We start from the raw sequence: 60948 nt of genomic DNA on the forward strand, positions 1-60948 counted from the left end.
ATCTAAAGCTATTATGGGGGCGTCCTGGGCACTTTTATAGGTGTTCAGGACGACCAGAAGTCGATAAAATACAATAATAACCGACCCAGATCGGGATCTGGTCGAGACTGACTCGGCCACGGCCGGCCTGGGGGCCGGTCGATCGGGCCAGGGACCGGCCTGTCCGGTTTGGACCGGGCTAGGGACCGGGCAGTGACTGGGCCAAGGGGCGGACGCTCAGTACACCCGCCCGGTTGGCACCGGCGCAGGAGCCGGTGGGTGCCGGCTCATCCGGCATGGGAGCCGGTTGGACCGGGCGTGGGGCCGGGCCGGCCGTCGTGGCGGCCGGTCGCGCCGGGCGTAGCGCCGGCCTGGACTTCGTCTTCCTCCCTCGCGCATGCTTCGCGCGTCCATGAGGTATCTTCATATCCAGCACCATGTCCAGCTATTCTCCTCCTCCTCGTGTGATGCTTCCTTTATCCTCGTACCTGATCATACACAAATCAAAGGATTTAGGTAGTATAAAATTATCATCAATCAACAAGTATCGTTTATGAACAAGTTCACATGTTGTTTTAGTAGCTTCGCACAAGGTCTTGTCATAGGTCCAATTCTGACGTCATTGGACTTAACCTTCACAGCAACATCTTCTTCATCTTGCAATGATGGAGGTAGTGGTTCGGTAGGGATGTCCTCATCACCACCCTAATATATACATAGGTGAATGAACTTGAATTTCATTGCATATATTGGGAATCCAAGCATAGTGGAGTTTCCTCTAAATATTAATCCATGCAAGGCAAAAAAATGCAAAGAAAGAAAGTCAAATGCTTAAGCATAAAGGAAAACAAGAAAACCAAATTCCCTTAAACCCTCAAAACATCTCCCCCATTGGCACCAATTGCCTAAATAGGCGGAAAAATTTAGGAGTAAAATATGGTGAGAGTTCCTCCAAAAGGTGTGCATTTCTCATAATGTGAGTGAAATCAAATGCATGTATCCAATGAAAAATACTTGAAGTTAATCAAACTATATTGAGAATAAAATATTGCAAAAAGATAACAAGGTGAAGAAGGTTTAAAAAATGAAGCAAGCAATCAAATGAAGTAACAAACTAAATGGAAGAAAGATATTGTGATAAGATCAAGAAAAGTGCTCTAAGTTATATGAGGATGCTCCCCCAATGTTTGTACAAAAAAAAGACAATGTGCATTGGAGTATGAGGTGCAAAAACATGGAATCATAACTCCCACAATAATATCATTGAAAAAAAGAGATACCAAGTGAAATCAAATACTATGATAACCGCAAAATGGTGCTTTAAATAAAATGAAGGAGCTCTCCAAGGTACATTCACATATTAGAATGTTGCATTTGAATACACTATGCACGACATGAAATCCTCACTCCCTAAATATCATTTAAAACACAAACAATTGCACGAGATCATAGATAAGAAATTAAGGTAAACACTAGTACGTACCAACAAATGGTTGAGAAATAAGTAAGAGACGGCATATTAAAATAATCAGCGAAAGGAATGTGTGAGAGGCATGGCACATCATATTATATAAGACTAATACGAGCATTGAGCATAAACATAATATTCAATGAATGATATTGCTTACCTCAATCATACAACAAAAAATATCAAATATGATATCAACTAATAAAGTATCCTCTCTCGTGTGTATACGTTTCTAAGCAGATGCATCACGAAGAAATTTATCCACAACGAAACATGTACACACAAAATAGATATTAAATATTAGAATATGATATCCATGATTGATAGCATGGCCAAAGGCTCAATTTTATGTTATTTTACATTAATGAACTTAAACGACAAACACATCAAAGACATCAGAAATATCGACAAGATAATGAAGATAGTTGGGATGCTTTGAGAAAGGAAATAAGTATCATAGCAAAAAGGATACCAAAAGAAAGAACTAAATTTGAACTTTCATCAATATTTCACATGTGAGAAACTTGAGGAAATGATATGTAATAAAATTGCTAGATAGGAATATTTGGAATGGGATAATCATGAACATGATTTTATGTACTTCCCAAAATATGCACTCATATCAATTTACTCACATTTGTAATAAGGAGGTTTCATTAAGACCTTTGCAAAACAACACCATTTGCAAATAAAGAGTTTCATTCCAAGATGCAACCACAATGTTGGATACAAGAAAAGAAGGCACGAAAAGATACTTGTTACCGAGATATCATTGGTGTGATGTAGTAGATGAGATTTCATAAACCATCATATCTTGTCTCCAGTTATCATTTAGTCACCACTTCTTCCTTATGAATGAGACAAACATCCAATGTATCTCCCATTTACCTAAACAAAGTTCAAGTACAAGATGGTCCCTAAACTAATTGGGTCTAAAATAGTTAGAGGCTACATATAGGACAAACTCCACATAAATATAGGCATATAGATATGAAATGAAATTTCATGCACATCTTAGATGATTTAGGATTTGTTCGAGTTTATCCTATATATTGGAACAAATAAAGCAAACAATGCCATAATATATACATATATCAGATATGCATGGACAAGACTTTCAAGAACCAAAAGGAGATAAATTTTGGAAAATATCAAATAAACCAATAAGGTACACAATGGTGTGACACGATAAAGGTTGTACAAATTATATCAAATAATCAATTAGTAGAAGATTGATTCCCAAGTTCGACAAAAGAACAAAATAAAACCAATGAGAAAAAATAATAAATAGAAGAAACATTCTAGAAGACTTATCTCATTATAAGAAGGTAAATCAAATATCAAGGAATGAGATAATCAACTATAGACAGAGCAAGGTTCCAACAAATAACCCAAACCCTCCACACTTTTGATGGAACAAAGTACCAAAAATAAAAGATTTGTCTTCCCAACACAAATGCTTGAAACAAGAGATGCGATGATAGAAACGTCAAAAGTTTTTTCTAACAAATATAGAAGTGATTCCCTAAGATTTGCACATTATTTAGGATTTTGCACTTGAATAAGAAATGCACAAAAGTGGGATCATTACTCTAGATCTATTTATTAAAATAAAAATTAAGTTCAAGTAACTCAAAGGGGTCCATAAGATTCTAGGAGGACACATGGGAGTCAAAACAAAACAATCTTATGGCAAGAAATAAGAAAAGAAAAATAAAATGCCAATGTAAAGATGATCAATAAATTTCTACCTCATAATTGATTACCTATTGTCCAAGGACAAGAAGTATTGGAAAATATTTCCTCGTGGTAGTTTGTAAATCCAAGATCATATTCACACAAAAAAATGGCAAAAGATAAGAATTAAACAACGTGCCAAGAAATATATTCTTGATAGTTGGAAGACAAGGACACGCGCAACCACCTCAGCTGATGCACTAAGCAAAAAAAATTAATCTTCCACAAAAGAGGTTTCTAACTCGAATTGGATTCACCAAATTCACTTTTTTGGCCCTAGATTTATCATGATCTTCCAGCAACATGGGCAACGCGGGTGTAGACATCAAATGAGAGTGCAAGGCGATGTTTTTGCATGTGTGGTGGGATGAGAATGAATTATGGGACAAAAGAGGCGGAGCGGGAAGCAACTGTTTAGGGATTATAGCACATACATACAAGAGGATTCGGCGATGGCGGAGAGAAACTAGGCGTATGTGTCACGTTAAAATTAGATCCAACGTGAGGAAATACCGAAAATTAACTACTGACTTGATAGAATGTTAATGGATCAGTAAAGCAATTATTTAATTTGACCCACACTTTGTGCTAGGGAGCAGGGAGCGTACAATAAGAAGCCATCAGACGGTGTATGATGGTTAGACGTTGAAGGGGAGATGTTGAGGGATGATTAAACAGACTAGATGATTTCAATGGTGTATCTTCAACTTGTGTTGATCTATGTGTCGCCAACCCCCATCTATAAGAGTAAAGGTACATCTAGGGGCTCGTTCGATTTGTTGGGGATTGAATCCAGACATGTATTTGATCCAATCATGGATTTGGTTGATCCCATCTATACACCCAACCCCACTAACATCTATTAATATCTTCACATACTCTCTTCTACATTTTTAGTGATTCGGTTAACCCCTATTAGTCCGATTCTGCCGTTTTTGCGCTCCTTTGCTCATTCTCTTACTCGTGTCATGGAAAAACGTTCGGAGGTCAAGTGGGCATGAATTTATTCTAGATTGAGTTAGTAGAAGATCGACATGATTTGTTGGACGAATAATCCCGCTGAGAGCAAACGAAGATCACAACTTTAATGGACTTGAAATAATACTTTGCCGGACAGGTATTCCAGGATCAGGCAGCAATCCAGATCAATCCCAGCCTCCCACAGATCAATCGAACGAGGCCTAAGAGCATCCCCACTCGTTGGCGCTCCCCACGCCCAAATCCGGCGAAATTTTCGTCCGGATTGGAGGAAGATTTGGCGTGGGGAGTAGTAGTTTCCCAGCCGCGTGCCCAGGCGAAGTCGACGATGCGAATTTAAAAAACGGAAACTTGACAAACTACGGCTAAAAACGGGTGAATATAGACTAAATTTAATGATATTTATTACATTACGGGAGGAGTTCATACATAGAGGCCGAATTCGACTATATTTCGAATTCGGCTAGGGGAATTCAAACGCTAATTTTAAAACACGGCGCTCTACATGCCGAAATGGCGGTAGAACACCGTGTAGTCGCCGCCGTCGTCGTCGGAGCCGTCGTCGTTGGCCTTCGGCTGCGCGGCCTGGCTGCTGCTGCCCTGGCCGGCGTCTCCCCACCCCGGGGATGGCTTGTACCAGTCGTCGTCGGAGGACTCGAGGTCGACGACGGGGACAGCGACGCCGGATGGAGGTGTCGCAGGACGGCGGTACCGCGCGACATCGTCGTTGGCGGTTGGAGCGGCGCGGGCGGCGAGTTGGCGTGCGGCGGCCAGGTCCAGCAGCCGCCGCTGCTGCTCCGCCTCCTCGCGCTCCCAGTCGCGCCTGGCCCAGTCCAGTGCGGCGTCGTCCGCGCGCTTCTCCTCCTCCATGTCGTGCAGCGACCTGGCGATCGCCTCCGCCATCGCGGCGTCCTCCGCGCTTCGCCTCCTCCTCGGCGAGCTGGCTTGCGGCGGCCTCTTTCTTCGTCTTCTTCCGGCCGCTCTGCGGCGCGGAAGGCTGTTCTCGGATGACGAGGGCGCCGCTGCTGCGCCCTCTGGTCGCCGGCGGAGACGCCGGCTCCTTCTTGACGCGCACCGGCGTCGAAGGCGACGTCGCCTCCTCCCTCTTTACCGGTGCCAAGGATGACCTTGACGCCGATCCGGAAGACGACGAGCTGGCAGCCATGCGCCGTGGCTGCCAGACGCTTCCCCGACGGCGGCTCGCCGATGCCCTCGATGCCGATAGAGGGGGCATCGTGAGCACCGGGAAGTTGCCGCCCTCGATGTGCGCGATGACGTTCGCCAACGTCCTTTCCGGCGCGCTCCACCACCGTCGGCGGCCCGCGGCGTTGTTGCGCGCAGGCGGAGGCGGCGGGCCGTCGTAGGCCGCCAGCTCCCGCTCCCACCGCTGGAGGAAGTAGGAGTTCCACCGCGTGTAGTTCTCGGGGTGGTGGCGCGGGTCGGCGCGCTCCTCGTCGGTCATCGTCATCCTCGCCTCCTCGATGGCGACGTCGAGGGCATGGCCCCGCGGCGGCGGCGGGATTGGAACGCCGCCAGCACTTAGCCGCCAGCCGCCTCCGGGAGGCCTCGTGTCCGGCGGGCAGGGGTACCCCGCCTGGTGGAGGAGGTGCCCCTCCCACGCGTGGAGCGACCGGCGGGGGAAGCCGTTGTTGGCTGCGCCGTCGTCGTCGTAGAACGCCATCTTGAGAGTAGAGGGAGAGTGGAGGGAGAGTGGAGCACGGGGTACGCTTCGCGGCGAGTGGACCGGCGTATATAGGCGTGGCTGGCGCGGGGATTAAATGCCGCGTGGATTGCGACGCGTCCGCGGCGAGCTGACCGGCGGCAGCCTTTAGTGCGCGCGGAAGACGATGCGTGCGCGGAAGACGACGACATTAACTCGCCGCGTGGCCGGCGAATGCAGACCGGCGGCAGGCCTTTACAGCGCGCGGAAGACGATGCGATGAGGACGACGATCGGTTTCTCTCGCCGACAAGTTGGGGCCACCAGACGCGCGGGAAGTTTCCTCGCCGTTTCGCGCGCTTTCGTTTCGTCCGGAGTCCCCGAGAGCTCCCCGGGGGGCCGGGGATGTCGTGGGATCGCCGGATGAATTTAGGCCCAAATCCGGACGAAAACGAGGAACCGGGGGCGCGACTGGGCCGAATTACGCCGTCCGGATGGAAAAAACGCTCGCCGGGGGCCTGTTCGGGGGGACGAGTGGAGATGCTCTAAGTTGTACACAACAAATTCACATAATGGCATGTTGACTTGAGCAGATGGTAATGGTGGTTCGGATATGTTTCTTTTGGCAAAAAGCTTCAAGGATTGTGAGGGGCGGTGATCAACTATAGACTCTAGTTGGAGTCTTGTATCCTTTCCAAGTACGTTATACCTGTTTCGTCTACAGTTGAAGAGAATTAGATAGCATTTTTGCACAATCATGATGAACTATCAACACATATTCGGCGTGCTAGGCTTATTGGAGATGATACAACCCACCATTTTGGTATCCAAAATTTGATGTTGGAGTAACCTCCAACCCCTGCTTTTGTTAATTGTCCCTGTGAGAACATGTTTAGTGCAGCTTATCATTGTCAGATATTGTTTAGTGGTCTCATTTGCTTATGCTAGTTTTCTTATGCAGAAGGACAATCAAAATGATGGAATCAACCCTCACACTTGCAATATATTCCTCTATCTATTGCTATTGTTAAAATAAAAAAATAGAATTGATCATCACCTAAATGCCTACTTACCAACGTCTTAAATGAATACAAAGAATATATTAGAACTTTGAAGCTGGCATGTAGAACTACTCATCTGGCCAAGTGTGCGAGTTTATGATAACACTACGAACTGCATTTAATCTTGGCGAAACTGTCATGGTGTTATACTTCATGCAGAAATCTTGGTCAACGAGGTCGCGGATCTTGATACTTCCAAATCCTAGTATGTTCTGTGGGGTTCATAGTCATTTCAAAAGAAGTTCAAAATAAGTGCAAACTGTGTACGTGGTGTATGCTGATTTGAGCGTTGCAATGTCCGAACTTCGCTCCTTGCTGGACATCAGGATGAAAGATGGCTTCTTAGATAATTAGGATCCTACATTACCTCTATTCTCACGCTTGAATAGAGCGTGCAAGGACATGTTGTGATGTGATCATCCACTCCATCAATGAAGTAGGTACCCATTATATGTTTGAAGAGCAACTGTACTTAATTACTCTCACCCTGATGTTTTGAGGTTGCATGCTCTTTCTTCTCCTGATGTGGTGGGGGTGATAGTTGCACCTATATTTATGTGGGGAATTTATTTTTATGATTATACTCTCTAGTAGAAATGGCAACCCCAACGAAGACCATTGCCTCATTATAATTGTGATGTGTCTACCTTTTTTCTCGAAAGAAATTATTGGTCTTGTGGTGGTCATATAGTGTGAACTAGAATCTTGAGGCGTACTAGTGGACTAATTTACAAAAGTGTAAGTGTAAAAATTATGAATAAATAATGATATAAATATATAGTACACATCTACCTTGTCTCCGGGTACTAGTGAAATCCGGTATAAATCGTCGTCTCCGGGTGCTCCTATAATTTGCGTACCGACCTATTTACTTATGTGTATACATTGTGATATCCTTCATGCTTGGAGTTATATATCTTACTATCACACAATTGTTTATATCTTGTTAAGCATAAGTTATCGGTGCACATAGTTTTATTTTTTTCATTTATTAAATCCAAAGCCGTAATTTCTTTAAATCACCTATTCAGCTCCACCCCCACCCCCGTCTAGGAGACATCTACATTTCACATGTGAAGGAATCACGATAAAAATTGTTTTATTTTTTATCTTTATTTCTAACAGAAAGTTTAATATAAAAATAATGGTCATAGTTTCACCATGAAAAAATGCATATATTTCAAATACATCATACATTTTGCCGTGGAGTAAGTAAATGAGAGGAAGTAACATGAGAAGAAGGCAACTATCACTGTTTAATGTGACCCAACCATGAAGTAAGAATATATAGCACAATATGAAGATCTTGAATACCAGATCAATATCAATAGATTCTTCAGAAGATATGTTTTCATAGTATATTTATTTAATATTATAGTGATGGGTTCGTTGCATGGAAAACAAAAAATTTCTACCGTGAACATGAACAAAAACCAAGATCCAATCTAGGAAGAAGCAAGATCTAATCTACCAAGATCGAAGCAATGAGATGTATGTGAGACTAACCCTCGAAGATTCCAAAGCCTACGAGATTAGATCTCGTTGTTGATGTAGTCGATCGTCCTGTGCTGCAATCCGGCATCACTTCCGTACTCGATCGTGCGTACGGTGTCGAGGAAGTCCGTCCTCTTCCCGTTCCAGCAGGCAGCGGATGTATGGTAGATCCCCTCAGAATCCCAGCAGCACGACGGCGTGGTGGTGGTGGTGGAGGAGAAAAGCTGCAGGGCTTTCGCCTAAGCCGGAGCAGACTATCGGTGGGAGAGAGAGGCGGCCAGAGGTCAAGGGGTTTCAAGGGTGTGCGCCCCCTGCCCCTCCCCTCTTTATATAGGGGGGAGGGTCGGTTTGGGTGGCCCCCCAACACCCTAGATCCATCTAGGGCCGGCGGCCAAGGAGGGGGGAAGTTTTCTTCCCCCCAAGTTGACCCCCCTAGGATTTTGGGGAACCCTAGTGGGCTGGCCGACTTGGACCTTGAGGGGCATGTGCCCCTGACCCATTAGGCTAGGGTGCATCCCATCGGCCCATGCTAGGCCTCCTAGGGTTGTGGGCCCACTGGTGGGACCCCCGGAACCTTCTAGAACCTTCCCGGTCTTCTACCGGAAAAATCCCGAACTTTTCCGAAACCTAGAAATCAACTTCCCTTATATGAATCTTATTCTCCGGACCACTCCGGACCTCCTCGCGATGTCCTGGATCACATCCGAGACTCCGAACAAACTTCGGTCTCCATCTCATATTCCGAATCTACTTATGCGACATCGAACCTTAAGCGCGTCATCCTACGGTTCGTGAACTATGCGGACATGATCGAGACTCCTCTCCGACCAATAACCAATAGCGGGACCTGGAGATCCATAATGGCTCCCACACATTCAACGATAACTTAGTGATTGATTGGACCATTTACATACGATACCGGTTCCCTTTGTCACGCGATATTTTACTTGTCCGAGGTTCGATCATCGGTATCTCCAAACCTAGTCCAACCTCGTTTCCGACAAGTACCGTTTACTCGTACCGTGGTATGTCATCTCTTGTGACCTAGTCACATGCAGACGATATTCCACCGAGAGGGTCCAGAGTATATCTATCCATCATCGGGACGGACAAATCCCATTCTTGATCCATATTCCTCAACTCGCACTTTCGGAATATTTAATCCCATCTTTATAACCACCCATTTACGCAATGGCGTTTGATGTAATCAAAGCATCCTTCCGGTGTAAGTGATTTACATGATCTCATGGTCGAAGAACTCAGGTAACTATGTATCGAAAGCTTATAGCAAGTTGAACTTAATGACTTGATCTCATGCTACGCTTACTATGGGTGTGTCCATAACATCATTCACCTAATGATATGATCTTGTTATTAATAACATCCGATGTTCATGATCAGGAAACCATGATCTTCTATTAATCAACAAGCTAGTTAAATGAGAGGCTTACTAGGGACTCTGGTTGTTTACACAACACACATGTATTAATGTTTCCGGTTAATACAATTATAGCATGGAGTGTAAACATTTATCATGAACACTAAGATATAACAATAACTATTTTATTATTGCCTCTCGGGCATATCTCCAACATATAGTAGTTGACATTTTCTTTGATATATACTAGAAGGATACCTCGCGCGTTGCAGCGGGAATTTCTCCGATAACTCTATTTTGTAAAAAATAAAAGGATATAAGTTGATTGGAATAGGATATTATTTATAGGAACATGCATGATGCGTAAATATTCAAGAGGCTAACTTAAAAAAATTGACTTTTAATGGTTATGTAGTTGGCGGCTAAAAGTTGATGATGTGGATAATTGGATGGCTTAAAAAATAGATGATCTTACTTGCATGTAGAGTATTAATGAATGTTAATGGAGGATGACATGGACAATTGGATGGCTAATAGAATGGATGATGTGGATAGCTTGCATGTTGAGATAGACAACTTAAATGGCCTTTTAATGGGGTTTTGCTTTATAAGAGATATAGATTTGGCTAAAGTTTGAAAATGTGAGGGGGTATATGGTTCTGTATCTCATATTTTGAAATTAATTTCATGTCCATTCAATTATATCTTTTTTTCTTGAAGCCAAAAAATAGTGGATTTTGTACTTGCATGCATGAGTGTGGGTGTTTCCGTCACCATCATTTATTTCTCGAGATTCGTGTTCGCCATGGTAGATGGAAAGATTCCTTTCTTTCTCATCTTTTATCTGAATCTCAAAACACAACGGACAGTGACAAAAACATCCACACACATTGTACAAAAGTATTTCCACAAAACATATCATTCAATCTTATCTTTATTTCTCAGACCCTTATATCAACCCACCGAAAAGAAATCACTCGTAATAATTAAATGATGCTCCATCTCCACGATCAGATTTGGTACAACCGGACAGCGAGCGCAGGCCCCGCATTAGACCAGACAAACATGGTAGATATAGATGGCCTCAGCAAAGCAGAACTCATGCGCGGGTCCGCACGCCAGACTTACACGATCGGGAGATATACATATACATAGTCGCATCATCTCGCAGCATACGATCGAGGCTAATACATAGTCGCTCTATTCCGCATTCGCTTCAGAGCTCAAGATACCATGAGCAGGATCGCAATCTCATGGTCCGGTCTTGGTCCATGCTTAGTCCTCATGGCAGCAACCCTGGCACTGCTCATCATCCAAGCGCAGGGCATCAACAGGCACTACGATTTCAATGTATGTGTCTCCATCCTCTCTTGGTAATCTGCAGCGAGAATTTCGCTCGCGCACGCTATTCTTAATCGATCAATCGGTGCTGAAAACCCTTGTGGATCGAGATGTGCAGGTGCAGATGGCGAACATGACGAGGCTGTGCCGCACGAAGAGCATCGCGACGGTGAACGGGCAGTTCCCGGGACCGGAGATCATCGCGAACGAAGGCGACCGCGTCCACGTCCGCGTCACCAACAACATCGCCCACAACATGACAATTCACTGGTACGCTCGTGCTCCGCTGACCTATATAACTCATATACTGTGCAGTGCAGTATATACTACTCCCTCGAATACATAATAAATACAGTACTGGTGAGTCAGTATAACTTTAAATCATTCGACATTTATTATGAATCGAAGTAAGTGTTCTTTTTTTTCTGAATTTATATACTCATTAGCTTTCCTAGTACTGTATGTGGCAGGCACGGGATCCGGCAGCTGCGGACGGGCTGGGCAGATGGGCCGGCGTACATCACGCAGTGTCCGATCCAAACGGGTCAGACGTATGTGTACACGTACGTTCACCATCACCGGGCAGCGCGGCACGCTGTGGTGGCATGCGCACATCTCATGGATCCGCTCCACCGTCTATGGCGCCATCGTCATCCTTCCCAAGCTCGGTGTCCCCTACCCGTTCCCGGCACCGCACAAGGAGGTCCCAATCATCTTTGGCGAGTGGTGGGCAGCGGACACGGATGACGTGATTAACCAGGCGCTTAAAGTGGGCGGAGCCCCGAACATCTCCGACGCATATACCATTAACGGCCTTCCTGGGCCGCTCTACAACTGCTCTGCCAAAGACACGTTCAAGCTGACGGTGATGCCCGGGAAGACGTACCTGCTGCGGCTCGTCAACGCAGCGCTCAACGCCGAGCTCTTCTTCTCGGTCGCCAACCACACCCTCACCGTCGTCGAGGTCGATGCCGTCTACGTCAAGCCGATCACCGTCGAGACGTTGGTCATCTCCCCGGGCCAAACCACCAACGTCCTCCTCGCTGCCAAGCCGGTCGACCCCAGCGCTAGCTTCTACATGTCCGTCGCGCCCTACTCTGTCGTTCGACCACCCGCCTACTTCGACAACACCACCGTCAGCGGCATCCTCGAGTACCAAACCGCCGGCTCGCCGCCTTCCGCATCAACCTTTCACAAAGACTTGCCACTCTTCAAGCCGACCCTGCCGCTCTTCAACGACACCGACTTCGTCACCAGCTTCACGACCAGACTCCGCAGCCTCGCCATGCCGCAGTATCGTGCGACCGTGCCGAAGTTCGTGGACAGGCGGTTCTTCTTCACAATCGGTCTGGGCACGCTCCCGTGCCCCAAGAACACGACGTGCCAGGGCCTCCACGGCGCGAGGTACGCGGCCGCCGTGAACAACGTCTCCCTCGTGCTCCCTTCCATTGTTGGGAATCGCCCACGGAACAATCACATGAAACTACACAAACACACGAACAAGAAAGTCTTATCGCCAAGGGCATGTGTCATGCCCGTTCTTTTTCTTTATTTTCTCAATATCTCGGTACAACTTCTTACATGTCCTGCCCATGCTTTTATACACGTCCAGGGACAGACCCACCGACCTAAACACCTTGGTCCTAATTCTACTCGATTTGGACTTCCTAAACCTACATGAACTCAATACCACGAGCACACAGCAGGTGCCTTTTGACTTACCATATGCAGCCTGAACTAGAACTAAACTAATCTACGTAGATGACAAGTTCAAGTCCTAAACAGACTCGGCTTGCATCTACGTAGAGCACTTACCAAACTCAGCTAGACCTACTAGTACCAGGACACATATATTGTCCTAGACGAACTCGACTAACACGATATACTATCAGGAAATTAACCCAAACTTAACTAGTTTAGATTATTTCCAACAATCTCTCCCTAATCTAAACTTGTTATCTCCTCGTACTTTTTCTGGTTTTGACTCCCTGCAGATTCGCGGCTTGTCGACTCAACTCCAACGCATGATCCGTACTACCAGCCCACACGGTCGCATCTACGCGTGCAACATGCAAGATTGGACGCACCATCAATCTTCACGTCGTTACTAATTTAACTGGTCACTGTCCCACTACACGCCAAGCTTGACCTTCTCACCGAGACACGCAGATGGCCACCTCGCCACCTTGTCTTCGCTCACGTCGATCCTTGCTCCCAGGCAACTCCTCGAACGTGACGCGCTTCAACTGCAACGGATCCTCACAGAAATAAGCACTTGGACACAACGACGACTCACAGACTCGACGCCGACTCGACGTGCAGACGTGCACACACTTGACTCTTTGACTCATCTAACTCCTCCAAAGACGACCTTGACAAAACTTCTGGATGACGATCTTGATGAGACTCCCGTACCGCACCTCGGCACCACCTCTCCCATCAACGATCATCCACCTCCGCCTCGCCGACAACAACACCCCGTCGTCCCTTCCGTGTCGCTCCGCTGAGCAACGATCGCCCGCCGCCATAATGACGACAGCTTGGTCACCGTCTCCACCCGGCCGCTCCGCCGAGCGATGGTCACCCGCCCCGAGGCGCTAGTAGGGTCGCCTCCCCGGGGCAAGCACAACTTCAGATCTTCGACCTCGCTCTGATACCAATTGTTGGGAATCGCCCACGGAACAATCACATGAAACTACACAAACACACGAACAAGAAAGTCTTATCGCCAAGGGCACGTGTCATGCCCGTTCTTTTTCTTTATTTTCTCAATATCTCGGTACAACTTCTTACACGTCCTGCCCATGCTTTTATACACGTCCAGGGACAGACCCACCGACCTAAACACCTTGGTCCTAATTCTACTCGATTTGGACTTCCTAAACCTACATGAACTCAATACCACGAGCACACAGCAGGTGCCTTTTGACTTACCATATGCAGCCTGAACTAGAACTAAACTAATCTACGTAGATGACAAGTTCAAGTCCTAAACAGACTCGGCTTGCATCTACGTAGAGCACTTACCAAACTCAGCTAGACCTACTAGTACCAGGACACATATATTGTCCTAGACGAACTCAACTAACACGATATACTATCAGGAAATTAACCCAAACTTAACTAGTTTAGATTATTTCCAACATCCAAGGCGCTCCTGCAGTCGCACTACACCGGCAAGTCCAGAGGCGTCTACGAGTCGGACTTCCCGGCCATCCCGCTCTCGCCGTTCAACTACACAGGAACGCCACCGAACAACACCAACTTAGCCACAGGGACTAGGCTCCTCGTGCTGCCGTACAACACCTCGGTGGAGCTGGTGATGCAGGACACGAGCGTAATTGGGATCGAGAGCCACCCCATGCACCTTCATGGCTACAACTTCTTTGTGGTCGGGCAAGGGTTCGGCAACTATAACCCGACTAACGACCCAACCAAGTTCAACCTCGTTGACCCCGTCAAGCGGAACACCGTAAGCGTGCCAGCCGGCGGTTGGGCGGCCATTCGCTTCCTTGCTGATAACCCAGGTAACGATTTTTCGATAAAGGAAATATATTAATATCAAAAGATACCAATTATACCTAGCCTCTGCAACAACCCAAGTAACGATAGTTATAATTATACAATCTACACGTGAAACACAAGCCCAAAGAACCAAATTCGTCGATATTTATGTATGTATGCCTGTGTGCAGGTGTATGGTTCATGCATTGTCATTTCGAGGTGCATTCGACGTGGGGGCTGAGAATGGCATGGCTGGTGCTGGACGGGAGCAAGCCAAACGAGAAGTTGCTCCCACCGCCCTCTGATATACCCAAGTGCTAGATGGATCTAATTACTCCCTCTGATATAGTCAAAGTTGAACTTTTTTAAGTTTGACAAAAATATGGAAAAAATTATGAACAACCATAATAACGAAGGCATACAGTGTGAAAATATAGTTTATGCTGATTCTAATCCTACAGATTTTACATTATAAATGTTAATATTTTACTTTGACTAAATCCAAAACACAAACTAATTGTGAATGGAGGGAGTACTTATGATCTGGAAAGACACTAAACTCCACTAATAAAGCTTTAAACTATAACCCGCAAAAAATAGCTTTAAACTATACAATTAATTTTGTATCGACATTAGAAAGTCACACACTGTAATTTTGGTAGATTTGTTTGGAAGCATTGCCCTTTGTCTCGGGCACGTGTACGTGTTTATATGGGCCAGGAATTGCCCCTGGCGTGGCGTACAAGAAGAGGATCTTAAACAGATCCGATACAGGTAAGAACTCTGTCCAAACCCTTATATCTCGGGTTGGTTACATATGATAACACGTACACGACACATATTCTAACAGCCCCCTTAATCACAACTTTGCTAAGTTGAGATTACATTTAAACTCTTCTAAACTTCTTGTCGGCAATGCTTTTGTGAATCCATCAGCAACTTGATCTCCAGAATGAATAAATCTGATCTGCAACTGTCTGTTGGCAACTCTTTCTCTGACAAAATGATAATCTATTTCTATATGTTTTGTTCTTGCATGAAACACTGGATTAGCAGACAAATAAGTTGCTCCAAGATTATCACACCACAAACAAGGTATCTTTCTTTGTTTAATACCTAAGTCACCAAGCAATGACTGAACCCAGATAACTTCTGCAGTTGCATTTGCTAATGCCTTATATTCAGCTTCTGTACTTGATCTGGACACTGTTGGTTGCTTCTTTGCGCACCATGAGATCAGATTAGACCCCAAAAATATTGCAAATCCTCCTGTTGATCGTATGTCATCGAGACATCCAGCCCAGTCTGCATCAGAAAATGCACTCACCAACATAGATGATGTTTTGTTCAAGACTAAACCAACGCTAGAGGTATGCTGAATATATCTCAAAATCCTTTTAGCAGTTGTCCAATGAACAGTACTAGGTGCATGCAGATTCTGACAAATTTTATTCACAGAGAAAGCAATATCCGGTCTGGTAAGTGTTAAATATTGAAGTCCTCCAACAATACTTCTATACCTTGTACTATCCTCATATCCAAGAGGTTCTCCTTCATAGGCAGACAATTTTTCTGTAGTTGAGAGAGGAGTCGGTGAAGGCTTACATCCTTTCATACCAACCCGAGCCAACAAATCAGTTGCATATTTTTGTTGTGTCAAAACTATTCCTTCTTTAATTTTATTCACTTCTATCCCTAGAAAGAAGCTTAAATATCCAAGATCCTTAAGAGCAAAATGTGAGCTCAAATCCTTCAATAATGTTGTAATTGCATTCTGTGAGGAACTAGTGACAATTATGTCATCAACATAGACTAGCATATAGATGATTATACCAGACTTGTTATAAATAAACAGTGATGTATCAGATTTGGATGACACAAAACCAAGATCAAGAAGCTTAGAGCTCAAACGAGAATACCATGCTCTGGGGGCTTGTTTCAAACCATATAACGCCTTATCAAGTTTGCGCACATATGAAGGTGCACTCTTGTCCTCAAATCCTGGTGGTTGCCTCATATATAACTCTTCTTCCAGAACACCATGCAAAAACGCGTTCTGTACATCTAGCTGTCTTAAGCTCTATCCTCTGGCAACAACAATAGATAAAACCAAACGAATAGTAGCAGCTTTAACTACAGGACTAAAAGTGTCTGCATAGTCAATACCATATCGTTGCTTAAAGCCTTTCGCAACTAGGCGAGCTTTATACCTATCAACAGTACCATCTGCTTTCTTCTTGATTCTATAGACTCATTTGCAGTCTATTAAATTTTTACCTTTACTACCAAATGCCACGTTTTGTTTTTCATCAAGGCTTCATATTCTTCTCCCATTGCATTCCTCCATTTTTCACTTTTGAGTGCATCATCTAAGCTTTCAGGTTCACCTGTAGATGTTAGCATAGCATATCTGATCATACCAGGAAATAATTTTTTCGGATTACTTATCCCTTTTTGTAACCTGGTAGTCATACGTGTAGCTGCAGCATTTTGATCCGCAGAGGATCCTGTACTTTCTGCTGAAGACTGCACAGAATCTGCATGTGCAGAAGATCCGATGCTGCTAGGGTCTGTCGCTGCCGAATTGTCCCCTGGCCCGCAGATCGCACGTCGCTTTCCTAGTAGACAGTCGTGCTTGTCTGCGACGTGTCATGCTCCTGCTGGTGGAACGTGCGGGAGATTCCCCCGCTGACGCTGCTGCTGGCGCTGCACCCTGACCCGCCTAGCTGCATTGATCTCGGAGCAAATCTGCATGGGGATCCATCAGTCTGACGCCCAGGTGTGACAGGCGGATCTACCTCGGATCCAGCGCTTTCTTCACCATTGTTTTGGCCCGGATTTTCACCGTTTTGCGCCAGATTTTCACCGTTTTCTTCTGCAAAATTCTGCACACCATCACTAGCAATAGTATTAGCAGGATTAGTCCTTTGATCAACATTATTCACATCCCCATGATCAAAGACGGAGGTAGGTTGAAGAGATAAGGGAAGAAGCAGAATTTCTTTACGAAGAAGTGCACCGGCATTAGGATGAAGAGATTGAAACGGAAAAACTGTTTCATCAAATACTACATCCCTAGAGATATAGACTCGACCAGTTTTGACTTATAAGCATTTGACACCCTTATGGCGAGAACTGTAGCCTAAGAACACACATTGTGTGGAGCGAAAAGCAAGCTTGTGAGAATTATAAGGTCGAAGATTAGGCCAACATGCACATCCAAACACACGAAGGGAGGAATAGGTAGGTTTGGTATGAAAGAGACGTTCATAGGGTGTGTCAAAGTTGATAGTTTTACTTGGGAGTCAATTGATCAAATAAGTTGTTGTAAGGAAAGCTTCATCCCAAAATTTTAGAGGCATCCCTGGATTTGCTAGGAGAGCTATACCCATCTCTACTATATGACAATGTTTGCGTTCTGCTGACCATTCTGTTGATGAGCATGAGGACAAGACACATGATGAGATATTCCAATAGTTTTGAAAAAGGAATTTAGTTTTTCATACTCGCCACCCCAGTCAGATTGAAGGGAGAGAATTTTCCTCCCAAACTGGCGTTCAACTAGTGCTTGGAAATTTTGGAAAACATCAGACTTCTTTTTGATAAGATAGATCCATGTATATTTGCTAAAATCATCAATAAAGCTTACATAGTAGCTAAACCTGCCAACAGAAGTGGCAGCTGGTCCCCATACATCAGAGAAAATTAACTCAAGGGGAAATTTTGAAACACTACTAGAACTAGGATTTGGCAATTGATGACTTTTGGCTCTTTGACATGAATCACAAACTGAATCTATACTAGAATCATCTAAGGATGAAATCTTATTACTCCTAAGCACACGTTGAACAATAGAAAAAAAAAGGATGCCCTAGACGACGATGCCACCTTGACGAGGGAATTTTGGTGACATTGAAAGCTTGTTTAATTGATCTTCAATCTTGAGGAACTAGGGGATAAAATCCACGCCTACATCTACCTCTGAACAAAACTTTCTTCGTGACCTGATCCTTGATCAAAAAGAACCATGGATGAAACTCAATGAAATATTGTTGTCAAGAGTGAGGCGATGAACAGAAAGGAGATTCTTTTATGTACTAGGGACATGCAAAATATTCTTAACTTTCAGATTTTTACGGGGAGTGCGAAATAAATGATTGACCAATATGACTAATTTCCATACCTGCTCCATTAGCATTGTGCACTTGTTCTTGTCCTCTGTATTTTTCCCGGACGGGCATCTTCTCAAGCTCTCCGGTGATGTGGTCCGTAGCTCCACTATCGGTGTACCAGTTTGTATCTATTCCATATGAGGATGTGCTGGCGGAGCCAACCACCCTTTCTTCAGGTTCATAGTCTTCCTCATACCGATGCCAACATTCAGTAGCAGCGTGGCCAGGTTTCCCACATCTGGCATGTGGGTCGATCACGCCCACCATTGCGACCACCACGATTTTTGTTGTTGAAGTGGCGGCCTCCTCGATTCCCGTAGCCGCCATTGCGACCACCACGGCCTCCACGCTGTGCTCCGCGTCCACCACAGTAGTTGTAGTTGACGCGTCCTCGTGCTGCAGCGTTTGCCGAAGACTTGAACCCTTCTGTAATCCCTGCTTCTCCGAGCAGAGCATTGCGCGCGTCATAATTAGACATCCGCGCATACAAATCATCCAGGGTGATCTGCTCCTTCTGTGCGTCAATGGCGGCGACCAGCGAGTTGTAGTCGCCTTCTAGTCCTGCCAGGATATACGACACCACTTCATCCTCAGCGAGCGGCTTCCCAGCTGCAGCGAGCTCATCGGCAAACCTTGTCATCTTGGCGAAGTATGCGGCGATAGTCATGTTTCCCTTGGAGGCTTTGGCGAGCTGAATCTGCAGATTATTGATCCGCGATCTTGACTGAGACGAGAACATGTTCTCCAGCGCGCTCCAGGCTTCATGCGACGTGGTTTTCGAGATAACCTGGGTCAGGACCTCCTTGGAGAGGGTGTTGATCAAGTATGACAGGATGTGTTGGTCCATCGCAATCCAGTCAGCATACGCTGGATTTTCAGCTGATGAAGACGAGTCCTTCTCCTTCCCTTGGAGTTTTTCCTCAGGTGCAGCGATCGATCCATCCAGGTACCCGATGAGTCGAGCCCCGCGGATTGCTGGAAGCACTTGGGCTTTCCAGAGGAGATAGTTCTCCCCTGTCAGCTTCTCGGTGACTTGCGACGCAAATAGATTCGGCAAAGCCGCCGGCGTCGTCATGATCGCTAGATCTCGTCGAAGAAGAGGAGCTCTGATACCATGTAAGTTTGGTAGATTTGTTTGGAAGCGTTTCCCTTTGTCTCGGGCACGTGTACGTGTTTATATGGGCCAGGAATTTCCCCTGGCGTCGCGTACAAGAAGAGGATCTTAAACAGATCCGATACAGGTAAGAACTCTGTCCAAACACTTATATCTCGGGTTGGTTACATATGATAACACGTACACGACACATATTCTAACACACACAACATGCAACAACTTAAGGAACATCGGTGGGGTCTTACTAGCTTACCGTTGGAAATTAATAGGCTTTGGCATGACAGACGTTTTCGCACCTGAGAGCATATGCTCCTGGTTCTTCAAACGCATTTTAAACGTCATATAAATTTTAGAAAATTCTAACAATTTTTTTGGTGCATACATCTTGACATTCGATGTCTATATAACAGCAGATGTAAAAGATCACCCAACACTGCTAATAAATTTTAAACTATACAATTAATTCGATATCGACATTTGAAAGTAACGCACAATATGAAACAACTTAAGCAACATCCATGACAAGTATCCAGAACGATATCTTAGGAGTGAACCGTTAGAAATTGGCGGGCATTGGCCCATTTAAGAATCAATTTCAGGAAATTCTCAAAGGCTCATGAGTGCATTCCATTTTTTCAAAAAGGAGGATAACCCTCTTGATCTCTGCATTGTTTGATGCACATGACCATATGTTACTAAATCCATGCAAGGCATGACATCGAAACTGAGCAAAGTTGACCAGATACGAGAAAACACCGAGAGATGAATGCCTCATGATAATAACTCCACTAGGTTACCACAAATCCTATGATAAAAGGCCGAAAGAAATGAAAATTACGCAAGTGCTAGGCCAATCCTTCAAGAAGGGATTGTCGCACATGCACCGACGATCACGAGTCCAATTGTACGTGCACCGATGATCACCGGTCAAATTTTCATCCTAAAAACCAAGCTTCAAGTTGCCACCTTTTAACAAGGGCACGGCGTAGGCATGTATCGATATTTCCTGATCAGGGATCTTGTGTTTCCACCAGACTATGCATACTCGTTGTTACTTCATATATAATTCCCAAAGAAGATCCATTCTCATCTAGAAATCACTTTGTCATTACTTTGTATAATTACAGGGTTTTTCTTTGAAACGGTGGAGGGTCCCCGATCTTTGCATTGATAGGTGCATATTGCCATATTATGTTGATTATTCAAAAATGTCAAGCAAAGCTAAGCACTCATCCATACCGAACAAATGGGCTAACAATATTAAAAATTCGAGGACATCCAAAACCAAGTTGCCCAAGTTGGTGCGAAGATGATGATGCTTCTAAGTCCTATGATGTTATTGTCTATCATCGGCATTGCAAAAGAAGTTTCGACGAAGTGCACAATTAACTCATGCACATTGTTTATGTGATGTATTCTCATGTGAACCTAGCTAGTAGGCTAGTAACAACAAGGCTCTACTTCTTGTTCGACCATGGATAGGCAAGATGAATCATTTGTGTATTATGATCACATTGCATCTTATTCACACTCTTGAATAGGAACACTATTATGTTGAGTACGATATGTTGCAACAACCATCTGATGGATACTTTGATGTGGAGCATGTGGACATTAATTCATTGTTGTGGGCATTCGCTCACTTAGTAGTAGCTCCCCGATAGACATTTTGATCCTATCAGCGCATAGCCGCATAGTGTATTTTATTTAGACGTGTCCATATTTTGAGAAACCATATACATTTGTGGTCTTAAGTCACGTATTCACTTGCTGGAAAACACTATTATCACTGGCCATAATCTTTGCAATATACAATCATGCATGAACAAACAAAAAATCGTCGAAAGTTGGTAAAAGATGTACTGCCGGAGATTCGTGTCCGCAAAGGAACACATGTATCACCGAACCCGAGAGGTTCGAACACAGGGAACTCAAGATCACGTCGTCACCTTACCGAGGCGGGCACTGCAGAGAGAGACACGGCAGTTACCTAGGTTCAGGGTCCTCGGAGAGGTAAAACCCCTACGTCCTGCTTTGGTGGATGTACTGTAGGTCACAATGGAGAAGATGACCGTACATATGTCTAGGGTTTGCGGTCGCTCTGGATCTTCCCGCTCTACGCTAGCAAGGCTAGTCCTTTTATAGAGGAGTTGTTCCTCTTCCCCTAAAATATCTTGAGGGGGAAGGGTTTCCACATCTCCAAACCGAGGGTGGGAAACTCCCCCACCCTTTACAGGACGGACATAGTTCATGGCCGATTAAAGTGCCGGTCCATGGCAGACGCTGAGGTCGTCAATGACGCCTCCTCTGGCAGCTTGTGTCGTCCACCCAGCCTTGCACTAAAGAGGCAAGGGCAGGGTCTTGGTCCTTTGGTCCTCGTCGAGCCCGCTTTAATCACCAAAGAGGCAATGAAATCTCGCCTCCTCAGGACGGAGCTTTTGAGCTCAGCCATGACATGTGCGATGCTAGTCTTGCTTGTCTTGTAGCCTGGGATCCTACTCTGCATGTCCTTGTTGCAGGCCTTGTGAGGGGGAATCCAAAGCTCCTTAGTTGATCTTATCGCCTTCAAGGGAGACTCTCTGACTTGGAGAGGCTGGTGGCTCGGGAACCTCCGCGAGGGAGTTCCTCCCCGAGCATGTCTTCCGCTCCAGCTTGATGTCTCCAAGAGGGTTTATAACTTGTGGAGCCTCACTCGGGAGTAGCCTCCCCGAGTGATTGTTTTGGTGAGGCCACTATGGGCCTAGCAACCGTAGGTCCATGGCATCCTAGTTGCCAGGGGTCCCACATGTACCTAATAATTTGTGGCCGAAAATAGGTGATTGTCCACCAGAATCTCTCTAATGACAATCACCTATAAATCATTCAGGAAGCTCTAGTTAAAAAGAAATTGGTTATCTTTAAAAAAAACACCACCTCTAACGGCTATCATTCATCATATCGTAAGCACCAGTTGTCTCTATGTGAGAGTGACCCATCTTAAGCGAGTGATCTGTCGGTGACATATGTCAGTGACATATAACCCAATTGGCGTGGCATAACCCGATTTGGCGCCATAACCCCAACTATACGCATCAACTATGTTGTACACAGAAAAATCACATCTTAGCATGCTGACCTGAGCTAGATGGTAATGGTGGCGCGGGTTTTTTTTCCGAAAAGCTACAAGGACTATGAGGGGCGCTGGTCGACTACATGTTGTAGTCCGAACAGTGCATTCCTGCCAATTATGGTTATACTTGTTTCATCTAATGTAGGATAGAATTATGTGTAGGGATTTTGCATAGTCATGAACTACAACACAAATTTAGAAAATCTTCTTGGGCGGTGGCAAACCTGGCATTTTGATTGCTTAATTTTGACATTTGAGTGACCTTGGACAATGGGTTGTGTTGCTTGTTCTGTGAACACATGTTTAGTGTAGCTTGTGATTTTCTTATATTGTTTTCACTATCTCATATGCTCTTGTTAGTTTTTTCTAAAGGATTATAATAAAAAAATACAATGACCTCTCCACTTGCACTATATTCATCTATGTATGATTTTGGTCAAAATCTACTTACAAATGTCTTGATGGGACTAGAACCTTGATATTATCCTTCTTCTGGGTTTTTATTCAAGTGAGCCAGATTTAGAATCAGACTCCTAATGATATTTAAGGTTGACCTAACTGCCGTGGTGTTGTTACTTCATGTAGAAATATAGGTCGACTTGGTCGTAGGTCCTGATGCTTCCAACTCCTAGTATGTTTGTGGGTTCCATCAACATTGCAAAAAAAAAGTTTCAACTAAGTGTAAAACTCGTCTGCATTAAGTACATGGTGTATGTTGACCTTCACCTTGCTGATGGGGTTCGTTGCATAGAAAACAAAAAAATTCCTACCGCAAAGACGAATAAATCCAAGATCTAATCTATGGAACACCCAAGATCTAATCTACAAGATCGGAGCAACGAGATGAAGATGAGACTAACCCTCGAAGATTCCAAAGCCTACGAGATTAATCTCGTTGTTGGTGTAGACGATCGTTCCGGTGCTGCAATCCGGCAGCACTTCCTTACTCGATCGCGCGTACGGTGTCGATGAAGCCCCTTCCTCTCCCCGTTCCAGCGCTCAGCGGAGGAGTGGTAGAGACTCCTCTCCGGGCAATAACCAATAGCGGGATCTGGAGATCCATAATGGCTCCCACATATTCAACGATGACTTAGTGATCGATTGAACCATTTACATACGATGCCAATTCCCTTTGTCACACGATATTTTACTTGTCCGTGGTTTGATCATCGGTATCTCCATACCTCGTTCAACCTCGTTACCGACAAGTACTCTTTACTCGTACCGTGGTATGTAATCTCTTATAATCCAATCATATGCTTGCAAGCTAATCAGACGATATTCCACCGAGAGGGCCCAGAGTATATCTATCTGTCATCAGGATGGACAAATCCCACTATTGATCCATATGCCTCAACTCACACTTTCCGAATACTTAATCCCATCTTTATAACCACCCATTTACGCAATGGCGTTTGATGTAATCAAAGTACCCTTCCGGTGTAAGTGATTTACATGATCTCATGGTCGAAGGACTAAGGCAACTATGTATCAAAAGCTTATAGCAAATTCAACTTAATGACTTGATCTTATGCTACGCTCATTTGGGTGTGTGTCCATTATATCATTCAACCAATGAAATAACCTTGTTATTAATAACATCCAATGTTCATGATCACGAAACCATGACCATCCATTAATCAACAAGCTAGTTATACAAGAGGCTTACTAGGGACTCCTTGTTGTTTACATAACACAGATGTATCAATGTTTTGGTTAATACAATTATAGCATGGTATGCAAACATTTATCATAAACACAAAGATATTATAATAACCACTTTATTATTGCCTCTTGGGCATATCTCCAACAGTCTCCCACTTGCACTAGAGTCAATAATCTAGATTACATTGTAAGGTACCTAACACCCATCGCATTCTGGTGTTGGTCATGCTTTGCCCTAGGGAGAGCTTTAGTCAACGGATCTGCAACATTCAGATCTGTGTGTACTTTGCAAATCTCTACTTCACCATCTTCGATGTACTCGCGAATCGAATGAAAACGCGGCTTGATATGCTTTAGCTTCTTGTGTGACCTTGATTCCTTTGCATTGGCGATGGCACCCGTGTTGTCACAATAAATGACTAACGGGTCCAATGCACTAGGAACCACACCAACCTCAACAATGGACCTCTTCATCCACACCGCTTCCGATGAAGCCTCCGAAGCCGCTATATATTCAGATTCTGTTGAAGATTTCGCCACCGTGCACTGCTTGGAACTGCTCCAGCTTACTGCCGCACCATTCAATATAAACACGTACCCAGACTGAGACTTAGAGTCATCAGGATCGGTGTTCCAACTTGCATCGGTGTAACTGGTTACAACGATCTCTTGATCACCGCCATAACAAAGAAACATATCCTTAGTCCTTTTCAAGTACTTCAGGATATTCTTGACCGCTGTCCAGTGTTCCATTCCTCGATCACTTTGATATCTGCTAGTCAAACTAACAGCATGTGCGATATCCGGTCTAGTACACAGCATGGCATACATGATAGAGCCTACTGCCGAGGCATAGGGGATCTTGCTCATCCTTTCTCTTTCATCTGCCGTAGCCGGACCTTGAGTCTTACTCAAGGCCTTACATGGCAACATAGGCAAGAACCCTTTCTTTCTTTCATCCATTCTTAACTTATTTAGAATCTTGTCCAGGTATGTACTCTGTGAAAGGCCTATTAGGCGTCTTGATCTATCTCTATAAATCTTGATGCCTAAAATGTATGCTGCTTCACCAAGGTCTTTCATTGAAAAAGCCTTATTCAAATAACCTTTAACGCAGCTTAATAGTTCTATATCATTCCCAATCAATAATATGTCATGTACATATAATATCAGGAATGCTACAGAGCTCCCACTCACTTTCTTGTAAATACAGGCCTCACCATGAGTCCGTATAAACCCGAAGTCTCTGATCACCGTATCAAAACGTCGGTTCCAACTCCGGGATGCTTGCTTCAGTCCATAAATGGAACGCTGAAGTTTGCATACCTTGTCAGCATTTTTAGGATCGACAAAACCTTTGGGTTGTACCATATACAACTCTTCCTCAATGTCACCATTAAGGAACGCCGTTTTAACATCCATCTACCAAATCTCATAATCGAAAAATGCAACTATTGCTAACAAAATCCTCAAAGACTTTAGCTTCGCTACAGGTGAGAAAGTCTCATCGTAGTCAACTCCTTGAATTTGTCGGAAACCCTTTGCGATAAGTCGAGCTTTATAGACAGTAATATTACCATCAGCATCTGTTTTTCTCTTGAAGATCCATTTATTCTCGACAGCCTTGCGGCTATCAGGTAAGTCTACCAAAGTCCATAATTTGTTATCATACATGGATCCCATTTCAGATTTCATGGCTTCTTGCCATTTGTTAGAATCTGGACTCACCATTGCGTCTTCATACTTCGCAGGGTCCTCATCATTGTTATCCACAATCAGGACATTTAGACAGGGATCATACCAATCATGAGTGGTACGTTCCCTCGTCGATCTGTGAGGTTCAGTAGCTTCCTCGTTCGAAGTTTCATGATCATCATCATTTGCTTCCTATCCTATCGGTGCAGGCTGCACAGGAACATCTTCCGACACTGCGCTACTCTGATCTACGAGAGAAGGTTCATCAACCTCGTCGAGTTCTACTTTCCTTCCAGTCACTTCTTTCGTGAGAAACTCCTTCTCAAGAAAGGATCCGTTCTTGGCAACAAAGATTTTGCCTTCGGATCTGTGATAGAAAGTGTACCCAATTGTTTCTTTAGGGTATCCTATGAAGACGCATTTCTCCGCTTTGGGTTCTAGCTTGTCAGGTTGTAACTTCTTTACATAAGCTTCGCAACCCCAAACTTTAAGGTATGACAGCTTAGGTTTCTTCCCAAACCATAATTCATACGGTGTCGTTTCAACGGATTTAGATGGTGCCCTATTTAAAGTGAATGCGGCTGTCTCTAATGCATAACCCCAAAATGATAACGGCAAATCGGTAAGAGACATCATAGACCTAACCATATCTAAGAGAGTTTGATTACGACGTTCGGACACACCATTGCGATGTGGTGTTCCCGGCAGTGTCAACTGTGAAAGTATTCCGCATTTCTTTAAATGCATGCCAAACTCATAACTCAGATATTCGCCTCCGCGATTAGAATGCAGAAAATTAATCTTCTTGTTACGTTGATTTTCTACTTCACTTTGGAATTCCTTGAACTTCTCGAAAGTCTCGGACTTATGTTTCATAAAGTAAATATACCCATATCTACTTAGATCATCCGTGAAGGTTAAAACATAACGATAACCACCACGCGATGCTACACTCATTGGTCCGCACACATCGGTATGTATGATTTTCAATAAGTCTGTAGCTCGCTCCATTGTACCAGAAAATGGAGTCTTAGTCATTTTTCCCATTAGACATGCTTCACATATGTCAAGTGACTCAAAGTCAAGTGACTCAAGAAGTCCATCGGAATGGAGTTTCTTCATGCGCTTCACTCCAATATGACAAAGACGACAGTGCCACATATAAGTAGAATTATCATTCAATTTAATTCGCTTAGCATCAATGTTATGAACATGTGTATCACTACTATCAATATTTAACAAGAATAAACCATTCATCTCAGGTGCATGGCCATAAAAGACATTACTCATATAAATCGAACAACCATTATTCTCAGACTTAAACGAATAACCGTCTTGCATTAAACAAGATCCAGATATAATGTTCATGCTCAACGCAGGTACCGAATAACAATTATTGAGGTTTAAAACTAATCCCGAAGGTAGATGTAGAGGGAGTGTGCCGACGGTGATCACATCGACCTTGGATCCATTTCCAATGCGCATCGTCACCTCGTCCCTCGCCAGGCTTTGTTTATTCCGCAGTTCCTGTTTCGAGTTACAAATGTGAGCAACCGAACCAGTATCAAATACCTAGGAACTACTACGAGAACCAGTAAGATAGACATCAATAACATGTATATCATATATACATTTCTTCTTGACGTGGCCGCTCTTCAGATCGCCCAAGTATTTGGAGCAATTGCGCTTCCAGTGCCCCTTCCCCTGGAAGTAATAGCACACAGTCTCAGGTTTAGGACCAGCCTTAGGCTTCTCAGGATGCGCCGCAACTTTCTTGCCGCCCTTCTTGAAGTTGCAATTGTTAGGCTTGCCCTGCGTTTTGAAACTGGTGGTCTTGTTGACCATTACCACTTGGTTCTCCTTTCGTATCTCTACTTCAGCAGATTTCATCATGGAGAAGAGTTCAGGTAAATCTTTGTTCATGTTCTGCATGTTGTAGTTCATCACGAAGTTCTTGTAACTTGGTGGCAGTGATTGAAGGACACGATGAATACCCAGCTGGTTAGGGATCATCATCCCCAAGTCACTGAGCTTCTTCGCATGTCCAGATATGGCGAACATGTGCTCACTAACGGAGCTGCCCTCTTCCATCATACAGCCAAAGAACTGTTTCGAGGCCTCATAGCTCTCCACGGCCGCATGAGTTTCAAAGATAACCTTGAGCTCACGCATCATCTCACAAGGGTCGTGGTTCTCAAAATGCTTTTGGAGCTCTACCTCTAGGCTGCACAGGATGGCACACTGAACTTCGGAGTACCGAGTCACCCGAGTATCGTAAACATTCTTTACGTCCTCGGATACTGCAGGAGGTGGTGGGGGACCTAGTGGTGCATCGAGCACATATTGCAGGCTTCCACCAGTGAGGAAAATCCTCACATGACGGAACCAGTCAGTGAAGTTGCTACCATTTCCCTAGCTTTTCTTTCTCTAGGAACTGGTTAAAATTGATGGAGGGGGGCGCCATGATCAAAAACATATTTGCAAAGAGTTTAGACTAAGTTTATGATAAAATGAGTTCAATTTTATTTCTTAAATTAACTAGGTGAACTCCCACTCAAAACAACATCTCTCGCATTGTCTTAGTGATTACACGAACCAAATCCACTACACCAAGTCCGATCTTCACGAGAAAAGATGTAGCTTCAAAGGCGAACACTCAAAGAGTTCACCATATCATTCATATGACTCATGCTCTACCTTTCGGTATCCCGTGTTTCGAGACCATGTCTGTACATGCTAGACTCGTCAAGGCAACCTTAGTATCCGCGTGTGCAAATCTGGCTTGCACCCGTTGTATGCACATGTAGAGTCTATCACACCCGATCATCACGAGATGCTTCGAAACGACAAGTCTTAGCAAAGGTGCATACTAAGGATGAACACTTTATTATCTTGATATTTAGTGAGAGGGATCATCTTATAATGCTACCGTCGCGATCTAAGTAAAATAAGATGCATAAAAGGATTAACATCACATGCAATTCATAATGTGTGATATGATATGGCTTTTCTTCTTGTGCTTTTGATCTCCATCTCCAAAGCATGGACATGATCTCCATCATCACCAGCATGGCGTCAAGGTCAGTGGCGCCACTTCATGGTTGTCCATCACTTATAGCTACTATAACAACTGCTTGAAATAAAGCTATTACATGATGAATAGACACGCAGGTCTTTAACAAAAATTAAAGACAACCATTAGGCTCCTGCCGGTTGCCATAATATAACAATGAACATCTCATACATCAAATATAATCATCATCACATTATGGCCATATCACATCACCAAACCCTGCAAAAACAAGTTAGACGCCTCTAATTTGGTTTGCATATTTTACGTGGTTTAGGGTTTTCGAGTAAGATCCAATCTACCTACGAACATGAACCACAACGGTGATACTAGTGTTGACAATAGAACCGCAAATTGTAATCTTCACTATGGTGGGAGAGATAGACACCCGCAAAGCCACTTATGCAATACAAGTTGCATGTCAAGCGTGGAGCAAGTCTCATGAGACGCGGTTATGTAAAGTTAGCCCGGGCCGCTTCATCCCACCATCCCGCAAGATGCAAAGTACACAAACTAAAGCAACAAAAGCATCAAAGCCCACAAAACCATTGTGTTCTACTCGTGCAATAGATCTATGCATAGACATGGCTCTGATACCACTGATGGGGTTCGTTGCATAGAAAACAAAAAAAATTCCTACCGCAAAGACGAATAAATCCAAGATCTAATCTATGGAACACCCAAGATCTAATCTACAAGATCAGAGCAACGAGATGAAGATGAGATTAACCCTCGAAGATTCCAAAGCCTACGAGATTAATCTCGTTGTTCGTGTAGACGATCGTTCCAGTGCTGCAATCCGGCAGCACTTCCGTACTCGGTCGCGCGTACGGTGTCGATGAAGCCCCTTCCTCTCCCCGTTCCAGCGGGCAGCGGAGGTGTGGTAGATCTCCACGGAATCCCAGCAGCACGACAGCGTGGTGGTGGTGGTGGAGAAGAATTACTGCAGGGCTTCGCCTAAGCCTGAGCAGCGTATGGAGGAGGACGAGAGGGGCGGCTAGGGTTGGAAGGATGGGTGTGTTGGCCGGCCACCCCCTCCCCTCTTTATATAGGGGGAGGGGTCGGCCTAGGGTTTCCCCCTAGCCCCACCTCTTCCTTGGCCGGCGCATGAGGGGGGGAAGTCTTCCCCCCCCAAGTCTTCCCCTTTATATCTTCATTTAAACACTTTAATCTTGAGATAGGTTCTATCTCTAAATTTGAACCATTTAAATTAGAGATAGATTCTATCTCTAGGGGTGGGCTGGCCTAGGCCCACATGTCATAGTGGGCAGGACCCACCATGCCATGTGGCGCCTATGTGGCCTCTCCTGGGGTGGTGGGCCCACTGGTGACCCTTCTAGAACATTCTAGAAGCTCTGGTCAAAACACCGAACTTTTTCCCTAACCCCGGAAAATGACTTCCCTTATATGAATCTTATTCTCCGGGCCATTCCGGAATACCTCGTGATGTCCTGGATCTCATTCGAGACTCCGAACAAACTTCGGTCTCCATCTCATATTCCGAATGTACTTATGCGACATCGAACCTTAAGCGCGTCACCCTACGGTTCGCGAACTATGCAGACATGGTCGAGACTCCTCTCTGAGCAATAACCAATAGCGGGATCTGGAGATCCATAAAGGCTCCCACATATTCAACGATGACTTAGTGATCGATTGAACCATTTACATACGATGCCAATTCCCTTTGTCACACGATATTTTACTTGTCCGAGGTTTGATCATCGGTATCTCCATACCTTGTTCAACCTCGTTACCGACAAGTACTCTTTACTCGTACCGTGGTATGTCATCTCTTATGATCCAATCATATGCTTGCAAGCTAATCAGACGACATTTCACCGAGAGGGCCCAGAGTATATCTATCTGTCATTAGGATGGACAAATCCCACTATTGATCCATATGCCTCAACTCAAACTTTCCGAATACTTAATCTCATCTTTATAACCACCCATTTACGTAATGGCGTTTGATGTAATCAAAGTACCATTCCGGTGTAAGTGATTTACATGATCTCATGGTCGAAGGACTAAGGCAACTATGTATCGAAAGCTTATAGCAAATTGAACTTAATGACTTGATCTTATGCTACGCTCATTTGGGTGTGTGTCCATTATATCATTCAACCAATGACATAACCTTGTTATTAATAACATCCAATGTTCATGATCACGAAACCATGACCATCCATTAATCAACAAGCTAGTTATACAAGAGGCTTACTAGGGATTCCTTGTTGTTTACATAACACACATGTATCAATGTTTCGGTTAATACAATTATAGCATGGTATGCAAACATTTATCATAAACACAAAGATATTATAATAACCACTTTATTATTGCCTCTTGGGCATATCTCCAACACTTGCAATGAGTGAACTTTACTACTTCTTTCTTGAAATTAGGTAACAATTATAGATCCTTACTAATTATGATCCTACTTTATCTCTATTCTCACACACTTAAATAGGAACACTAGATATTTGATATCTTATACTGAAACAACCATGCGATGGATGCTTTCATCCAAAGAACAATGGTGTCACAAGAAGCAAACGGGAAATCATTCACTCTATGGATGAAGTAGGACCCTATTATATACTTTAATTTTATTAATTTAAATTTATGATGTAGTTTTCAAGATGCCCACATTTTAAGAAAGCATTTGCATTCACCATCATAAGTCGCTTTGTCCTTAACAAGCAAAAAAAAAGAAAACAAGCCTAATCATTCATAATGTTTGCAAATGTTTTGAGCATGTCAACTGACATGAGTCTATACATGAATTGACATGCTCATAACATTCACGTAAAGCTCCATGTAAAGAATTTAGCATGTCAATTTAAGATCAAGTGCATTTTATTTTAGATGCTCAAATTTTGAAAAAGCCTTTGCATTCATTGTCTTAAGTTAGATTGTCAATAACTTGATTGTATGCTATTGAAGATGGAATTACAGTGGCTGCTGACACCAGACTTTCCCTCCAACGGATCCTCGTTAAGCGATGTAAATTGTACTCACTCCAATTACCAAGGGATCATGGCCCCAGAGTTGTTACTTATTGTCACTAGTGTTAAAATTGGGTAATTTTTGCGTGTATGGACTTCCTTAGGAGTGGTAGCCATTTATTAGGCTCCTTCTCCGGCATGAAATCCTAGTTCTCTACTACACGTCACTACCATGGTAGACCCTATCGTACAACAAAAACTTAGGGAATTAAGTTAAAATATTTGTCACTACTTGATTTTCAAGCCGGGATGCTCTTGATTTGCTTGACGATACTTCGGGAATCATTGTAAATTATTATCCTTCATTTATTTATATGCTTAACTCAACGGGTAGACCCGCCTAACCCAAGGTCCCAATTGAAGGGACGTCCCCTTCGTTAATACGGTCATTTGAGGTCATCACATTGGCTATGTGCCAGATGCACTATTGTCGGTAAAGTGAGGTTGCCTACCACACATTGTATTTGACACGACACGGTGGCAGTCGGCCCTTCGGCGCACTGCCCGTTGCATACGATGAGGGGTGGCATTGTCTATGGCATGACACCCAGGAAGTCATTCCTCTGATGCAACTTGCGCTTATAGGATCAATGGTTTGCGGGTTCCATCGTCGGCAATCCACGGACCATCGTCTTACAAGGCACCTATTGTGTGATTGCAACCTCCCTACCTCACAACCACATTGATTGTGTTGGAAAGCAGAAGATATGGCATGGTGAGTCACTCACATGCTCTATACACGTATTAAATTAAATTCAACATCTCACAATGGCAAGCTTGCAACTAAAGTGATCGCAAAGGCCCAAACACCAACATGGTTTCAACAAGTTATACAAATTGGTGAGGATATATCCAGTGTTTCCACTCTTCTTGTGGTAATTTTATGCTACCTAGCTAACCGAAGAAGAAAAACCTAAAATACATCAATTATTTAAAAAAAATGTACAACCTTGATACAAGATACGTCTACTATGCTATCAAATTCCATGATCAAATTTGGTATATGGGTAGAAAAATACAAACCAAAAAAATAATACACCCTGCATGGAAACAAGAAAAAATCAACTATGAAAAGTATCACAATTAAAATGTGGTGTCAATAGTACATTCTTTTACTATTCACGATTTTAATTTTGTTGTTTGTTTCTTAAGTCTTTGATGAAGTTTTGAGATAAAATATTAGGGAAAGGTAAAGAAATGTAATATCGGGTTTCAAAAAAAAGAAATGTAATATCAATTTGGCAGAGAACCTTCATGATTTACCTAGTGATAAAACAATGAGCTAGACCACACCCGCGGTGGGATTTGACAAACCAACTTCTTTATACAAGGATGTGATGTAAAGATTCTGCCTCTAGAGTTTTTAATGACGGAATCACCTACAAACTTCTTCATCAAGGCATATGAATTTGTGTCCCCTTAATTCCGTATAGAAATGTTCTAAATGTGAGTTTCAATTATATAACGCCTAAGTACCGGCATCAATGTTCTCACACCTGCAACACTCTGCGTTGTAATATAATTACTTGGCTTATGTAAAATACTAAAGTGGTGATGTGTCATTACATGCCAACATGTCGGAACTAAATAGAAGCACAAAAGCCTACAACCCTAAAGGTGTTCCGACTTGAGGTAACTTGTACTAGCCAAATATGGTATGCCACTTTAATTGAATCCATGAACAGTCAACCTCCAGACGTCATAGTGATGATATTGCTTCGCGTAGAAAGGAATGTTCATGCAGACACAAATCATGATGCTTTAGTCTAGTGATATTTGTGGATTTCATTGACGTTGCAAAAGAGATTCCAATAGAAGGCAAAGCTTGTGTAGGTTATGAAAAATTGTACATACTACATGTGTATGAATATAACATCAAATAAGATTTACTCCTCAAACTATGGTGAAATCAACAAATTGTGACTATTAGCTTCTTTGTGAATTATGTTCATGTTCCATCTCTCTTCTCACGCTTAAATAGAAATGCTACCGCATTAACGCTTGATACCATGAGGTATAACATAAATTTAAGTCCATGATATCATTTCTTCGGTACCCACATTTTAATCATGTAGTGTATTCACTAACAAGCAAAAAAAAATGGGCCCAAGCAACCAAATCTTTGCATATGTCATGTTTTGACTCAAAATCATTAAATCATCATTTAGCAAAAACACTAACTAGTTCTGTTCATGGAAATAGTAATTGTAACACAGTTCTATCGTCGGTCCCTAGTGGATTGCCATCTTTTAATGCGCCCTGATGGTTACAGGAAACATGTGGTTACGCAATACATAATCTTGTTTTGACCAAAAATCATCAACTCATGGTTTGCTTCCCTAAACTAGTGATCGTACAACAGTTCCATCATCAATAACATAAGGATAATTACGTTTTAGTGCTTTTCAACAGTGTCGTATGTGTCATGTGTGTAACTAGTAGTCATCTGATAGTGTGTTAGCTTCCTATTCACACTTCGTACGAGAGCTCACTTCCACCTAATTTTCTGTGTGTTGTTACTTCATGTAGGATGGTGTAATCACATATCCTAATGCTTCCCAGTCCAAGTATGTTTTGTGGGTTCTATCGGTACTACAAAAGCGGTTTCAGCTAAGTGCAAATATTCTCTCAATGTATGTATGGTGTCTGCTGAGTTGAACCTTGAAACTACGGAACTCTACTCCGTGCTCCACATTACGTACGCAAGATGGCTTCTTTGCTAATTGATCCAACTCTATTATATATTCTCACTTTTAAATAGGAACGCTATTACATTAAAATTTGATACCATCTACTTCAACAACCATGTGATGGATGCTTTGATGCAAAGATAAATATAGTGCCTTAAGAAGCAGGAGGGCCTTTTCTCTTGTGAGAGCTCTCCATCAATGAAATAGGTCCCTACCAAATGTTTCGATTGTAGCAATTCAAGCTCACGAATGTGGTTTCGATGATGCCCACTTTTGAGAAAGCATGTGCATTCATCATCTTAAGTTGCATAAAAATATAAACCAGGACTCAACATCCATAATCTTTGCAATATAGATTCATGTATAGATCCATGTCAATTTTGTTGGCCATCTCAATTCAAGATCAACTGAGGTTTCTAATTTAGAGGTTCACATTTTGAGAAAGCCTTTGTATTCTCCGCTTTAAGCCAAGTCATCAATAACGAGCAAAACATGCACAGCCTACATAATTCGCATTCAAATAGCAACCAAAAATCATTAAATCGACATTTGGTCATATTCATATATAATTCTCTCATGTGGATATGAAATTGTTAAGAACCTAGTCATGGATGAACAATTCCATCATCGACCTTCCGTGGACCGTCACCGTGCAACAGACTGGGAGTGTGATCGCCACCTCCCCATCTCACAAGTCACAACCCCATTGGTTGTGTTGGAAAGCACGAGAGAAGAAATGGCAAGGCCCTCATATGATCTATGCATGTGTTCAATCCAAGTCAACATGCAACCCATGCAACTTTGCGACCAAAGTGAACACAAATGCTGAAGCATTGATATGGTCTGGACTAGTTGTTGAGGACATACGGAGTGCTTCATCCTTTAATTCGGTTCTTTTGTGCTACCTAACAACAAAAGCAGAATCTAGAAGTCATCAAACATTTTGACAAAAAAAATCAAAACTTTGATACAAGAATCTACTATGCCATGAAAGGGACCAAATTCAGTTTACGTGCCGAGAAAAATAGGACAAATCACATTTTCCTGTAGGAAAAAAATACATATTGCACGAAAAGAAGACAAACTCAAATATGAATAGTCCCACAATTCAAATCTGGTTGTACTATTCACACTCCGAATTGTCTTCTTTGTTTCTTGAGACGTTGATCAAGTTTTGAAACGGAACTTCATGACAAGGTAAAGACATCTAGTATCAATGTTTTTAAAAACCCCATGATTTTTGTTTGGAATAGTTGTCCCTTTGATCAACCTCAATGTCAAAACGAATGATCCAGTATGCACCTTTAGTGGTATTTCACAAAGCAACTTATTTATAAAAGGATCTATGTCAAGATTCCATCCCCATAGTTTCTTCTGGTGAAATCACCTATAAAATCATTTAGCGAGGAAGATGAAGTTTTGTCTCTTTAATTCTCTAGAGAAATATGTAAAATGCAAGTTTCAATTATTTACCATCAAATATTGTCACACTTGTCAACACCGTACGCACTAATATACAGAATTTGGCCAGTGTACAACCCTGAAGTGATGATATGCTAGGACTGCACAAAATCGAAGTAAGAAATGGTGAACCTTGAAGGTGCCCTAGTCTGGAGCTAATTTCTACTAGCGAATCGCGTGTGCTACTTGCATATTGAATCCAAGAAGGGTCAATCTCCGACTGGTCCTCTTGATGATATTAGCTCGAACGAACATCCATGCTTGTGTAGTCACAAATCCCGATGCTTCCGAGTCCTGGGATGTTTTTCTATTTCATTAATGTTGCAAAAGAAGTTCTAACCAAATGAAGAAAACTTTTATAAACTGAATCCAGCATGGACCAAGCTTTACCCCTACCAGTGAGATCCACAAATTATGAGTTTATGACTATGGTAAGCATGATGGCTTCTCTGCGTATTATGTTCATGTTGCATCTTTCTTCTCACTCTTAAATACGACCACTGTGGCATTAACATGGGTACAATGTGTTGCAACAACCATGCATGTGATTGATGCTTTCATGAAGTTTTTACGAAGAGTTGTGTGCAGTACAATGCAGCCACCAGAAGCCATGTGCATTGATATACCGTTGTAAGGATCCCCTCCTTCAATGAACTAGCTCGATGATGAATGATTTGATTGTATCAATTCAAGTTCACTCTATAGATTCTTATATCTCCAAATTTGTGTTGCCTTATAACCGCAAAAAGGGCCCAAGCAGCCAAATCTTCACAGTATATTATCACGTCTTGACTAAAATTCATAATTTGGTAGGCATGCTTGATTCATGTAAGTGTGCCACCATGGTGAGTTTGCTCCAATGTGTTCAGACTTGGATCACGGACTCACGGTTCACACAAATGACAAATGCTATTTTATCAAATCAGAGATGCGAGCTAGCTCTCGGCCGAAGCAACACCCAGCGCTGGTGCGGACACAACAGCTGCCGATGAGAGCTGCCGACGAGGTGCAGTAGGACATTTACTGAATGTCATTGGGCCGCGTCGTGTTCCGTCTGCGGCCATCAGCTCGAATCAGAACGTGGACGAAGTGTCCCAGGGATTCGCTTGGAGAAAACAAATTCGTTCCTAGATTTGTTAGGCTTCAAGATTGTCTGTGTGTTGACGTGCTGTATGCTATGCACAGTTTACCGTGGCCACACAAGCGACTCCACCATTCCTGGGATTTCTGCTCCCGTCCACGACCTCCACCGGAAGTTCTCCAACCTCCGTCCTGTCGGCGAGTCTAATACCACGACGTCGGTGACCCGTGGGCTGGGAGGAGAATCCTTGCATCGCTATGGATTCTTGCCAGGAAAGATATTTTCCCCTCAATCAATTTCAAGATTTGGCCAGTGTACTGGCATCCTTGGTGCCGTTTTCTTGTGCAACGGCCGCCGTCCTACTCTCTTTGATTTACCTCGATTGAGATGATTCAGTTCAATTCCTCATGCGCGGAGCATGAGAACTGGCTTGTGTCTCTGACTCTGTTCCATCCCAGTATCCGATGCGTATGGCATCACAGTTATAGATACGTATGCCATGCAGGATGGCCTTAGAAGCTAGCTAGCTCGGTTTGTGCCAACCAAATGACTAGCCAAGCTGCCGTGGCAAGGTTGCATGCTTAGCGAAGAACCAAACGCATTCAAAACGCTAACTGCAAAAGGAAAATAGGTACTACTCCGTATCTCCCATCCTAGATATGAAGATATCTATAATCAAAATGCATCTAGATACATTAGCATCCAGATGAAATTGAGTAATTTATTTATGAACGGAGAGAGTAGGTAGTATATGATTTCTAGTTAACTAGGGAATGTGTGCTCTGAGATTAGGCTTGCCGCGTGTTCTTGTTTAGAGAGGGTCCATGCTGATTAGTTTGCCATAGAAAAAACTCCACTTGGCAACGTGTCTTCATGGAATAAAAAGGGAATGTGGAACTTTGAGATGTCTAATTGGGAACCGTCCACTGTGTGTCAGTTCAATGATGAACCCGAAGAAGAGACATTCTTAGCTAGCGATCACATTGACATTAGTTTCCGAAGAACACACAGTTGATGCTAAGATCCTGATGCTTCCAAGTCCTAAGAAAAGAAGTTCTGACCAAGTGCAAAAGGCACACATTGGATTTAGGTGTGGTGTGTTCTCATGTGACCTAACAACAATTGGGTTCTCCTTTTTCAACCTCGACTAGGGATCTCTCTTCTCATCCTTAAATAGGAGCGTTGTTTCTTAATGTTTGATAGGATATGTTGCAACAACCACCTGATGGATGCTTTTGTGCGGAGCACATGTGGGCATCCATTTACTATTGTGGGCGTCCACTCCCTCAATAAAGTAGCTCCTCGATATACATTTTGATCATACCAATTTAAGTTCATAGTAATGTTACATGGATATCCATATATAGAGAAAGTTTTCGCATTCGTTCGTCTCAAGTCACATCTTCAGTAACGAGCTCAAACTGGCTTAAGCATTGACAATCTTCACAATATGCAATCATATATCAACCAAAAAAACATGAAAAGCTGGTATAGCTCTACCTAATAGTTTAGGTCAAAAGTTGAAATGAGTATAAACCTAGTTAGCAGGGAGGCGCCATTTGTCCACCTTGAAATGTGTCTGACGATGTGCTCAAGTGTGAACACCACCTCCCCGCCCCCATAACAACATTGACTGTCAGAAAACAAGAGACATTGCATGGGACATCTGGTAGATCATCCTCACGGCATGCATCCACATATACATAGTTGACTTATATTTTCATCATGAATCACATGGGATCCACTCAATTGATCTAATATCTGAAAAGATCACATTTATAATCCTCAAACTGCAATCAAGTATAATCTTCAAGAATCTTGTACTCCGTATAATCATTCCAGATGCTTATGTCATCCTGTGACACCGTTTCAGGAGATCAAGCTCCTGAAGCCCCAACATGCACTCCATGCCTTTAGTTTAGTGTTCTTGGCTTGGCCCTTTCATCAACCTCAATGTCAAAGAATAATGATCCCTGTCTACATCCTCAGTGATTCACAAACCAACTTCTTTACGCAACGAGCTAATGTCAGGAATTATTCCGCCACCAGAATTTCTAATGACAGAATCACCTACAAAATCCTTCAACAAGGCAGATGGATCCTTAGCCCCACCATACTGCAAGAACTTGTCCCTAAGCGCACTACCTGTGCTGCGGGACAATGGGTCGTCTTGGCATATTTCATGCCATATAGTTGTGGCAAAACATCTAGCATAGAGATAGCTGTAGTACCCTGCAATAGTGTGATATGAGAGGTTGTGGCAAAACATCAGTTTATGGAACTTCCTGGGGAAAAACAGTTTATGGAACTAGAAGATAGCTAGAAAACCTACCAGCACCATAGTTTATAAGATGAGAAAACCGAGTATGCCAGTGAGTGCCTTCTACATAATTCCAACTTGTATGCCTTCTTTTCAAATCTGCAACAGCGGAAATTGTATCCAATGGCTTTGATGTGTGCTCCCCAAACAATGTTAAGTCCATTATAGAATAGAAAATCTGGGGCCAGGCACGATAACACAAAGTGGCACAAGAAATAAGGGTGAGGGTCATCAAAGAAAAAATGGCCAAGTTCTAATATAAATGATAAGGAACTAAGAAGAGATATAGGCAAACCTGCCGCTGGAGCTCAGTAGCTGGAAACATGTTCCGAGAAGCATTTAGTGCCTTTACCAGATTTTCTGGAATTGGATCACCAGTTGTTTCATCTAGAGCAAATGTCCTCAAGACACGGTAGTCCCACGCATAGAACCTGCAATGAAAATTACACTCAGCTATCAGCAAAGAGTCTGAACGAAGAAGAGATTTATCCTGGATAGGCCACAATTAGCTGCACTATCAAATTGGTATCTATTTTTGGTAACAAGTCCTACTTACTCAAAAAGGTTAGAGGGTGTTTCTGCAACATCAAGAGCAACTCTCGTACCAGAGAAATGTTGATATTCCTGCAAAGATCAATGTGCTGCCAAGTAAGATACGCGGAAGTTACCTGATGATCTAAATATTATGAAGAACCAGCAGAATACCGTTCTTGATAGCAGAGAATGTAGGGCATGGCCAAACTCATGGAAAAGAGTTTCTACATCCCAATGGTTGAGCCTTGCGGTTAATCCCCTAGAACTTGAGAAGTTGCAAACCAATGCAATGATCTGAAAAGCAAGAGCAGGATCTATTGACAAACAATGAACTAGCAGTATGAATTTGAACTACGCTAATTTTCCAATATGCAGATATATTAATCTAGTTGCATCAACTGTGGAGTAAGTTACTGCTCAAGTTTTGGTGAGGAAATGAGAATATGCTACAAGGCTACAACAGGCATGCATCAGCCTTGGACCTAGTTCAATTCCAAAATGTTTGATCTGAAGACATAAGATACTAGCTATCAAGGAGAATCACATAATTCTTGGAGATGCCTTCATGATCACACTAAAAGTCTGCATATTTTACTGCAAAATTAAATAATAATCAATAGGAGATTAAGAGGATATACTGGAAGCTGGTACTCCGAGTCAGATAATCGTCGCCCCCCTCTGATTGCAAAATGAGCACACCCTGGATATTTACCCTTTCTGGAGTAAAGGTCGAGATACATAAATCCTAAATCACCCTGTTGATTAGACAAGTTTGGCTTTAGTTAATTTTAGCCAGCAAATATACAAAAAAACTAGGAGGATGCAATCAAGCAATGGGGTGCAATGCACGATAGGACTTGTAACCAACATCCTTTACAAGGTATATTTTGAGTGGGGACAGCACAAGGACTAATAACACTAAAACCAAGAGAAAAGCCAAAAAAAAAAAAAAACCATGAAAGTCACAAATCCAAGAGAACTACAAGAAAAGTAACCATGCTGTCATTGCTCTATGTACCTGGGAAGTTGTGAAGAATAACTAGTGAGGGTATTGTTACAAGTGCATGTGAGAGAAGATATGATAAATGAGGAAAGCAATAAAATAAGGATATACATGTATAAAGTAATTAAATTCACATGCATTATTAGATACTATGGCGCAAGAAAGAAGAGTAAGATATATGCATTGCAGAAAAAAGAGGGAGTGATATCTCCAGTGTCAACACCCGGATTTTTAAGTCCAGATGCCTGTCATGCCATACATCGCAATCCCAGGAATATTGTTGTTGCGAGACATAACAGTTGAATATCATAAGTCATCATTCATTACATACCATAGTCGTCTTACAAATAGAGATCACACGATCCCATATTACACACAGAGTTGATCTAGGGATCAACATTCACCAAGTTCATAGTTTCATAGCGGAAGCGTAAAGTAGAAGGGACTCTCTAGTCCACAGGCCAACGTCTGACGTCAGAAGGCTCCCTAGTTGTCGTGGGCGTCCTGCTGATCATCTTCTTCATACTGCTGTTCTGCTTCATAATCTGGCCATTTGAATAGCCAGGGACACAGCCGTGAGTACTTTAAAGTACTCGCAAACTAATACTAATGTAAGGGCTAACAATTCTAGTGGGGGGGGGTACTAAGCTCTAGTTTATTTTGCATAAAGCTAATTTTATTTCACAAACATTTTTGTAAACCACTCTTCATGTGCTAACTAACTCAAGTGGGAACATTAGTGTCATTCCCACAACCAGGTTGTGATTCCAAGTCAAAGTCTCCATTCAAGTTCAAAACCATAAGTCACCCTTCACCATTCATCGTTTTTGAAAAGTTCTGATGACGGAACAGTATGGCCTTTCCAACTGTCCATAACCGAGGACGCGGCTATTCGAATAGGTTTACTCTGCAGAGGTTGTACACTTGTGCCACAACAATTGCAATAGCTCGTCAGGTAATCGGCCACGATTTATCGTACGCGATGCGCGAACTACCAATCATAACCTTTCATTTACATACCCTAGTATAGGCACCTCTCCCCATGAGCTTGGCCTCCCGGTGAAGACCAAGCTGTCAACACAGGAAGCTGCCACGAGGCTTGGGCCGGACATTCACCTCATTTCGCATCATATCGTATCGTTTCTTTTGTGGTAGAGGCAGCTTTCGGCCTAACCCCGATGACGCTTGTTTAGAGGGAACCCATACTAAGACACACAAACTTCCAGTTAAGCCCTACCCAGATTCAGGTATTGTGGGGGTACGGTAAAATTGGAATGGTATCGCATCCGAACCCAACCATCAGTATTTTTGAAACATTCACCAAGTCATTCACCAGCCATATTCACCTTCAAAAGGAATCATTCAATGGAATGCATCTTCATCCCAAGGTTTCGAAACTCCTTTAAAGATCTCTCAATAGAATGACTCGTCATTCCAAGGTTTTCGAAATCATTTCAGTTCCCAGTCTCCCACATGGAGTAGCCACTTTCAAATCAGCACTAGCATCTATGCAAGAGGGATGCTAAGTATTTGGTTTGTTTCTAGGCTAAGTTTGATACTCTTGTACTAGTCCAATACTAGCCAAGTGAATCATGAATCAAAAAGTACTTTGCTAAAACAAAGGTAAATAGAGTTTGTAAGTACAAACTGGAAATTAAGATCATAAGCCTAAAGTAAAATAGGGGAAGGCTTTGCTCATAGAGAGCTTAGCAAGTTGCAAGATTATTATCTTGCAACCAAAATGGTTTGCCTCAAGCTAGCTTGCATTGGTGGTAGCTTGCTAACTTTACTACTTTAATCACCAACTTGTACTTTGACCAAAGTTAACTATAAAAGTAACCCATCTAGAAAACAAGGAAGAATTTGTAAAATCAAAACTTAGGATGGGTTCATATAATAAAAGGTAAGAAACATGGTGCCTTGCCCCAAGGGGCGTTGCACCTTGCAAGAATATTAGTTTGCAAACAATATCTTAGCTTGCAAACAATATCACCTTGCAAAGGTAATTTCTATCAGTGCTAGCTTGCGTTGGTAATAACTTGCAATACTATCAGCTTGCCTTGGTTGGAGTGAGGGTCCAAGTTCTCTTCTCCTTTCTCCTTGTTGTAGAAGTCCTCCCCTTCCTGATGGTCTCCGGTACTAGCGTCTAAAATACGAATACGGGATACACAATCATTCTACCAAACTTACAGACTACACTAAGAACACACATGATTCACACAACTTAACTAGCATCTCACACTACTATTAAGTGGGTGGAGGTGTTCTTCCTATTTAAGAAAATAATTTCCTCTCATACTAACTTATGTGTTACTTTTAATTACTTAGAGAAATACTTTCCTCTCATATCTTATTAAGATTTAATTTCTCTTATGAACAAAATATGACCTAGGTTGACTAAAGTCAACCTCTTCATACTCATCATTTAAGAAAATGATTTAAATGAGGTTCCATACCTCATACAATTTAATACTAACCTGGTAGTGATTTAATGTCACCAAATACTCAACATAAGATTATATAGACCATGGTCCATACCTCATGTTGAAATACTTGAGAACAAGATTTAAATGAGAGGGAAAGCCTCTCATAAGATTTAACACATAGTTGTAACTAGGTTAACAACTACCATTGAGGTGATTTCACATCCTCAACAATTCATTGGCTATTCTAACATTGCTTGTACTTATACCAATACTACACTTAGAGTGCATTGGTTGTGTGGCTTGAGGAAAATAATTTCCTCTCCTTACATGTAAGTGATAGTTTCCATCTAGTGTTTGAGAAATACCTTTCTCTTACTGAAAACTTCTTAAGATTTAATTTCTCCAACTTTCATGCATGAAATCAGGTTGACCCAAGTCAACCATTCATCATCATGAAGTGGGAAATAGATTTAAATGAGGTAAAATACCTCATACCATTTAATAACACTACCTATGATTTAAATCTCTTAGTAATTCATATAGGTGATTTTGGCCAGGGGTCCAAACATCACATGAATTCCTTTGAGACAAGATTTAAATGAAGTATAAGACTTCATATGAATTACTTAATAATTTTGGACAATATCAACTAGTTAAACTAGCCATATTGCACATTTCTTAAACTAGGGCATGATCATGCAAAGTGACCACACCATTTTATTTCATAAACAATTAGTACAAGTCAAAAGTGAGCTAAAGGAGTTGGAATTGACTCAATAGCTATTTTGGTTGATTTTTAAGAATTATTCTAAGGCAGAAAAGTCTACGACTTGTTATTTTTGCAGTTAATTCTACAAAGAGATTGACCATGAGGCCAGTGGCATTGGGTAGATATTTTCCTAAGCTTTCCAACGGTATAAAATTTACTAGATTTGGTTTAGCCAATTTGAAATGGTTGAATTTCAAAGTGGAGGCAGTATTACAATTATTTGAAAAAGTTTAAAACCAATTTGAACTAGCTGGGCTGGCGGGAAAGCAGAATGGGCTGAAAGATTTAAACCTGGCCCAAGCCAGCCCGGTAACGTTTCGGGCCAGCTGACAAAGGGGCCCGCGCGTCGATGTGGTGGCTTACCGAATCGGTACGGGAGAAGGTGGGCGGTTGGATTAGATGCGAATCGGGCGGTGTGGATCGTCGTCGTCGTCGACGAGAGGCGACGCGGGCACGGCGGAGGTAGGGGGTCGGAGCGGTCGTCGGAGCTCCGGCGGTCGACGGCGAGGTGCGCAGCCGACGTTGTCGAGGACGGCGGTCCTCCTGGTAGCGATGGCGTCTCGGGGAGGGCTCTAATCGGCGGCGGCGTCTGCGGCGACTTGCGGGTCTCCGGCGAGCAATTGGGCGGCTAGTGGCGGCGATGTGCGATGGAGAGGGGCGGAGGAGATTCGAGAGGAGGAGAGGAGTGGATTCTTTGTGAAGGTGAAGGCGCGGGGACGGCTCCTTTTATAGGGGCGAGTTGGCCGTGAGGGTGTGCGGCGAGCGGCGACAATGGCGGCGGTTCCGGCGGGCTAGAGGGCCGGGCAACGACGTGGCGGTGTTCGGCAAGTCCAGGCGGTTCTCCTGGAGGTGACAGCGGGAGTCGGGCGGTGTCGGACGGCGACGCATTGCCCGCGTCCGCGGCGGCGTCCGCGGGAAAATGTCGACGGTGTCGACGGCGGCGACAGCGCGAGGACACGGGACCGTGTCGAGCGGGTTCGGGGTGCGGCGGTGATGCTCGACGCGTAGCCGAGGGTCCGGGAAGGCGGCGTTCGTCGGCGTCGCACGTGGCCGGGCGTGTCCACGGGCGCGCGCACGACGTGGTCGGCATGGTCCTGGGCTGATCTGGCGCATGGGTTTCGGCCGTGTCGTCGTTCATCTTGACAGGGCAAGGCTAGGGAGGTAGAGGGAGGTGAGGTGGAGCTGAATGGCGCGGGGCCATGGTGGAGGTGAAGGAGAGAGGAGGAGCACGGCATGGCCGGCATGCCATTGGCATGGCCATGGCTAGGCCATGTCTTGCCCTTCCCTAGGGTTCCTGTGGTGGTGTGAGGCAGGGAGGGGGCAAGGAAACATGTAGGGTTGGTTTGGGGTAGGTTATGGGTAGTAGAACACTATTTCAAATAGTGTTGCATTTATGCCATATTTGGAAATTGCCAAATTTGCTCAAATTTGATTGAGTTCAAAAGGGTGACCAAAAAGACAAGAGTGGGTTTGGTTTGGTTCTAAATGACCAGAGGCAAGGAGAGGTGGTGGTGGAATTTAGAAATTCAAAATATGTCAATTTTCACTAAGTGGGAGATTGTTCCACTTAATTAAAAGTGCCAACTTTGGATGAGCCTAGCAATTGATTCATAAGGATTTTGGCAGGGTGGTCTTTACAAAAGTTGCTCACCTTGATGTCCTCTTGGATGACATGCAAAGAGTTGGGAAAGTTTAGATTGAAAAACTTGAAATGGAGAGGCTCAAAGTAGTGACCAGAGTAATAATGGCAGAATTGACCATTATTGCATGTGATCCCCAATTGAGTTTGAATTTGATTTGAATTGGGTTTCTTGGATTCCAAAAGTTGTAATAAATGTTTAGCATCATTATACAACTAATGGTGAAGGCCAAAATGGGCTAGGGTCAAAATTTAGAAAAATGGCATAAGCCCTATGTGAGGTTTTGTGAATTTCTAACTATTTAAACTTTTATTTTTCTTGGCCTTGCTTTGACAAGGGTGAGGTTTATTTGGTGTTAGATGAAGTTGGATGAAAGGTTCCAACCATTTTGAGGCAAGGTTGGTGCCTAGATCAAGAGTTGATAAATTGGCCCTATGTGTATGTGAGGAAAATGGAAATATCCCACTATTGGGTTTCTCTCCATTTGATTGGACTTGACTTGACTCCAATGTCATTCTTATTAGTTTAGAAACAATTTCAAACCATTGAAACCATTCCAAGAGGTCTAGCTCAAAGTTTTGTAAAATTGGCCAAAACACATAGGAGATGACAAGTCAATTCTTCTTATTCTTGTAAGGTGCTCCCCTTGCTTTACTTAAGCAAGGTGGAGGGTCAAGTTAGGGTTAGATTGGGTTCAGAGATGGTTTCACACCATTTTGGTAAAGGTAGAAGTGCATAGGACAAGAATTTGTGAAAATGGCTAGGGGTCACATATGCCTCTATGCATATGTGGCATTTGATTTTTAATAGAACTTGGCTTGACCCAAAGATGTTGTTGGGTGTTGAAATGGCATCTAGGAGTGATCCCACCATTCAACTTCAAGTCTAGGGTCAAGATCCGTAATTTCACAAATTTGATATTTTGCTCTCATATGCCTCTATGGCATTATTACTCTCTTTTTGAAAACCTTGTGTTCCACTTTGGATTGCGTTGAAAAAGCACTAACTAGGGTTCAAGAAGGTTTTCCAATTCTCTACATCAAGTAGAAAGGCCTAGGGAAAGTTTCTCAAAAAGAGCCATAGGCCTATCTGCCTCTTTTCTTAAATAAGATTTTTCCTTTTTATTCTATTTTTCAAAGATTGAGGACAAGAGGGGTGAGGTTGAGGGTTTAGTAACTTTGGCAAAGGTTCACCACTATTTAGCAGAAGAAAAGGGGTAAGGTTTCAGATTCACATATTAGGGCTATAGGCCCACATATAGTTTTTCCTTTATTCAGGGTTTCTCAAAATAGATCAAAGGAGTTTTGAAAAGGTTAGGGCTTAGGGTTCTTCTTATTTGATTTCTTTCTCTTTTTGTTTTTATTTGGTTTGTGATCTTTACTTGATCACTCTAGGGTTTCAGAGTTTATCCCTAAGCATAACAACACTCAGCAGGGTAGAAGCACAAGCAGTATGGTGGAGCCCTAAGCATAGCAATCTAATTCAGAAAAGTTTTTGTTGGTTCTCATTTTTGGAAAAAGTAAATTCCTTTTTGCTTTGTTTTGAAATTTGGGATGTTACAAACCCTTCCCCCTTAAACAAATCTCGTCCCGAGATTTTAAGAGGAGTTAGGTTCCTAAGAGAGATTGGTGATAGGACTTAGCAGGGAACATACTTGTCATGTTCTGAGAGGTTTCTTGTGTTTCGGTGGCCTTCAGGTGGTAGTAGCGACCGGTGCGGTTGTTCGGGTAGTTTGGAGCAAACTTCCTTCTGGTTGCGATATGGTGCTGCTGCTGTACAGACGCAGCGGGGTTGGCGGCGATCTTGGCAAGCTTCTTGCGGCATTCATTGGAGAAATGACCCACAGTTCCACATTCATAGCAGGTTACCGTTGACTTGTTTGTTTGTGCGATGGGTACAGCATTGCTTCCAGTCCTTGAGGCTTTGTTGGCGGCTTTCATCGGGCACTTGTTAGAATAATGACCAGTAACACCACATGCGTAGCAGGTCACATTGGACTTGGCTCTAGGGGTATGGTGGGGTACTGGGATGAGCCGTTCTAAGGATGCTATCTTCACGCGGAGGCGGGCAATGAGGTAGTCCTTCTTGGCTTGCTGATGGCGAAGTGCCTTGCGCTCCATTGCAAGGATGTTGATGGTGTCAGCCATCTTGGCGTGCTCAGGGTGTATCTGCTTGGCTTGGGCACGGGAGTTGTTGCGGGTAGGAGGGGCCATCTGAACATCGAAGTAGATAATAAGGTAAGAGGGAAACTTCTATGGTTTGTTTGAGTTAAAATTCAATAATTGAAAACTTGAAAACTTGAGGAGTGTTGAGGGGGTAAAAACCAGCAACACTTTTTCATTCATACCAAACATCACACATTACAAACCTAACACACCGTTGGTTTGAAGAACCATTCATTCGTTCTACGATACAAGGGGATCCTGATACACTCACACCTACTTAAGTGCTGGAGTGATACTATTCTCTCGGGTGGACTCTTCTTCTTCACGGTTGAGGTGCTTGGCGTGAGGCGAGGGCGTTGTCCAAATCCCTGCAGGTTTTGTACTGCCTGAAGTCCTGAGGTGCTTCGTAGGGGTTCATCCTTGGTTGCGGTGGGGGCATGGTCATGGGTTCTCCCCAGGGGTCATGTCTTGGGTAGTAGATGAAGCGAGTGTTCTTGATCTTGTCCTTATTTTGTCCACACAGACGAAAAATTGCCTCTTGCATCGCTTCGGCTAGTCCTTCCTTCCAAGTGTTTCCCGTTACAGCAATCCAAATGGTTTCCCATACCGGGGCATCAAGCTTTCTTCGTAGATCAGTAGAAACGTCCCACTGAGGCGGTTCTCCTGCCTTTGCCTTGAGTGGCATTCCGAAGAACTTGGGGTATGGGTGTCCTAGATAATCCACTAGTTGCTTCAACTCTTTTTCGAACTTGAGGTCGCCTTCAGGACCAAGCTGGTAAGACTCCCATTGGTACGTCATCTGTGAGCAAAGAGGAGTAAATTAGAGAAGTAGTCAAGTGTGCACATTTTTATGTAGGCTTGCAAGAAAGTAGAGTATGTCTTTCTCATTTTTGGCAAAGAGTCTCAAAGGTAAGGGTAAGAACAAGTTTTCGCAAATATTCACTTCATTGGTTTTTGAAACTAAGTTTTTCAGACGTCCATTCTAACTAGGGTCTCCTAAGGTCAAACAATGGCTCTGATACCAACTTGTCAACACCCGGATTTTTAAGTCCAGATGCCTGTCATGCCATACATCGCAATCCCAGGAATATTGTTGTTGCGAGACATAACAGTTGAATATCATAAGTCATCATTCATTACATACCATAGTCGTCTTACAAATAGAGATCACACGATCCCATATTACACACAGAGTTGATCTAGGGATCAACATTCACCAAGTTCATAGTTTCATAGCGGAAGCGTAAAGTAGAAGGGACTCTCTAGTCCACGGGCCACCGTCAGACGTCCGAAGGCGCCCTAGTGGTCGTGGGCGTCCTGGCGATCATCTTCTTCATCTTGCTCTGCTTCATAATCTGGCCATTTGAATAGCCAGGGACACAGCCGTGAGTACTTTAAAGTACTCGCAAACTAATACTAATGTAAGGGCTAACAATTCTAGTGGGGGGGGGTACTAAGCTCTAGTTTATTTTGCATAAAGCTAATTTTATTTCACAAACATTTTTGTAAACCACTCTTCATGTGCTAACTAACTCAAGTGGGAACATTAGTGTCATTCCCACAACCAGGTTGTGATTCCAAGTCAAAGTCTCCATTCAAGTTCAAAACCATAAGTCACCCTTCACCATTCATCGTTTTTGAAAAGTTCTGATGACGGAACAGTATGGCCTTTCCAACTGTCCATAACCGAGGACGCGGCTATTCGAATAGGTTTACTCTGCAGAGGTTGTACACTTGTGCCACAACAATTGCAATAGCTCGTCAGGTAATCGGCCTCGATTTATCGTACGCAGACGCGAACTACCAATCATAACCTTTCATTTACATACCCTAGTATAGGCACCTCTCCCCATGAGCTTGGCCTCCCGGTGAAGACCAACCGTCAACCACAGGAATCGCACAGGCTTGGGCCGGACATTCACCTCATTTCGCATCATATCGTATCGTTTCTTTTGTGGTAGAGGCGACTTTCGGCCTAACCCCGATGACGCTTGTTTAGAGGGAACCCATACTAAGACACACAAACTTCCGGTTAAGCCCTACCAGTTCGGGTATTGTGGGGGTACGGTAAAATTGGAATGGTATCGCATCCGAACCCAACCATCAGTATTTTTGAAACATTCACCAAGTCATTCACCAGCCATATTCACCTTCAAAAGGAATCATTCAATGGAATGCATCTTCATCCCAAGGTTTCGAAACTCCTTTAAAGATCTCTCAATAGAATGACTCGTCATTCCAAGGTTTTCGAAATCATTTCAGTTCCCAGTCTCCCACATGGAGTAGCCACTTTCAAATCAGCACTAGCATCTATGCAAGAGGGATGCTAAGTATTTGGTTTGTTTCTAGGCTAAGTTTGATACTCTTGTACTAGTCCAATACTAGCCAAGTGAATCATGAATCAAAAAGTACTTTGCTAAAACAAAGGTAAATAGAGTTTGTAAGTACAAACTGGAAATTAAGATCATAAGCCTAAAGTAAAATAGGGGAAGGCTTTGCTCATAGAGAGCTTAGCAAGTTGCAAGATTATTATCTTGCAACCAAAATGGTTTGCCTCAAGCTAGCTTGCATTGGTGGTAGCTTGCTAACTTTACTACTTTAATCACCAACTTGTACTTTGACCAAAGTTAACTATAAAAGTAACCCATCTAGAAAACAAGGAAGAATTTGTAAAATCAAAACTTAGGATGGGTTCATATAATAAAAGGTAAGAAACATGGTGCCTTGCCCCAAGGGGCGTTGCACCTTGCAAGAATATTAGTTTGCAAACAATATCTTAGCTTGCAAACAATATCACCTTGCAAAGGTAATTTCTATCAGTGCTAGCTTGCGTTGGTAATAACTTGCAATACTATCAGCTTGCCTTGGTTGGAGTGAGGGTCCAAGTTCTCTTCTCCTTTCTCCTTGTTGTAGAAGTCCTCCCCTTCCTGATGGTCTCCGGTACTAGCGTCTAAAATACGAATACGGGATACACAATCATTCTACCAAACTTACAGACTACACTAAGAACACACATGATTCACACAACTTAACTAGCATCTCACACTACTATTAAGTGGGTGGAGGTGTTCTTCCTATTTAAGAAAATAATTTCCTCTCATACTAACTTATGTGTTACTTTTAATTACTTAGAGAAATACTTTCCTCTCATATCTTATTAAGATTTAATTTCTCTTATGAACAAAATATGACCTAGGTTGACTAAAGTCAACCTCTTCATACTCATCATTTAAGAAAATGATTTAAATGAGGTTCCATACCTCATACAATTTAATACTAACCTGGTAGTGATTTAATGTCACCAAATACTCAACATAAGATTATATAGACCATGGTCCATACCTCATGTTGAAATACTTGAGAACAAGATTTAAATGAGAGGGAAAGCCTCTCATAAGATTTAACACATAGTTGTAACTAGGTTAACAACTACCATTGAGGTGATTTCACATCCTCAACAATTCATTGGCTATTCTAACATTGCTTGTACTTATACCAATACTACACTTAGAGTGCATTGGTTGTGTGGCTTGAGGAAAATAATTTCCTCTCCTTACATGTAAGTGATAGTTTCCATCTAGTGTTTGAGAAATACCTTTCTCTTACTGAAAACTTCTTAAGATTTAATTTCTCCAACTTTCATGCATGAAATCAGGTTGACCCAAGTCAACCATTCATCATCATGAAGTGGGAAATAGATTTAAATGAGGTAAAATACCTCATACCATTTAATAACACTACCTATGATTTAAATCTCTTAGTAATTCATATAGGTGATTTTGGCCAGGGGTCCAAACATCACATGAATTCCTTTGAGACAAGATTTAAATGAAGTATAAGACTTCATATGAATTACTTAATAATTTTGGACAATATCAACTAGTTAAACTAGCCATATTGCACATTTCTTAAACTAGGGCATGATCATGCAAAGTGACCACACCATTTTATTTCATAAACAATTAGTACAAGTCAAAAGTGAGCTAAAGGAGTTGGAATTGACTCAATAGCTATTTTGGTTGATTTTTAAGAATTATTCTAAGGCAGAAAAGTCTCTGACTTGTTATTTTTGCCAGATTAATTCTACAAAGAGATTGACCATGAGGCCAGTGGCATTGGGTAGATATTTTCCTAAGCTTTCCAACGGTATAAAATTTACTAGATTTGGTTTAGCCAATTTGAAATGGTTGAATTTCAAAGTGGAGGCAGTATTACAATTATTTGAAAAAGTTTAAAACCAATTTGAACTAGTCAATTTGGCGGGAAAGCAGAATGGGCTGAAAGATTTAAACCTGGCCCAAGCCAGCCCGGTAACGTTTCGGGCCAGCTGACAAAGGGGCCCGCGCGTCAGTGACGGTGGCTTACCGAATCGGTACGGGAGAAGGTGGGCGGTTGGATTAGATGCAGATCGGGCGGCTGTGGATCGTCGTCGTCGTCGACGAGAGGCAGACGCGGGCACGGCGGAGGTAGGGGGTCGGAGCGGTCGTCGGAGCTCCGGCGGTCGACGGCGAGGTGCGCAGCGACGTTGTCGAGGACGGCGGTCCTCCTGGTAGCAGTGGCGTCTCCGGGGAGGGCTCTAATCGGCGGCGGCGTCTGCGGCAGCTTGCGGGTCTCCGGCGAGCAATTGGCTGGCTAGTGGCGGCGATGTGCGATGGAGAGGGGCGGAGGAGATTCAGAGGGAGGAGAGGAGTGGATTTGCTGTGAAGGTGAAGGCGCGGGGACGGCTCCTTTTATAGGGGCGAGTTGGCCGTGAGGGTGTGCGGCGAGCGGCGAATGAGCGGCGGTTCCGGCGGGCTAGAGGGCCGGGCAACGACGTGGCGGTGTTCGGCAAGTCCAGCGGTTCTCCTGGAGGTGACAGCGGGGTCGGGCGGTGTCGGACGGCGACGCATTGCTTCCCGCGTCCGCGGCGGCGTCCCGCGGAAAATGTCGACGGTGTCGACGGCGGCGGCCGCGAGGACACGGGACCGTGTCGTGCGGGTTCGGGGTGCGGCGGTGATGCTCGACGCGTAGCCGGGGTCCGGGAAGGCGGCGTTCGTCGGCGTCGCACGTGGCCAGGGCGTGTCCACGGGCGCGCGCACGACGTGGTCGGCATGGTCCTGGGCTGATCTGGGCGCATGGGTTTCGGCCGCTGTCGTCGTTCATCTTGACAGGGGCAAGGCTAGGGAGGTAGAGGGAGGTGAGGTGGAGCTGAATGGCAGCAGGGCCATGGCTGGAGGTGAAGGAGAGAGGAGGGAGCACGGCATGGCCGGCATGCCATTGGCATGGCCATGGCTAGGCCATGTCTTGCCCTTCCCTAGGGTTCCTGTGGTGGTGTGAGGCAGGGAGGGGGCAAGGAAACATGTAGGGTTGGTTTGGGGTAGGTTATGGGTAGTAGAACACTATTTCAAATAGTGTTGCATTTATGCCATATTTGGAAATTGCCAAATTTGCTCAAATTTGATTGAGTTCAAAAGGGTGACCAAAAAGACAAGAGTGGGTTTGGTTTGGTTCTAAATGACCAGAGGCAAGGAGAGGTGGTGGTGGAATTTAGAAATTCAAAATATGTCAATTTTCACTAAGTGGGAGATTGTTCCACTTAATTAAAAGTGCCAACTTTGGATGAGCCTAGCAATTGATTCATAAGGATTTTGGCAGGGTGGTCTTTACAAAAGTTGCTCACCTTGATGTCCTCTTGGATGACATGCAAAGAGTTGGGAAAGTTTAGATTGAAAAACTTGAAATGGAGAGGCTCAAAGTAGTGACCAGAGTAATAATGGCAGAATTGACCATTATTGCATGTGATCCCCAATTGAGTTTGAATTTGATTTGAATTGGGTTTCTTGGATTCCAAAAGTTGTAATAAATGTTTAGCATCATTATACAACTAATGGTGAAGGCCAAAATGGGCTAGGGTCAAAATTTAGAAAAATGGCATAAGCCCTATGTGAGGTTTTGTGAATTTCTAACTATTTAAACTTTTATTTTTCTTGGCCTTGCTTTGACAAGGGTGAGGTTTATTTGGTGTTAGATGAAGTTGGATGAAAGGTTCCAACCATTTTGAGGCAAGGTTGGTGCCTAGATCAAGAGTTGATAAATTGGCCCTATGTGTATGTGAGGAAAATGGAAATATCCCACTATTGGGTTTCTCTCCATTTGATTGGACTTGACTTGACTCCAATGTCATTCTTATTAGTTTAGAAACAATTTCAAACCATTGAAACCATTCCAAGAGGTCTAGCTCAAAGTTTTGTAAAATTGGCCAAAACACATAGGAGATGACAAGTCAATTCTTCTTATTCTTGTAAGGTGCTCCCCTTGCTTTACTTAAGCAAGGTGGAGGGTCAAGTTAGGGTTAGATTGGGTTCAGAGATGGTTTCACACCATTTTGGTAAAGGTAGAAGTGCATAGGACAAGAATTTGTGAAAATGGCTAGGGGTCACATATGCCTCTATGCATATGTGGCATTTGATTTTTAATAGAACTTGGCTTGACCCAAAGATGTTGTTGGGTGTTGAAATGGCATCTAGGAGTGATCCCACCATTCAACTTCAAGTCTAGGGTCAAGATCCGTAATTTCACAAATTTGATATTTTGCTCTCATATGCCTCTATGGCATTATTACTCTCTTTTTGAAAACCTTGTGTTCCACTTTGGATTGCGTTGAAAAAGCACTAACTAGGGTTCAAGAAGGTTTTCCAATTCTCTACATCAAGTAGAAAGGCCTAGGGAAAGTTTCTCAAAAAGAGCCATAGGCCTATCTGCCTCTTTTCTTAAATAAGATTTTTCCTTTTTATTCTATTTTTCAAAGATTGAGGACAAGAGGGGTGAGGTTGAGGGTTTAGTAACTTTGGCAAAGGTTCACCACTATTTAGCAGAAGAAAAGGGGTAAGGTTTCAGATTCACATATTAGGGCTATAGGCCCACATATAGTTTTTCCTTTATTCAGGGTTTCTCAAAATAGATCAAAGGAGTTTTGAAAAGGTTAGGGCTTAGGGTTCTTCTTATTTGATTTCTTTCTCTTTTTGTTTTTATTTGGTTTGTGATCTTTACTTGATCACTCTAGGGTTTCAGAGTTTATCCCTAAGCATAACAACACTCAGCAGGGTAGAAGCACAAGCAGTATGGTGGAGCCCTAAGCATAGCAATCTAATTCAGAAAAGTTTTTGTTGGTTCTCATTTTTGGAAAAAGTAAATTCCTTTTTGCTTTGTTTTGAAATTTGGGATGTTACATCCAGTGTGATACATATTTCATTAAGAAACACTATAGGTCAGCGCCTAATAGCTTTCAAATCATTTCTGCTCAGATCAGCATCAAATTTTATGCTATCTTATCCAATTTATGCCATAGGTGAAAGAACTAACATGGCAACAGATTTCTGATATGCCTGTCCTTTCTTTTGTGGGGATTATATGCCTCTCCTAGATCAAACTATAAAATGTTTCTATGATCTTTACGCTACTCAACAACAGAGACATGACCCATCCCTTCGATACAATTTCATCGCTAAGCCTGGATCTGATAATTATAGGCAGACTATTGATGGTAACCTACTTATGGCTTTTACGTACGGGAGTACATGGCCCCACCATGGCAGCCCCTGTTATGGGATGAGATCCCCAATCTCTATGTTAGGTAGATTATCCACAATAAAAAGATATGATTGGGCTTTAAGCCAATTAGAGATAAGATCTATGATTTGTTACTTAGATTGGATTGTTAGTCTTCTATATAAAGAGGTCCTATATGAGGAATAAAGCAAGCAAGAATTAGAGGATCAACTCTCCTATCTTGCCCCTGGGGTTAGAGCCTCTCCCTAACTTTAGTACACAACAATGACATACCAGATATGTACTTGGCATAATTTCAGAAATGCAAGTTATTTGTTCATTTTTAGCACAGTAACTACAAAACTTCAAGCATGTAGAAACGTCTATTGCAAATTTTCAGCAGATAAGATGAAGAAATTTCAATACTTACGTGAACTTCTAAACAGATTCTTATCGCAGTAGTATTACCTGATCAGGGTGATGAAGAGACAGCTTGATCACATCTGGATGCCATGACTCTCCGTCCCCCATCGGAATTTGATTAAATGTGGCACCAAATAATGATTCCACCAGCACATTCAAGCCCTTTATGCACTGGGACAACGGAAAATATGATGCAACAACCTGCCAGGCACAAAAGATAGTGTCAAAAAAGGATATTAAAAATAAGTAGGAAACTACAAAATAAAAACTCCAACTCTGAAGGAATAACAGAAGATTAAGCTTTTCAAACGAAATATATCAATCTGCTTAGTGATGTTGTACTTCATTTTCTTCATGTTAGCTTACAAGTACCAAATATAGGTTTCAATTGGCTTCTACCAACCTATATATGCAAAGTATGTCTTCACATAAACTAATTAACAGTAAATAACTAGAATATGGTCTAAATAGTATATTTAACATTGATTTAATCATTAGTATATCTCTAAGAAAAATAGCACATACCGAGGGATCCACACTATGCGCAGATGATTTCATCATTCCAATATAGTAATCCTCGTCCCATGGTTCAAGATCCACGCTCTTTTGATTACATTTTCTTCTCTTGAAATCTCTTATAGTATTAAATTCCTGCATCAGAGCATTCTATGAATAGAGACTAGAGACTGCTAGTTTGATATAATGATTTGTATCATCCATGCCAAGATTAAGTTCACTCCCTTGAATACCTCATCAGCTTTATGCCTAACAATGTCACTCAAATCATTGAGAAATGCCATAACCACATCTGCAGATGCGGCCATGTTAGGACGGATAGCAAATTCAGCATATGATTTGCAACCCATAGTCTGCCAAATGGAAAAAAGAACTGTTTATCCTGGATTAGCAGAAGAAATTGAGAAATATTCAGACTTAGTAATGTAACTGACGTTATGGTATTTGATGAACATTTTTAGGAAAGTATATTAGGGGAAGCCTTATTCTTGTTCTTCAACTGTTGATTAAACTAGAGAACTAAATAACGCGGAGTTACATGCATCAAAAACTGGGCCAACTTTTATCTGCTTGTAATATGTGATCCAAAATAGACCAGCTAAAGAAGCATACTTGGTAACCCAAGCTCAAATAGCACAAGATAATTTTGGGGTCCAAATGCTCCGACCAAACAACAGCCATGCTAAATCATTTAACTAATCCCGCAGCATCGTTGACTTCAAAAAGAGCAGGGTGGGACGTTCACTCAAAACTTTCATCAGAACTCACTATGTGAAATGAGGCAGTTACGAATGTCACATCAAACTCTAGAAATTGAAATGCAAAGACAACATGGGTCATTCAGAGCCCTCCTGAGAGAACGGCTTGTAAATAACTTTCCATACCAACGCTCAACCAAACTGCCATCTTATTAGACTGACACTATCGAACGAGGATCGCATATCCTTCAAACGGTTTACTCAGATATTAGTGCACACAGGTATTCGTGCTAAATTAACTACTCTAGATTGCTACAACACCTAACCAAAGCTCATCTTCTCCATGTTACAAATTTTTCAATTGAGCGCGCATATCACCAAGTGAAGTTTAGCACACAAGCTATAAAACCATTGGAGCGAGGTGTATGTTCCCATTAAATATATGCTCTACAGTACGGAAAAATGCACTTGCCTTTGCAAACTCATCACGAGCATCTATAAGTTCATCAAGAACAGCAATGTTTTCACGAGGTTCAGAGTTTCCTGCAATGAATACCTGTCTCCTGACCTTCAGAAAATTTAGAACAGTTAGATTGCTGCTACCATAAGTGTCATGGCGTACATTAATAGCTGTTTTTGTAAAAAAAAATATAATAGAGGAAAAATACAAACAGTTAAAATAAAAAAATGAAAAGGAGATAAGTATGATATTTTAAAAAAAAACATGTAAAATAAAGTAGCACGAAAAATCCAAGCATAGCTAAAATTAAAAAGAGATAAGTACAATATTTGGGATATGTAAGTTCATGTCATGCAGATATTGGATGTAAGAAAGTTCCAAATGCTGATGAGTGGAACAAAAGGAACATACTTCCTCATCCGAAACCCATCTCAGTGCAGATGATAGAGTTCCGGAGTCTGCCAATATCCTTAGACCCTTTTGCCTTGTAGTATTCATTGGATTGCTTTGTTCTTCAATACCCATAGGCCTAGAACGGCTAACGGCCTTGAAATTATGTTGGATACTTCTTGGAATACGTGAAGCTGGATATATATCCACAAAACCTGGCTTCGTCATGATATTTTCATTGAACCTGGCACAATTATAACAAAGTGCACAACAGTTACAGGTAAATTTCTAAATCTAAGTGTCAAATCAACAGGCTAAATTACAGTACAAAGAATGATGTCCATAATAAACTACAACACATTTACAGAGGAATTCTGATCCCACAATTTTCAAGCATTTAAGAGGATAATTAGAAGATCAAACTAGTAAGCCTTCGAGCTGCCCACGAACTTGGCATCGAAGCTAAAAGAAACATAAGGAGAAACAGAAGCATGAGAGCAGTTAGTGTCAACTCAACATTATAGACGCTTAACAGCAAACAATCCTACTAAACAATCAAGTCGACTGGTACATGGAATGCAAAAAATCAAGGACAGTTAAACAACAAAAATTGTACTGAGACTACCAATAGCCAGTGTTCAATTGATGTACTCCCTCCGATCCATATTTTAGTTCTAGGTACATACATACTAGTGGCAAGTAATATGAATCGGAGGGAGTACCTACTTTCTACCCAGCTGGGCAATTGCAAGGTTCAGCTGATTAACACGCTCAAGTTTATCTGCAGTGGAAGAACATTGTGTTTCTAAGTAAAAGTGAAAATTGACAAGAAGCAACTTAAAATACACTTGAGTATGGCAACCTTTAGGAAGATGAATCCCCCCTTTTTCAAAATCAACACGCAAGTTATTAGCTGCCTTCCGAGTTTCGTCCGTGAGCAGGACACCTTCACTCTCAGCTTTTAGTATGGCGTTGTACAAAGTAGTATTTGTATTCAGGTACTGCAAAGGATAGCAGAAAATGAAATGTTATAGTTCTGGTATGGTCATTTCACACGGCTCTCTCGCTTCTGCTCTCAAGCTATCAAGCTTACCTGAAGATGCTCGTAAATCCTCATCGATGCCTTATCTCCTTCTTCCACAAACTCCCTAGTTCAGACAGATAGATCTACTTAATAAAACCTGAAAGCACATTGGTCCAGAGCACTCAAATTACACAAGAAGCTACATTCACCTATCTGGGTGTGTGTTCCTGCACAGCTCCGCCGAATCAATGACCGAGCAAACCTAACCAAACCAATGCATACACACATCAGCCAAACCCACATAGAATCAAACGGGCCAGCTCAAAAGTAGCCTAAGCAGAGCAAGTTACGGTGTTGGAGATCTCATCCATGGCGCGGACAATCTCCGCTGAAGGCGGCAGCTGCGCGATGTGGGCAACAAGCTCGTCTGACCTACAGCGTTCGAGCAAACGTTTAGGGGGAGAAATAGCAGGCGATGGCTGGTTTGGGGTGTCAGAGTATTGGAGATTCGGAGGGGTTCAGGGTTTCTCCCCCCTTACCGCTGGATGGCCTCGTCGACGAAGCGGCGGAAGCCCTTGGCCGTGCGCAGCACATCGAATCCGTACAGCCCCGTCTCCGGCCTCGCCGCCGCGGTGGAGTAGGCGGCCACCGCGGCCCGGCGAATGGCGGCGGCGCGCAGCAACATCGCCGTGGTTGTGGGCGTGGGCGTGGGCGAGCAGTTCACCAGCCCCGGAGAGCGGAGAGAGATAGGAGGCGCTATACGCTGGCGCCGTTGGTTTCTCCGCGTGGTCCGTGTATACTGAGACACGGTTGCTCGCCCGGTGGCCGCTGCCCTGCCTGCTCACCGGAGCTTTGGCTGCCCTTGTGTGGGAGGAGTGGGGTGTGGGAGGTGGAAATAATCGCCGCCGCTTGGTGGAAACGACCGTCAGCGCTCTGGGGGTGGCTGAGGAGTTCGCGGGGGCGAACCGGCGAAGGCGGCTGCTCTCGCGGCGGCGCCGCCGTGTGTCAGGGGATGAGCGCGAAGGGTTTCGGTCTCGCTCGGTCGGGTCGGGTTGGTTTCCTTTCGGCTGGCCGAACCACGCACAGAGGGGGCGGCAAATGGGTTAGAGCATCTCCAACAAGGGCGCTATATAGGCTGCGCGGCATAAAAACGCGGCATAAAAACGTCCGATATATCGCGCGCGGGAGTGAACGTGGCGCTCCAGCAGGCGCGGTAAACGGCGCGGCGCGCTAAAAAGTTTAGAGCGTGCGGCGTTTTGCACAAACCGGAGCGGCATATCTGGCGCTACAGCGCGCGGCAACGCTCGTCCAAGCGCGAAAAATCCCCCGCGCTGAAACTTCCTCTTCCGCGTCGCCGTCCCGAGCGCCCAATCCGTCGTCTCTGCG

At 43.2% G+C, this 60948-nt stretch overlaps 1 protein-coding gene and 1 pseudogene across 1 annotated transcript; one reads left to right on the plus strand and one right to left on the minus strand.

Annotated features, from left to right (window-relative positions):
* Positions 1-11002: 11002 nt before the first annotated feature.
* LOC127326655 (laccase-4-like) lies at positions 11003-14920 on the plus strand (annotated as a pseudogene).
* Positions 14921-38994: 24074 nt separating this feature from the next.
* On the minus strand, positions 38995-60639 carry LOC127326680 (mitochondrial intermediate peptidase, mitochondrial). The gene is made up of 17 exons (XM_051353472.2): positions 60102-60639; positions 59913-59994; positions 59772-59824; positions 59632-59686; positions 59401-59539; positions 59265-59319; positions 58560-58782; positions 58161-58256; positions 57224-57343; positions 57000-57125; positions 56520-56675; positions 41160-41276; positions 40693-40815; positions 40544-40611; positions 40283-40418; positions 40000-40165; positions 38995-39899 (listed from the first exon to the last, which is right to left on the minus strand). Exons 1-17 carry the CDS (start codon positions 60245-60247, stop codon positions 39661-39663), a joined length of 2100 nt encoding a protein of 699 aa, XP_051209432.1. The 5' UTR covers positions 60248-60639; the 3' UTR covers positions 38995-39660.
* Between the last annotated feature and the right edge of the window lie 309 nt (positions 60640-60948).

The sequence above is a fragment of the Lolium perenne genome, chromosome 7 (assembly GCF_019359855.2).
Source record: "Lolium perenne isolate Kyuss_39 chromosome 7, Kyuss_2.0, whole genome shotgun sequence".
Classification (NCBI taxonomy): Eukaryota; Viridiplantae; Streptophyta; class Magnoliopsida; order Poales; family Poaceae; genus Lolium; species Lolium perenne.

What these genes read in the sequence shown, in the direction of transcription:
- LOC127326680 (XM_051353472.2), bottom strand. Translation starts at nt 60,247, where the DNA reads ATGTTGCTGCGCGCCGCCGCCATTCGCCGGGCCGCGGTGGCCGCCTAC. An exon ending in GGGGATTCATCTTCCTAAAG is followed by an intron (nt 59,320 to 59,400) that starts GTTGCCATACTC and finishes CTTCCACTGCAG; the next exon opens with ATAAACTTGAGCGTGTTAAT. An exon ending in CGCATAGTGTGGATCCCTCG is followed by an intron (nt 56,676 to 56,999) that starts GTATGTGCTATT and finishes TGTGCCTGGCAG; the next exon opens with GTTGTTGCATCATATTTTCC.